Source organism: Eschrichtius robustus, chromosome 14 (assembly GCF_028021215.1).
Source record: "Eschrichtius robustus isolate mEscRob2 chromosome 14, mEscRob2.pri, whole genome shotgun sequence".
Lineage (NCBI taxonomy): Eukaryota > Metazoa > Chordata > Mammalia > Artiodactyla > Eschrichtiidae > Eschrichtius > Eschrichtius robustus.
The window spans coordinates 76918072-76990160 of NC_090837.1; the positions used below are offsets into that span (position 1 = coordinate 76918072).

General features: G+C 40.6%; 1 protein-coding gene across 1 annotated transcript; it reads right to left on the minus strand.

The window, feature by feature from the left end:
* Positions 1 to 5061: 5061 nt before the first annotated feature.
* Positions 5062 to 26391, minus strand: MEX3C (mex-3 RNA binding family member C). Its single transcript, XM_068563494.1, has 2 exons — positions 25644 to 26391; positions 5062 to 8076 (listed from the first exon to the last, which is right to left on the minus strand). Exons 1-2 carry the CDS (start codon positions 26374 to 26376, stop codon positions 6851 to 6853), a joined length of 1959 nt encoding a protein of 652 aa, XP_068419595.1. The 5' UTR covers positions 26377 to 26391; the 3' UTR covers positions 5062 to 6850.
* Between the last annotated feature and the right edge of the window lie 45698 nt (positions 26392 to 72089).

Sequence of the window (72089 nt, forward strand, 5' to 3'; positions counted from 1 at the left end):
TTGAGGTTTTATACAGCCTTTAAGTTGGTGGGACTGATTTTTCCCATCTTGGTGTTCAAAATTAATATATGCAGTAAATTATGCATGACACTGCTAGAGGCTTTAGGTGAACATTGAGATGTTGCTGGTAGGCATTAAACAAAGATTTATATAATCTTGGCCTTCATTGACTGTTCTTTTTTTAAAAATTTATTTTATTGAAGTATAGTTGATTTATTATGTTGTGTTAATTTACTTTCTTCTTAAATGAGCAAGCTTCTTATTACTAAGCTAATTCTTTTCAGTTTTTTATTGTTGTGTATTCAGCTGAATATTGTAGCTCCTTCCTAAGACTTTCACACTTAAAAAGGTATTTTTGCATACGCTCTTACAAAGATTGAAGATTTATCACTTTAAACACAAAGGCAGCAGGAACTCATTTAGGTGTCAGGTGACAAACATCGCCATTTCCCATGAGCCCTCTAAAAAACACCCTGAGGGCCTAGAAATGTGGTTTCTCTTCAGCTGTTTTCCTCTTTTGCCTTCCAATCCCCATCTCTGATCACTGAACTCTATTTTCTGTTTAAGATATCTAACCACTTCTCCCTATGGAAGCTCTCTTGCACTGCTGTACAAATGATACTTATAAAACCAGATGAACATTAATATGGATACAGCATAGAAAATCCCCAAATGGCAAGAAGATTTAACATTCATAACTTTCAATTATTTCACATGGTCAGCTGAAGACACTTACTAGGAATAATTACTCAGACACTCAAATAGGAAGGTATGGCAGCTTAAAGAGAACAGCTATTCTTAATCTTTATTAAATGGAACCTCCTTATTACATTTCTCAATGTCCTTCCCTAGTCCATCAATGCTCCACTGCCTACAGTTACTTAACCACTAATAGAAAATGGCTACGGTATGGAATAGCCATAAAACAGATTATTACTGCAACCACTAAATCATGCTGTGGAAGTATACTGACATGGAAACGAACAAGTCTATCAGTGCAATTTTTCCAATAGCATTTGCTCACTTTGTGTGTCACATTTTGGTAGTTCTCGCAGTACTTCTAACTTTTTCATTATTTTGTTATGGTGATCTGTGATCCTTGATGTTACTGTTGTAATTGTTTTGGGGTGCCATGAACCGCGCCCATATAAGATGGCAAGCTTAATTCATAAATGTTGTGTGCTCTGACTGCTCCACCAGTGGGCTGTTCTCCCATCTCTCCCATTCCTTGGGGCTCCCTATTCCCTGAGACACAACAATTTTGAAACTAGACCAATTAATAACCTCTAAGTGTTCAAGTGAAAGGAAGTCACATGTCTCTCACTTTAAATCAAAAGCTAGAAATGACGTTTAGTGAGGAAGGCATGTCAAAAGCAGAAACAGGCCGAAAGCTGGCCCTCTTGTGCCAGTCAGCCAAGTTGTGAATTCGAGGGAAGAGTTCTTGAAGGAAATCCAACCAGCCACAACATTCCCTTAAGCCAAAGCCTAATCCAGAGCAAGGCCCTAACTCCCTTCAATTCTATGAAGGCTGAGAGAGGCGAGGAAGCTGCAGAAGAAAAGTTTGAAGCTAGCAGAGGTTAGTCCATGAGGTTTAAGGAAAGAAGCCGTCTCCATAATATCAAAGTGCAAGATGAAGCAGCAAGTGCTGATGTAGAAGCTGCAGCAGATTATCCAGAAAAATCTAGGTAAGTTAACTAATGTGGGTGGCTATATTAAACACAGATTTTCAATGTAGATGAAACAGCCCTATATTGGAAGATGTCATCTAGGACTTTCATAGCTAAAGAGAAGTCAATGCCTGGCCTCAAAGGACAAGCTGACTCTCTTGCTAGGGGCTAATGCAGCCAGTGACTTTAAGTTGAAAGCAATGCTCATTTACCATTCCAAAAATCCTAGGGCCCGTAAGAATTATGCTAAATCTACTCTGCCTGTGCTCTTTAAACGCAACAAAGCTTGGATGGTAGCACATCTATTTACAGCATGGTTTACTGAATATTTTAAGCCCACCATTGAGACGTACAGCTCAGAAAAAAAAAAAACAGATTCCTTTCAAAATATTACTGCTCATTGACAATGCACTTGGTCACCCAGGAGCTCTGATGGAGATGTATAATGAGATTAACACAACATTCTTTCTGCAGCCCATGGATCAAGTAGTTTCAACTTTCAAGTCTTATTTTTTAATAAACATTTTGTTAAGGCTATAGCTGCCATGGATAGCGATTCCTCTGATGGATCTGGGCAAAGTCGATTGAAAACCTGGAAAGGGTTCTAGATGCCATTAAAAACATTCATGATTCACGGGAAGAGGTCAAAATACCATTAACAGGAGTTTGGAAGAAGTTGATTCCAACCCTCATGGATGACTCTGAGGGGTTCAAGACTTCAGTGGAGGAAGTAACTGCAGATGTGGTGGAAACAGCCAAGAGAGGTAGAATTAGAAGTGGAGCCTGAAGGTGTGACTGAATTGCTGCAATCTCATGATAAAACTGTAATGGAGGAGGAGCTTCTTACAGATGAGCAAATAAAAAGGTCTCTTGAGATGGAATCTACTCCTGGTGATACTGTAAAGATTGCTGAAATGACAAAGGATTTAGAATATGACATAAACTTAGTTGATAAAGCAGCATGGGGTTTGAGAGGACTTACTCCAAATTTGAAAGAAGTTCTACTGTGGGTAAAATGCTAGTAAACAGCATTGCATGCTACAGAGAAATCTTGCATGAAAGGAAGAGTCAATTGATGTGGCAAACTCTACTGTTACTTTAAGAAATTGCCACAGCTGCCCCAATCTTCAGTAACCACCACCTTGATCAGTCGGCAGCCATCAACATAGAGGCAAGACCCTCTAGCACCAGCAAAAAGATTATGACCCATTGAAGGCTCAGATGATGATTAGCATTTTTTAGCAATGAAGTATTTTAAAATTAAGGTATGTACATTGTTTCTTCAACACAATGCTATTGCACACTTACTAGACAACAGTATAGTGTAAACATAACTTATATGTGGTGGTCTTGAACTGAACTCACATTTCCGAGGTATGCCTGTATTATAAATATTCCTAACCTGCATTATTTATAAAAAGTTTTGGAATGAGAAAAGCAGAAATTTAAGGGAGGGGAGGTTGGTAGCAGAGTGAGAACCAGTGTTTTGTTTTTATGCCAACACATCCACTGGTAGGAATAATCTGAAGTATAATAACATTCCTGTACCTTTTTTTTTTTTTTTTTAATACATCGGAGCATAGTTGCTTTATTACGATGAGTTAGTTTCTGCTGTACAGCAAAGTGAATCAGCTACACGTATACATACATTCCCTCTTCCTTGGATTTCCTTCCCATTTAGGTCACTACAGAGCAGTGAGTAGAGTTCCCTGTGCTATACAGTCGGTTCTCGTTAGTTATGTTTTATACAACACAGTAGTGCATATATGTCAATCCCAACCTATCCCATCCCCCCTTGGTATCCATATGTTTGTCCTCTGTCTCTATTTCTCCTTCGCAAATAAGTTCATCTATACCATTGTTCTAGATTCCACATATAGGCATTAATATTTTTTTCTCTTTGACTTACTTCATTCTGTATGACAGTCTCTAGGTCCATCCACGTCTCTGCAAGTGGCACAATTTTGTTCCTTTTTATGGCTGAGCAATATTCTGTTATCTATTTTCTAAACCTAAGTATTCTAGCCTTTTTCACTCTTGCTAAAAACCTACTTTGCAAGGGGATTCTTTTGATAAAATCCTTTACAGAAAGAATTATGTATCATTATAGTAACTAAGCTGCTAGCTGATCCAAATGTTTTCAGTTTAGCATCTGGCCTCCAAGGTTGTGTGAATGGAATGTCAAGTTCTTCTCAATAGGTTTGTCTAATTCTGGATTATCCACACTGCAGATTATCCAGTGTGGTGCAGCAATTCCCTGGTAACACAGGTCCATGGGGTTCCTGGAGCCTCTCCCACAGTATGTCCTTAAACAAGAAAATGAATGTGGGCATGTGAGGAAAGGCAGATTCAGACGGAGACCTTGGGTAAGTGCTTATCAGTTTTGCTAACATTACTTTCAGACAAAGTTTTGGCTTCCTCTGGCAAGGAAAGCCTCCAAAGTAGATTGTTTTTCAAGGTCCCCTGAAAGATCTTGACCTTATATTAGGTAAAGGTCAAATTCATATTCACCGTTCATTCAATCTATGCTGGAATTGTATAAATACTAAAACACACTCAAATAATTTAACTTTCATACTTCTGGAGGCTAATCCTAAAACTGGTAAAATGATTCTATAGGGCAAGGATCCTGCCCATCAAATCTATATATTCCAGAGTCGTCTAGCACAGCCCGAGAATTTGTCCAAAACTTACGATGAAAAGACTTCCTATGGCTAATACCTCTAAGTATTAACAATAGAATTTTGGCTTTATTAAAATAATCTAGAACTGTCTTTATTCTTGCTTTTTAACAAACGGCAACAATTTATTCCAGTCAGCATCAAGTCAATTTCATTAACAGGATAACATTTTTATCAACCACAAAACCTTTCGGAAGGTACTTAGGAACTAAAAGTTAAAAACTCGTACCTTCATATTAGAAAAAAATTAGTTTTATAGTTGTGATAGAAAGACAAAAATCCGTAACAAAGGATGGAAACTGAGTAAAGTCTAAGTTGGGTTCAGGATTTTAGTTAACATTAATATGTATAAATCATTCACTATTTTATTTACAATTAGGTTAATAGTGGTTATTTGTGGTCAACTATATAAACGTGCAACTAACTATACAATCTGAAACTAGCCAGATCTCTAGTTTTACCCAATGTGACACTTATTTAAAGAAAAAAGCTAAATTCGGATAGGAGCAAGAGCAACAGGGTCACTGGCTGAGGAGAGGGGAAACACTGTAAAAGGAAATTTCCAATTCTGGCAAACAGCAGTCTCCCAGTCTAAACCAATGATTACATGAAAAACACCAAGGAGAATACATTCAAGTTAATGGAAACAAGTCTTTATTAAGTAACTTTTAATATCAGAAAAATAAAACTCTTATAATTCTCTTTACAGCAAATATATAATATCAGTGCTTTGGCCATCTTAAGTTAAAGGCCCTTTATCATAAAATATATGGTTTTAAACTTTACTCAAATTGAATTTATAATCCCTATGACTTCCCTACATATACATAACAAAAGAGTGTAGTAAAATTAGCAAATACTAAACTATATTGATAATTTATCATTCTTAGTTTGTGGTTTTTAGAAACAGTACACGCACCTAATATATGTCGATTCCTTGGCTTATTAGTTGCAGTGTACAATGCAACAAAATACAAAATACATGCTTGGTGAACATTCGTTTGTATCTACAAGACGGCAGCTAAAGATTAGGTTTCAATACTGACATATAACTATCCTACAAGCAATTAGCATTACATCATAATATGCCATCAAGGCAATTTTTTATACTGAAAAAATCAAAATAAAAACCGTTATTTGTAAACTTTTATACGAAATGTAACTCTTCAAGTGGAAATAAAAAATAAAATTTGTCTATTTACTATTCAATACACATAGGATTTCAATTTTTGTTATACTGAGAAAAAAAGCTCTTTGTGTTGGGAAAATAACGCTTCAAAAAATAATTAGTAGAAAAACCCACCAGTATAATGTTTTGTCTGTTCAATGCCAGCACAGATTTGGGAACATACTGAGGATGAAGTCACAGACATCCACAGGTGAAATGTAAAAAGTGTATCTTAAAGAAATCTTTCCTTTTGATTGGAAATAAGTTTTGAAATGAAGTAAACTGATTGGAGGTCATCACAGCTGCTTTTGTGAATTATGCTAAGGGCATTATTATCCCTCTCTCTCTCCCTCCCCCCTCCCCTAAATTACTAAAAAATAAAAATATATTTATAATGTGCAAGACAAATATGGATTGAACATAAAATGTTTCACATTTTGATCTATAGTCTAAAAATTAATCAATAGCTTGATCAGACTAATGAATGGAATGTTCGTATCCTCAATTATTAGCCAATATAGGTGCATCCCAAAGCCCTTCCTGAAATGGAAAAACCCAGGTGGCCGTTTCCACATTCACCAAGGGAGGCAATGGGTGTGAATTCACAACCGACACAAATGCATTCCTGATCCACTGCTCATACCAGCCGTGAGCACTCTGGGCGAGATGAAGGTCAATGTAGCAGTTTTTGTCCCAAATTATAACCAGTGATCGAGTAAACCGCCATCAGCCCTATTATTACCAGTAAGTCATCACAATGCATTAAAAAGTTACTTGCAATCCTGCAGAATTAGGCATAAGTTGTTGAGAAATAAAAAACAAACAAACCTATTTTGTGAAAACTGGCAGTGTAAAGAAGGCAGCACTGGAAGTGTCTGAATCATCTGTAATGCCAAGTACCCTCCATAAACTCTTAATGTGGTTAGGCTTTGGGACCCATCGTTTTGAAATCTTAGACGTATACTTTTCTCATAGGTTCACACAACCTATGATTATCTTCACTCAGCCGAGTTGAACGTCAGCTTTAGCAATTCTTATAAAAGCTATGTCTCTGGGTCTACAGGATAGTATTAATAATTCAAACCAAACTAATAGACAAGAGACCACTTAGGTTTAGTGTTACCACAGCAGCCTTTTATAAGTTTACTAACAACTTTAGCCTAATCCCAATAAAGCCTGATAACAGTCATAAGAAATCATTAGGAAGTTTACTGGGGGTACCATTATACCCATGCCTTTATGAGTCCATATAGAGATATAGTATTTATGTATGTGTATATATATATATATATATATACATATATATATATATATATATATATATATATATATAGTTAAGAGTGAATTTGGATTGCCTGAGTAACAGCTGTCTGGCAAACTGGACATGACGGTGTTCTCTTTTCACAGATCTTGTTGGCACATTCCATGCAGAAGAGGTTGTGGCCACATGGAACTAGGGCAGCAATAACTTCATTCTCAAAGCAAATCACACAGTCGTGCTTTCGTCTTGATTCTGGTGGTGAGCTAGAGGTGGAACCACCATTGGAAGAGGAGTAACTATTGGTACCATTAGAAAAAGCAGGGATGTATATCGGAAGGCCAGCATGGCTGCCTGTACTAGGTGGGTCACTCCTAACCCTCCGAGCAAGTGGGTGTTCAATGCTCTCCGGAAATGTAGGAGACAGACGAGGAGTAGATGGCTGACTTCCTCTACGCTGAGTCTTCATGTTAGCAGGAGGATCACTCCCAAAGCCAGAGAGCGGGTTAACTGGTTCAAACGGAGTCCAGATAGTTTGAGCAGATGTTGGTAAAGAGTCAAAGGCAGGGGAATCAACCGCAAGATCTTCTGAGCCTACAGAAGGTAGTGTATCTCCAAACCAAAAGTTTCCTGTGCTAAATGGGCTTGTTGGACTAAAGTCAGCCAGCCTATTGCTTCCAAAGTAGGAATCTGTGGAACCACTTCCCAGAGAACTGGAACTATCATTTCGATAATTGGAGATCATTCTGGCACGGCTAGGAGGAACTGGATTGGAGGAGAGCCACGCAGAGCCGAGTGTGCCACCTTCAAAGCTTACATCAGTACCGTTGTAATGGAAGTCATTCTCTTCATTGAGCTCGATGTAGTTTCCTGTACGCATGGCAATATGCATTTCTATTTCTTCTCGTGCTCGGTCAACATTCTCGGGCATCCCTGTCACTTCAAAGACAGGCTCCTTATCTCTGCTTGGAGTTACTATGTATGTGTGGGTCTGCTGCTGAATTCTTTTAATTGTTGCTCCTTTGGGTCCAACAACTAATCCCACCACACGATAGGGGACCCTGACTTGAACGGTGGTCTGGCCAGGCAGATTAGGACTGCACGACAACCCTCCCAGGGCAGGGCCATTTTTGTTCCGAGATGCACGAATCATGGAAAAGTGCTCTGCAGCTGAGAGGATTTCTCTTTTGGCCATGGCAACATCTTCTTTCCGTCCAGTGACAACAAAAATGGGCTCTTCACCACGAACAGGTGTCTTGATATACGTGTTCGTCTTGGCTCTCAGCGCTTTAATTTTACAACCTGTTAGAAAGAAATATTTCGTAAGTATCAACATCTACTTCAATAATATTGATAAAGACAAATCACAGAAAGCTCCTTTCAAGCTAAAAGTCTGCTACTGGGCAGTTTTTCTTCCCCCTCTTTAAGTTTTAAGAGTTTTTTCTTTATCACAAAAACTTATCACTAGATGATGATAAAACTCTCCTAATTCCACTAAGACTCCTAGATCCTGAGGCATACTTTCCTGGTGATCTCTCATTCTCAGGGAGGAGGTGACACCTCTACTGGAGGTCTTTAACTCAGAGGTCAGGCTTATCGTTTCTTCCTCTTGTTATTAGTCATTGCAAATGATGCATGAAATAGGCCAGCTACACTATAAGTGGGTCTGACTTTCAGAACACTAATAGTTTACTACCGTGCAGGGTGTTGGCGGCAAAGAAAAACCATTAATGTACATGTGAGACATTTAATATCTATCATCTTATTTAATCTACATAACAACCCTAAGGATGAGAAGACTATTACACTCCTTTTATTGCTAAGGAATATAAAGCACAGAAAAATTGTATAACATGTCCAAGTTCACACAGCAAGTAAGAGGCAGAGCCAGAGTTAAACCTAGTCTGACTTCATAATCTATATAGTCTTTTTGCTATTCCCAGAATCTCAAATTCCACACAACTATACTGCGATAAAAACTCTTCAACTGACTTCCATTTAACTGTCTTATCATTTTACCTTAACATTACTCTTTCCTCTGTAAAACTCAATTGATGACCATGGCAAAATGCTCAAGGCTAGTACATCATCTCTTTTCTGTTCCATCAGTTGGATTTCAGGCTTCACTAAGAATCAGTTGTTTTGATTTCCATCTGTTTATACTAGCTGCACTCATGCATTAACTAAATTAACAATTACATAAAGCAGTAACATATAAATGAGAGAAGACGCTGAACTTGTATGAAAATTGATTATTTTAAAAAATTTCAGTAAAGACGAGTACCTTAAAGAAAAAAAAAAGATGCTGTTGAACTATGGGTGAGACAACTGTAAAATCCTGGGGTAAAAAAACTGACATAGAATAACTTTGCACTCACTGTTAAAGTTCTTGCTAAATTCAAAAGAAACATATTGGAAATTGTATGGAATATGGTCATTGAATGTGGTTTTATTGAAGGACTACGCTGGTTGGCAGTCCCATTCTCAAATAAAAGGCTTTGGCCCTAAATCCTGAGTTAAATAAATAAAATTTATTTAAGTTAAATAAATAAAATATCTAAGACACCTATGCATAACTACCCATGATTACTTTTTGGAGTAATCACCCATTACCAGCGCCAACTGCGTAAGATTAGAGGGTTTCAAACGGTAACAAAGATGTCAAATATACAACTAAGGCATAAAACTCTGGGGTTATACTTTTCAAAGGTCTTAACGCGAAGCTTGCCAGAATCGATTTCTTCTCATGAATATATCATGCTATTCCTAGTTCCTCAAAATAAAGCAGCTAGGTGCTGCTGAAAAACACGTCACAATCTCAGCAGATCCTTCTCTTAAAACTTTGTTTTTTTTTGGCCCTCAACAAATTCATAATGTATAAAAACTAATTCTCTCTGGACATCATTTCTAACCTGTGTGACTGCAATAGTACCCTCCACCCTGCACCAAATAGGTCTCCTTGCCTCCATTCTTGCCTCACTCCCATCCATTCTCTATAGTCACTTTAGGCAGATGATGCTTTCTAAACAAAGCACCTATCACATGCTCACTTCTTTGCATAAAGTGCTTTAATGGCTCCCTTTTACCATAAGGATAAAGTCAACAGTACGGCACACACAAGGCTCCTCTGTACCTGGTACCTGATTACTACTCTCTAGCCTTATCTCTGTACCCCTCTCCTTTCCCCCTCCTCACTTCTTAAACTCTGTGGGTGTGCTTCCACCATATTAAACTCCTATGCATGCTCCCTTGCTTCCGTGATCAGAATGTTCCTTTACTCCTGGCCCCTTTACTACCAGCTCTGCTTAGCTCCTGGTGGCCCTTCAGATTTCAGTTTAGATGCCTCATCCTCTGCGGAGCTTCCTCTCCCTCAGGACTGGTTTGTGTGCCCTCCCTAAGCATTCTCAGAGCACTGGGTGGTTGGCTATAAGTATATGCCACGGGGTGGCCATATAACATTTCTTGAAACAAAGATCATTTTTCTATATAAGAACACTGGGCCCTTCTTATACATATTGCTTTGCATCTAAGCATTTTTGTTGAGCTTTCCCGGCCTTTCATATTCTGGCCCCATACTGCTAATCCAACCCTGTTGAAGGGAGCTGATTATGCTGACTTTATGCTATGAAGCTACTGAATATGTTATTCAATAACAACTTTACTCAACCTACCACTGAACTTTTGGATCTGAACCACAAATGAAGATCCTGTTTCTCCTTCCAACAAACTGTAGAACTTAGAAACGGCTGCTTTCTCACTGCTGGATCTTAGGTACCTATCACGAAAACACTTTCAGAGTCAGGTTTTCTCTAACCTGAAGGTTATATTCAAGAAGACTGGGGGGTGGGGGTGGGTGGGTGGTGCAGCTAAAAGCAAAATTGCAAAGAAAGCACTTAGTGCAGTAACTGGAGGAGGTAAGAAGGGCAGAGTGCAATCAGTCGAATCTACGCTACTGTAAAACATGAAAGTTTGTATTATAGAGTGCTGCTGTAAGTTTATATCTACAATGAACTACAAGGTTAAATTGATAGTGTAACTTCTGAGTACAGGAAAACATATCTGCTTTTGTTCCACAAAAGACAGTGAACTGGAAGACCAGAACAATAAAACTTCTACATCTACTTATCATTTATACAGGCTAAATCTCTAGGAAACTCTCTCAGTCAGCACAGTAGGTGCTGCTTGAGGTTGAGAACTGCAATCATTTTCCATTGGCCAATATGTGACTGATGGGGAGATGCCTAAGAAAGTCTGAAAGGGGTGGAATGAATGCCTAATTCTTCATACTACACACTCAGGGGAGTTACTATCATTATCTGGACACATGAGTTTCTTCTCTGAGCTACAACTCAACAAGAAGGCAGTCTGCTAGAATCACACATTTCTAACAAAGAGGGCCCTGATCATCCTGCAGAAAAACACTGGGCAACTTCTATTAAGGACAAAGGGAGAGTTAGCTTGAGAGTCTAGGTTTGGCCCCTCTCAATGCTTACTGTAGTGAACATCAGAAAGCTGCATTAAGAAACTTCTCTAAATGCTTCTGAGACTATAAGCAACTGTCAGGTGCACCTTAGTAGAACACTTTTGTTTAATACCTAGTAGGTATATTATTATTAACTAAGAAAATATGCCTAAAGGTACACAGACACTATTGGGCCTATGGATGGTACAAATAAATAGATGTTTAATACATGGCTCATTAGGAAGACAGAGAAGACAGATGGTTGGAGTGTGGACCATCTCTCAGATAGGGGCGTAAGATAGGCTTACCCTGCCCAAAAGGGTCATGTGCTTAGGTTTTGCAGATCAGGTGAAAGAGGGAACAGGAAGACAGCAAAGCCAACCCCTTTTACGCCACTGCCAACAGAAATAGAAGTATTTCTTTTCGCTCCTAAATTTTATAAGACAGTTTTAACACAGTAGCCTTAACTCACATCAGGAAACCTATAGGAAACCTCATCAATCACATTATTGTTTCTATGAGAACATGCATATTCTGAGCTCCCAACAACCAACACACGGTTTCTAGAATATATATACACGTTATAAAGTTTGGGACAATTTGAATAGGCAGAGTTCTAAACAGATGGCACAAACTAAGCAGAAAAAAACAATTTGTTTTACTATTTTGCAGGTAGAGGAGGTAAAAAAGCTTTTTAGAGTATTTTAGATTGAGTTTCTATTTGAAAGTACAATGATATTTTAAAAAACCATTGAAAAATTTATAATCTCAGAGTGTCACAAAACTCATAAGCCATAAAGGTACTGAAAAATTAGACTGCACTTTAAAATTGCTGCATGGCAAAACTCTCCAAATACGACGTAAAAAAATTATTTACAACTCACATCACAAATGACTAATTTCTCTCTCTTTCACAGGTACCCATATACCTACCCTTATATATCAGAACACCAAAACCCAACAGAAAAAAAAGGTGAAAGAAATAGCTCACAGAAAAGGAAATATATAAATGGCTCCAAACATGAAAATTCCCATTTTCATGTGAACTGAGGTATCATTTTCCACCTATAAGACTGTCAAATATCAAAAACAAATAAACAGTGCTAGTAAGAATGGGAAAAAAAACCCCTTATATTTAGCTGCTGAGAGTATAAACTCCTCAAGGGCAGTTTGCAATATCCATCAATATTACAAGTCAAGTATCCTTTTGCCCCTACAATCCCACTCATAGAATTGAGTCTGTAGGAATACTTGCACAGGGGCAAATGACCTTTGTATTATATTACTGTTTGTATTAGTGTGAGGCTGGTAAAGCTATATAAGGGAATACTCTGCAGTCATAAAACTGGTTGACTTAGGGAGACAGGGTAGGAGGGTGACAATTTTCCTTGTACACTTTTATTTCTTACAAATTTTGAACCATACAAATGCATTAGGTTTTTTTCCCCAAAGAAATATTAAATTAGAAAAATTTAAAAATTAGTTATGAAGAAATGATACACTTTATTACACTAAGCATATCAATCAGACTTTTGGCTAGTTCTGAGCTTTAAAAAAAATTTATGAACAGCAGGGTAAACAATTTCATAACCTCGAAGCTGAATAAGTCCAAGAAGGACGGACTAACAATTGATTTCTTACAGCTACAAATAAAAACCAACATATGGCAAGTTCTATACCAGACTGCGTAGAGATTAAGAACTAGGATAGCACTAACGACTTGCATAGCTCCAATTTTATTTTGATTTGCAAGTAAATTCTCCCAAGAGAAAGTCTCCAACTTACCTCCCTCCTGTAGGAACCCATTTCCCCTTTCTCTATCACTGTGGCTGGGACTGTGTTTCACCTTAAAACTCTTTAGCTGCAGCCAGAATTCTGGTCCTCTCACTCCCTGGTAGAGTAGCAAAGGTTGGGTCTTGCTTCTCCAGGGTAAAGAGAGCCTCTTCCACCAGCTGCCTGAGCAGTTAAGAGGGAGAGGGTCCTCTGTTTCTGGGAGAGGAGTTGAAGAAACGGAATTGAAATGATATCTTCAGTGTTTCTGAAACCATGGTTTGCAATATCAATTGAATAGGTTCCAAATGTTTCAGTAAATTTGCCGGCGGGGGGGGGGGGCCGGTCACAATCAGAAAAGCTTAAAAGCACTAGACTAGATTTTTAAGACCACTTTTTAATTCCATGAAACACTTGGAATGACATACTTAGAAGAACCAGATGTAGAATTACAGTCTGTAATGTAGATATGATTCCAGTCCAAATTAATTCACCTTAAAATAGGAAGATTGTCCAGATTATATGGGTGGCCCTGGCCTAATCACGAGTCCTTTAAAAGAGTTTTCTCCTTCTGGCTTCAGAAGTAGTCAGATGTGCTCTGGCTAGCCCGGAAGCAAGCAGACAATCTGTGCTTGATCTGCCCATGGAGACCTCGTGGCAAGGAACTACAGGTGGCCTGTAGGAGCTGAGAGCTAGAAGGAAAATGGAGGCCTCAATCCAGAAATCTTGTTCTGTCCTTTAATTTTGCTTATTACCTCCTTTAGTTTTTTAGTGCTGCCATAACAAGTTACCCCACATAGTGGCTTCAATGTCACAAATTTTTTATTTTACAATTCTGTAGGTCAGAAGTCTGACACGGGTCTCAACAGGGCTAAGATCAACGTGTTTGCAGGGCTGTGTTTCTGGAAGCTCCAGGGAAGAATCTATTTCCTTGCTCATTCAGGTTATTGACAGAATTTAGTTGCTTGCCATCATAGGACTGAGCTCCCTGCTTTCTTGCTGACTGTCTGCTGAAGGCCATTCCCAGCTTCTAGAGGCCACCAACATGGCTTGTGGCCCCGTCTCTCCATCTTCAGAGCCAGCAATGGAGGTTGAATCCTTCTCATGCTTCAGATCTCTCCCCTTCTTGTATCTGACCCAGCTGGGAAAGTTCTTCTGCTTTTAAGGACTCCTGGGTTTACACTGGGCCCACCCAGATGATCTCAGACAACCTCCCCATCTCAAGGTCCATACTCCATATACATATTCAGTTTCCAGGGATGTAGGATGTAGGCATCTTCAGGGAAAGGGGGTTTATTCTGCCTACCGTATTACCATTTTTCCCTTCCTCCAATTATTTCCTCCATTCTTCCAGGTCCCTGGCTTTTGAACAAAGGAAAGTATTTGGTTCAGAAAAAATTTAAACCCTAACCCAAGAATACAGACCCAATGTCTAGGGCAGTCGCCAGATATAAGTAGCTAGATATAAATACAAGAAAAGTCTGGGGATCACGGGCACTGGAGTAGGGTGAAGGGATAGACTATTGATAAAAATCAAAATAGGTAGAAAAGAAATATATAAGCCAGGGTGTTGACAAAGACAGGGTGTTTATGTTGAGAGATAAGTGATTTGGTTAAGAGATGCACAAGTAAAACCTGGCCTCCACTTGTCCTAAGGGATTTGGCTAGGTGTTCCTAGCTAAACCACTCCTTCTTTGGCCCAAGAACATTCACAAGCCTGATGCTTAAACTTACCCATTCAAATATTAAATTCCCTATAAAGGTGCAGGTGCTAATTCCAGGTGATATACAGGAACTATCATAACTTCTGCTCTCAAGGAACTCACAGTAAGGAAAGGAAAGGAGCTCACAGTCATGAAAACAATACTGATATAATACTGATATAAGATAATTGCTTTAATGAAAATAGGCATACAAAGCAGTGGGAGCATAGAAAAGGAGAGGGCTTTGTTGCTTACAGAAAATGAAAGAAGACTTCAATGGCATTTGAACTTAGGCTTGAAGAAAGTAGTTCTGCCAGGTGGGAAGGAAAGTAGAGGGAACTCCAAGTGCCAAAGCCACACCTGGCTCAGTGTTGTGGGAGCTTTAAGTGACTGGAGGGTAGAATGGCAGGGGAGCAGGTCAAATGGGGGATGATTCAGTCTTTAACATGAGGCAAGGGAGTTTAAAGTCTATCTTGTAGGTGCAAAGAACTTGTTTTGTTTTTTTAAAGAAGTCCCACACGTTATGTGAAGTGTCGCAGATTTTCGACAGAGGATTTTGTTTTCCAGAAATTAAATTCATTGTATTTCCCATTCATTTCATCAATTAGCTACAAATATGAGGTGATTTAAGAACGCTAAAACCCTTATAAACACATACCAAAACTATGTGTATTTTCACTTTGGGTCATCCTTGGGGTATATCTTTCTTCAGAAATTCTCTCCAAGAGGTTTTATTTTAAAAGGGAAATCAGTATACACACACATACAGAAACACACTTTAATAACAATGAAGAGGGGGAGTGAAACTACTCAAGAGTAGTTCTTTTTATCTTCAAGAAAATTAGAACTCTGGGCTTGATATTTAAATTACCCCCAGCTCCCACCCCATCCATCTCCTAATTAAGTGGCCATCACTTACCTTCTCCCAGATTTTATCATCTCCTAAACATGCCTTATTCTTCCTTATCTCTACCCAGGTATTTCCCTAAATAACCTGGAAACTCCTCCTAGTACTTCCCCCCTCCCCGCCCCCCCCAAATCTTCTGAGTAACAAACTCTTCTGAGTAATAAACACAGTCATTTGGAAAAGATAAAGACTGTGTGTGAAAGGCTCTATGAACTCAAGAATAATACAAACATAGATATGACTCTATCACAGCTACCACTTACTAATACTATTCCAAGGTCTAGTTTAAAGGAAATAATGTAAGGAAAAAAAACTGATTATCTGCAGGACTGGGTTCTAATCTACCACCAGAGTTTGCTTGTGGTTTTAATGTTAGGTCATTCAACCTCTAGCTCTTTTCCAATGCTTTTTATCTTTTGACCTAGTCCCTTTTCTCCTAGGAAGTACAAAATCACTTCTTTCTGAAGTCTAAAAAGCACTTGGGACAATCAGATACTACCGTATCTCACATGCATACATCTATATTCTTCCTTTCCTCAAGAAAAGTAGGTTGAATTATAGCTGGGAACATAAGACTTTGAATAGACCATCACAAACCATCTTTGGGAGCTCTAACAGGCCACCAAACCTCTATCTCTCCCTTCATGGCTGAGGAACTATAATTAAAGTTACTTCTCTCATTTGGTTGTTGCAAGGATTAAATGAAATAATGTATTAAAAATACTTATTACAATGCCTGTGGTCGGTAAAGGACAGCTTTTTTAGGCTACCTAACCCCCCTCCCCCCCACCACCATTTCAAGTATTTCATGAGTAAACTGAGCCAATAGGCTTGGCTTTGAAATAGTAAAATTCATAGCACACTTTTCAGTTTTCCAAACTCTCCTATATTTTCATTTAATCATCATAACAGAGTGATGATTGGCTTAATAGCTTTAGGAAGGACAGGAAAGAACTAAACTGAAAGAGCTTAGAGAGATCTCCCAGCTGGAAAGTCAGATCTCAAACACAAGTTGCCTTAATAATTCCATACTCCTCTCACTACTCCATACTATTTTTCTCTAAAAGCATTAGAGAAACACATTATTTTATATGTACATTTCATGATATATTAGAATTAATGAGGGGATCATATTCTTTACTGATTTTATATATAAATAAGATCCCTTTCCTCTTGGAAGAGTCTAGACAGAGTATTCAAAACTCCTATAATTTTACAAGGACTCAATTTTTCAGTATTAAGAGCTTCAAAGACTGATGAATATCAGCTAAATCCCAGTAAGAGAGTGTTTCTTATGCACACAACTTAATCCAACATTTAAATAAATTGTTTAGATTGGCAATGCAATGGATTCCTAAATGCACAATATAGAAACAGCTTTCCTTTCCCGGGTTCAAGGGCCCTTCTTGTAGCTCTAGTCAAAATTTTCTGAAATTTTCTGTTAAGAATACTGTTTCACTCTAGACATCACTATGTCAACACTTCAAACAGCTTCATTTATGTGATTTTAGTTTTGATTACTAGTATTCATATGGACATCTAATGCCCTAAATCAAGTAGCATCTAAAACAAACAGATCCAAACAACTTTAGGTTGACTGGCTCCTCAGGTAAAGGCAAGAGGGAAGAAAAGCCCACAACTTGAAAACTAAAATGATAAATAATAAAATGGCAATTTTCTAATCCAACGATTCAGTTCAATAAAATAAACAGCAAGTATCTGCTATGTTTCAGGTACTTTAACTGACATTAAGATGACTGAGATTCAATTCTGCCCTCACTGACTTGTACCAAACTTTAAGCACCAAAGGGAATTGGTGTCTACATGTGTTCAAGTACAGATATTGATCTGTCATTTTCTTTTCTTATACTGTTGGTTGGTGGTGGTGTTCAAGCCTTTTATATCCTCGCTGCTTTGTCTGCTTGTTCTACCACTTACTGAGTTGGAGTGTTCAAGTCTCTAATTCTATTAGCTTGAGACCCTGAATAAGTTATTTGTATCCCCATAGATCTGTTTCCTTATCTGTATGGTGGAAATAAGAATGGATCAAATGAGATGATATACTACCTGACACATTTAAATGTTTGTTATTATTAATTATTTTTAAATCAAATGAATCAATTTTCTATAGAAAGTTAAAAAACATTAAAAAAATTAAAATCCTGAAGATAAAACTTATATTTAGATTGTGAAAAGCATGTTAAGATATTATAAACTTTACAAAACTGGGAGGAGATATGTTGAAGTCAATCTAATTGGTAATTTGAAACCTGGTTTACTTTTACATGATTTTAGGAACTCTTTTTGGACAAAAATAACAATATAAGAGCTACAAGAGATAATCTAGTTCAATCTCGTATGTGAAGAAAACTGAAGCTGAGAATTGCCCAAAGTTATAAACTAATGATTCCTAAATACCCCAATTCCCTAAATACACCATTCTCTCAACCTGCCTTATTTTCCTAGTTGATTCTTAGAAGTGGAGAATTCCCTGCATATATAAAGGTATCTTTAAAAACAGAGGTTAAACTAAATTTAAAATCCCCCTCCTTTTTCACATAGTTTAGACAAGAGGATCGACATACTTAACAAAAAAAGGGCTCATATTTGGCCTTTCACTAAAACTGTGACACCCAGAAGAGGGTGTAAATTAGAGATGAAAGGCAGAACAATTTTCCTAACTGGGGATTTTAAAATTAGGTTCATGCCCTTTAGAGGATGTTAATAGAAAGCTGAGAATTACCTCTGTATGGGAATCATATAATGGAATCAGATTCATTTGTAAATGATTCTCTTCCAGACTACAGACTAGCTTAGGTCTTTACCAGGAAATACATTTCAAAAGCGCTGATTTTAAAGAAAATTTTAAGACATCGTAAACTTAAAAAAATATAAAAAAATATAATATATATCACTAACTAGTGGTATATACGTCCTAGGAAAAACTTACTAAAATGACAATTTTTGGTTTCAACTAGCATTTGCTCAGCGTACAAATCTAGCAGTAAAAAAAATGATAAACTTTACCCTGCCTCATATATAATTTATTATCTCTACACTTTCCATTGTACAGTGAATCTGTACTAATGACATCTTCCCATACCTGATCCTCACAATGGAGAGCAGGTGGGGGAGGGCCAGGAAGAACAGCTGGATGGACTAGCTTTCCCCCCACCAGAGGAAACCGAGACTCAGTGAGGTTGGGCGATTTGTCCATGGTCACAGGCGACAAATGGTAAAGCCAGCTCTCTAACAAGTTTCCTAACTCCAAGTTCAATGTCCTTTCCTGCAGGTACTGGTGGAAAGGTAGAAGATAAGCCAAAGGGGAGGGGAGAGTGGTATAGACAGGGGGACAGTAATAAAAAGGTCAGCCCAAAGGGCAAACATTTTACACTGGTAACCTTCTAGTAGTTTGGAACTATTACCTCCCCACTCTCTTCTAACTATGTTTAAGACGAAGCTACTTTATGCTTACCTTCAACTACATCTGCAGCTAATTAAATAATTTTCTTTATTATTTTAAGGCCTAGTCTTATTATTTCACGATACCACTTTACTTGTGGTCAAATCAGGCTTCCCTGCACACAATGAACTGCTGTTTTCGCTTACTGGACAAAGGCAACAAACCATGCCCACACGAATTGTTCTTAAATCTCGAACACTGGCATGAAAGAGGTGCTATAATTATGCAGTGTAACTTAAAATTCTCAAAATCAGTCATGGAATAAAGCCTCAAAGTATTCAAATAACATTACGCTGTGCATATTCAATTTAGCATAGTTTGGCTTGGTATTACTAGTATTAGAATATCATTTTAAAAGCTTAAATATCAGATGTAATCCTTATAAATGTCTATATGGTACCTAATGGTAGTAAGGGAAAAAAAGTTAAAAGTAAACATGCATTATGGTATATAAGCCATTTGAGAAGGATTAAGATGCAGTTTAATAAACATATCACTTTAGAATCACCTGAAGATCAATGGGGTTTTAAAACAGATTATCCATAATGTTTGGAGTTTCCTAAAGGAGTTGTTTTTTTTTTTTTTTGCCTGTGCTGCGCAGCATGTGGGATCTTAGCTCCCTGATCGACCAGGGATCGAACCTTGCCCCCTGCAGTGGAAATGCAGTCTTAACCACGGGACCGCCAGGAAAGTCCCTAAAGGAGTTTTTAAACTGCGAATACACTTTACTATTTGGTATCTTATGACCACTTTTTTTTTTTAACATCTTTATTGGAGTATAATTGCTTTACAATGGTGTGTTAGTTTCTGCTTCATAACAAAGTGAATCAATTATACATATACATATGTTCCCATATCTCTTGCCTCTTCCATCTCCCTCCCTCCCACCCTCCCCATCCCACCCCTCTAGGTGGTCACAAAGCACCGAGCTGATCTCCCTGTGCTATGAGGCTGCTTCCCACTAGCTATTTTACGTTCGGTAGTGTATATATATATGTCCATGCCACTCTCTCACCTTGTCCCAGCTTACCCTTCCCCCTCCCTGTATCCTCAAGTCCATTCTCTAGTAGGTCTGTGTCTTTTTTCCCGTTATGACCACTTTTATCTATAATTTTTTCATTTTGAGTTTAAATTACAAATCCTATAGGGCATAAATTACATTTAAAAAATTCTGTCACAATCCCATAGATTTTAAAATAATACTGTGGTAATCATCATGAATATTTTGGCTCTCTCCTGTAGGCACATGATTGTAATGCAATTTCTCTCCCACTTGAAGTTAGGTGTGTCCAGATGACTTGCTCTGATTAATGAAGTATGAGCGGATGTGATCATTATTACTTCTGGGTCTAACATTTAAAGACCGGTGTGTGCTGTGCCACTGTCTCTCATCCTTCGGGCACAGGGGAAGACCAGCTAACACTTGAGATGCTGGCTGCTTCACTGGTCTAAGACTCTGAATGACTAAAATGAGCACAGCCCCTGTGAATAAGAAATAAACCACTGTTGTTTCAATACTGAGATGCTGGGGTTCTTTGTTATCACAGCATCACTTAAGCCTATCTGGATAGAGCTGCCATGTGCCTAACAGGCATTTAGACATCAGTTCGTTCTAGTTCTATCACCTTAGACGAATATAGTAATGTGTGAAAACTGTCTGCTCAAGTCGAGGAAAGGTGAACGAGAGTAACAGAGTGGTTCGAATTAATTTCAGATTTAACTTAACAAAAGTAGTATGTGCTTATCACTTACAGTTTCATATATGTCAATTTATTTGTGTAAAATTCATAGTCCCCAGAGGTGTTGTAGATATGATAACACCCAGCTGAAGAAGAATCTGAAGCCTAGGCAGTTTAAGTGATTTGTCCAAGACCACAAAGTGAGTTACTGGCACAGAGTAATCAGAATTTAGGAATTTTAATTTCTGATTGCTGGCTCTTTCCAATATATCACAGCTGAGCAGAGACTGTTAAAGGCAATTTGGGACAGTTTTCAACAAATATTTTTATATTAAAACATACATTCTAAAAAACATTTTTGTATTCAGTTTAAGACAAAAGCAATAAATTCTACAATGTGTACAAATACTAAATTCATTCAAAACCAAATCCATAAAATACTAAGCACTGTCTTATAACTAAATTCCACCTTTCCTTGAAAACTTAAAATGTAAGAACTATCTAGAATTCCAACCCACAGACGTTGTTGGAAATTTTCCTCAATGGAAATCTCTAACAGATTAATAGTTCTCAAATACTTGACTCCCTGGATCATTTTTAGGTCACTGGCATTTCTACCAGGGGGCAGAAAATACACCCTTGAATTACCACTTTATTTTCCATTTCCTCCCTAGTGAATCAAAATAGTTCATTAGCTGAGTAAGGCAGGAAGAAAAGGCAGCAGATTCCCCACCCATCTGCAAAACAATTATAATAATCGAACCTTCCCGAATGGTCCCAGAGCTAATACAAACTATTATTTAGGTTTTAAAGCCTAGAAAAATGACAACATTTAATTTTTAAAGCTAGCATGTATATACACACAAATTAACTTTCTGAATTATAAATGACAGTGAATTTCTAGTTTGACACATTAGAACTAGAAAATGACCTGTGCCTTCTGTGTAGTAGACACCAAAATTTTATTAAGTAAATTAATTTGGATAGTGATGATATTTTAAGTTATGCATATTAGAAATACAGTACCCCAACTCATGATTAGGGCAGAAATTAACCCAAAATATTATTAGCCTTTCTGAGCAAGATGCTTCAATACCGAGGCAGCAATGTAGAATGAGAACTTTATCTTTACTAGCAAACAAACTGGTCTAACCCCAAGTTCCACTATCTGAGCAAGATACCTATCAGCACCTCAGTTTCTACGTCTGTAAAATGGGGATAACCACCTAGCAGAGTTAAATGGCATGTAATATAGTAACTGGCAGAGAGAATGCCAACAATCCCCCCTCTTCCACAAAAGAGACACTGTGCTTTATTTAGCATTATTCTGAAACTATTTCTCCTCATGAAATGTGTATTTCTTCTTAAACAGGGAATTTATGTACAAGACCAAGCTTTCTCTTTTTAGAACCTGGAAGAGTGGTTCAACCCTAGGAAACTGGGAAAAATTTTTCACAAGGATGTATTTAAGACAACCTGAAGCAAGGTAACATATTAACTGTTTAAAAAGTGACAATATACACAATCACTGGGGACCAGTGGAGAGAGAGCAGCTTAATAAAGAAGAAAAAAAATTTCTAAGAAGGTCTAGCTCAGTGATAGCCAAAGTAGGGTGCAAGAAAATTCATTGGAGTGCAGAAAAAAAAAAAAAAAATCAAAACACTCCAATTTCCATCTTTACCTCATCCTTTTAAAATTGTTCACATGTTTTATAATGTATAGTATATCAGCATATGTATTATTCATAGATATCCAGATATTGAGAGTATTAGCTTAAATGTTTTTTGACAGTATACAATTAAAAAAAGCCAGAAATAGCCCTTCTTGACTAGGAGGCTAGAGAACACACATAGACCATCAAGTAAATCACTAATGAAAACAGTTAAAGAAGTACATTAATCTTACAGTAATATAAAACCTTGGATTACAAGTCTTTAGCCTCTTTTCAATTCCTGGCTTTGTTGTACAGTATTGTTGGTTTCAAAATGAGATGCACACTTAAAAAAGGGGGCCAATTTAACATTTGCAAATGACCATATGCTGCTGGGGAGTATAAACACGAGGTCAACGCTCTGCAAACTTTCATCACGATCAAAAGCAGTAGTTTGTTTTTCTGAGAGACAATGGAGCTAGAGGCCATCTACATGAGTTGCTAGTCTATATGACTCAGAATTCCATTTGTCCTACTCTTGGCTTCAGAGCTGGTCACAGATGTCTCCATCTGTGACATAATTACTTCCAAAACCAATTAAGAGATGTCAAACAGAAAATTATGACTTCAGGTAATGAATAAAATGGCAGGAAGGGATAATTCTTAAGGAGGACAATTTTGTTCATCCAAAGCAAAAAGTAAACTAAATGATTTGCCCTGTTTATTCACTTAGGGAAAGGGGAAATTATCACACTGTAAAAGGATGCAAACATTAGAAGTTGCCTGGTTTTCTGCAGGAGTGCGAAAATAACTTTACAGGTTTTATCATGGTGCTGCTGAGGGGTGTGTGTGGCAAAGGGGGTCAATGATCCACTAGTTGAATGGTTCAGGACAGGAAAAGGATAAGGCTTTTTGCTCTTAAAATAAGATAGAGAATGATGACATACTTTTAACAGTGCTGTCAACTCTGGGAAAATATTAAGCATAAAAGGAATAGTCAGCAATTTGTCTCCATGTCCTAAGACATAAATAGATTCACATTTCCTTATTAACCAATAAGCTCAGCCCTAAAAAGAAAAACTAAAGACCATTCCATTGCTATAACTTGGTACGAAATACAAACTTGGAATGAATTCAGTTTACTTTTAAATAATGGATTTGCATAAAGGTTAACAGTCTGCATAATTAAGGAACATTTAATCATGCTTTAAAGGGTATAATACAGAAAACAAAAATTTGTATTAAACTAAATATACAAAAGATATCAGTATCTTGTCCCCTAGTAAAACTGTCCTGTAAGTATTCTTTTCCTTCATTATCCTAAACTGTTACCATAAGCACACTGAAGCAACTTGTGCTGAGGAAGTGTCACCCTAGTAGGGCATGAACAGACACCTTCCCAGCCCCTTTTCACCACTCTTCTAAGTATGAGATCCTAAGTATCAAAAAAAACAAACTTCCCCTCCCCCCCGCCCCCGCAGCAACTTTCCAACCGTACCTAGAGATTATTTCTCCACACCTTTCCTCACACTGTCCTTCATTCTTTCTTCCATCTCCATTTGTTAAAGTCCTATCTGTTCTCCAAGGCCCTCCAGGGTTGATGTTCTTATACTTACCACTTTGTCACACACTATAGTTAATGCCATTAACCACAGATTAGATTAGCGCCATTCCGCTGTTTATTAGACTGTTAGCTTCCTAAGGGCAGCCAAGTTAGTCTGAATTACCCTCACATTCCCAACTGCCATAAACTCAATGCCTGGCAAAATACAAACCTGATACATAGCAATTCCCCGATGTTGTTAATGGAATAACCAACTCATTCTGAGTCTCTAATTTGAGATGTTATAATTTTATGCTATGTGAGGTGAAACAGTTCTCTCCTGGATTAGTATCTTCAGTATTGCCAAAACAAAACAACAAAAACAAACCAAAAAACAAAAAAAAGGCATGCAAAATTTATCTACCGAACTACGGAAATAAACTCTTAATTGAAGGGCATCAGCTTTGAACACTGCCTTTAAGTACCAGTCACCAGGCAGTCTGAAATACGCTATTTCCTCTAACCGGATTTCAGATGGATTTTTCTTATTAAAATCCTAGAGGTAAGAGATGAGCCAACGCTGATATTTGAAACCACCATTTCGACAGACCTCTTATTTATGTGTACTCTAGACCACTTGGGAAAGATGAGATCATTTAAGCAGCAGCGCCATCACTTCTCTTTATTTGACCCCGACAATGCTCTCAACCTAACAGAAGAAAGACATGCATCAACCAGGTTAAATCATATTGTATAAGGCAGCGGCAGGTACTATGTACTCCTTCAATAAAGGGGAAAAAGAGCTACGCTAAAGAGCATGAGACCTTCCCTAAAAATGTCGGATACGGAGGTACTCTGGCCATCCCTTCCCCCACCTCCACAAATCTACTCCTGGAATCTGAGACCTAGGTCCTTTGTCTGAGCAATGTGGGAGGAGTCTTGTCTGCAGTACTGGTGTGCTGGCAAGTGAAGAGAATTTACTCAAAACTGTATAAACGCATGAAGTTCCTTAACTCAATTACTTTACTGTCCAATTTTTCTTCATCGTGCACCCTAAACTGTTCTGAAAAGGACCCAACGTGCCTTTTCGAGAGCTGAAATGTATCGAAAGGAATACAATAAGATCAACAGAGAGTTAGCAAAAAAACTAAATTTTTGAACAGCGGAGGGGCGGGCGGTAAGAACGACCACTTGGACATCCCCTTCCCTCTCGAACGAGCTCTTTCTACAAGCCTCCATTTCTGTCCATTTCTTCTTCCCAACAAGCCGTTGTAAGACAAGCTGAGCGCTTTTACAAAGACGGTCGGCTGCGCAAACTTGCAATCTCAAAGCTTTCCGTGCACAACACCGAATCCACAACCGACCCGACCTTTTACCACCTCACTGAGGTTTTTGGTGCCACGCCAGTCGGGTGTTCCAGGAATACAGCCCGAGTAAAGTGAACACCGCCGGATAGGGTGGCTCGAGAAACTTAGCACCTTTTATCACGCAAGATGAGAGGAACACCATGGGGTTTTCGCAAGGTGACCCATCTTCTCATCTCGTCGACCCTCGGCCCCTCCCAGACCCCTTCCCGGTGGACCTCGAGGACTCTCCGGGTTCGCCTTTCCTGCCCCACGCTCCTTTCTTTCGTCTCCCCACCCACCCCCGGGGGCCAAGCCCAGCTGGACACCCCCCACAACCGCACTCACCCTGGCGACCGACAATCTCGGCGACATGCTCGGAGCTGGGCACCGGGACGCACTCGGTGGTGTTGACGCTCTTCCTCCGGAGCAAGGCCGCCTGCTCCCCGTTCAGGGCGGCCGCCGCCGCCCCGCAGCCGCCTGGGCCGTAGGCGTGGGACAGCATCGCCGCCATCATGCCCTGGGCATCGTCCCCTCCGTAGAGCACCCCCGCCGCCGCGGCCGCCTCCCGGGCATCGAAGCCGGCGGCGGGCAGCAGGACCGACCCCAGGGACCCGCCCGGGATCGGCTGGGTCTGAGAGGCGGCGGCCGCTGGCGGCGACAGCAGCAGCAGAGACGGCCGGTCCTCCTCCTCTGCCTCCTCCAGCTCCTCCTCCTCCAGCAGGTCTCCGTCCAGCTCCGCTTCCTCCCCCTCCTCCTCGTCCTCCTCCAGCTCCAGCTCGGCCGCCTCCGAGACCCCGGGCCGGCCGGGAGGAGCCCGCTCCTCCGGAGAGAGCCCCGCCGCCCGCCGGGCCTGGCCCTGCGCCGCCGCGGCCCGGAGCGCCGCGGCGCCGGGCTCCGCCGGGCTGGGGTCGTCGAGGCCTAGCGCGGCCAGGCGCTCCCTCAGCAGGAGCCCGTCCCCCTCGAGCTCCGGGCCACCCGCGGGCGGTGGCAGCGGCGGCGGCGGCGGCGGCGGGGGCGGCTGCGGCAGGGGGGCCGGGGCCGCCGCCAGGGCCAGGGCCGCGGAGCTGCCGCTCGGCATCGCGACGGCGCGCTGTCAATGGCGGCGGCGGCGGCGGCGGCCGGGTCAGGCGCGGCAGGCGGCGAGCCCCATGGCGGACAGGGCCCCGGCCCTGCTCAGCGCGCAAACACCTTTCCTTTGGGGAGGCGGCGGGGCTGGCGACCCGGGTCGAGCAGCGCCAGGGCCGCCCGGAGACCGGAGAGGGCGGGGTGGAGGAGCAGAGGAAGGTGGCAAAGGTAGGTAACTAGGTGGGTGGGTGGGGACGGCAGCGGGGCGGGCTGGTGGAGGTGGCAGCGGCTCCCCTCTCAGGATTTCTTTTGTTTCATGGCCTTAACCAGCCCCCGGCGCGCGCGGCGGCGGCGGCGACGCCCCACGCCGCTCTCCGAATGAAGCCGGCGCGCCCTGATTGGCCGCTTTTAATCGCTGGGAACCCGCCCTCTCCTCCCCGCAGCCTTCTAACTCCTAGCCCTAGCCCCACCCCCCCACCCTCGTCTCGTGTCCCGCCCCGCCCCTCCCCAGAGCTCTGATTGGGTGACTGAGACGAGCTAGCCCCGCCAAGCCTTCTCCTTCCGTCCTCTGCCCTCTCCCCCACCCCTCCCTCCCCTTTCCCTACTGGCTCTCGAGGAGAGGGACTGTGGTTGTTCGCTTTACACGTCACTCTTTGTGACGTACAAGGTGGAGGCGGGGAAAAGGAGGCGGGACGAAGGCAAGGCAGCAGAGGCTGAAACTCGGAGCCAGTAGGGGATTTCGCGCAGGCGCGTGCAGTCGAAGCAGACACCTGGGTTTCCTCGGTTCCCCGCATCCCTCTGGCCCACCTGGGTGGGGTCTTTTAACCCATAGTGGGAGCGGCCTTGGAGCGTAGCGTAGCATGGGCCCGGAGGGCGTTGTTGAAGAAGTGATTTCCCACTTTCAGGGTAAGGGCCTAGAGAGAGTCATCGAAGGAGGGGCCAGTGAAGTGTTCTCCTATCCAGCCGCGGGGGTGGTTTCCTGAGCCGCGTGGCTCCTGGGCCTTCCCTGCACCACTCCGGAATGCTCCTCCCGCCGGGCAGGGCCCTCCCACGCCCAGCTGGCCCGGCTTCCAATACGAGGCTGGTTGGTTACATCAGGAACCTTAAATGCTGGACTTGAGTTCTTTGGGGCTTTTCAAGGAAATTAATCTTTTTCTCCTCCAAGACGTTCTTCTCACAGTATTGTCCGGGTGATCCCACACAGTGGCTGTCTTTTATAGGGGTTTATTTTTAAATGGCGTGTTAAAAACAAATCTTATTACTTTCCTTCATCTTAGGCTCTGACCGTCAGCCCGCCCCAACCCGCTCCCCTTTACCTCCGCCCCTTTAGTACCAGGTGGTCTCCCCAGGTTAGTCTTAATCACCAGCGTTGTCTTAACAGAGGTAGAATGTGAACAACATAATGTAATTTTAAGGTTTCTAGTGTCTCCATTATAAAAAGAGGAAACAGTTTTAATAAATATACTCAGCTCTGTATATTCAACATATTATCATTTCAACATGCAATCGATATAAAATTATTGATATCTTTTATAGTTTTTCGCGCTAAGTCTTTGAAAATGGTGTGTATTTTAAACAAGGATATCTCAATGTATGTTCGCTTCACACTAGCCATATTTCAAGCACTGAGTACTAGTAGCTCTAGACCTTGATTTTTGAATTACAAATTGAGATCCTTTCTATTTTGGATTTATTATATCTTTCTCCCTCAAAATCGTTTCTTATGTGTGAGCTTGAATGAGCACCGACATTTCTAAATTGTCTAGGGTGTTACAAAGACACCCTGAGAGAGTCCAAGAGAAGGCTGAAACTATGCCTTCTGTTTCTCTGTTTTGTGCCCTTATGGCCATGTGCACAATTCTACTTCAATTTATCCACCCCTCCAATCAAAGGCATAGTGAATTTTAGCTAACATTAACCTTTCCTGTTACTCCACTGTTTCCCTAGTCCTTCTATAACCCTGTATGTTGCTTCTCTAACAACTCATTTGTAGGAGTAGCCTCTGGAGCAGTGATTTAAACCCCGGCTGTACAACAAAGTCAAGAAGGGCTTTTAAAAATGGTAAATGTAGAGCAGGAAGAAGCAAACCCTGGATGTTGGGATTAACTGGATCTAGAGTGGGAACCTGGACATGTTTTTAGAAAACTACACAGGTTGTTCTGAAGCTCACCCAGAGTTGAGAACACTGATCTAGGGTGTGAGTTTTGGGGTTTACAGGAGGAATCTTGCTATTTACTGAAAAGTGATCTTTTTCTCCCCTACCTTCCCAATTAGGTACAATTTTCACTGATTTACTATATCTTCACCCTTTTGGTGATATACCCCAAGGACATAATGTTTAATGGCATCTTAATAAAGGTACTGATTTTTTTTTCTTATATTTACCAGTGGATATCTTGTATAACTAGACATTTACTTATAGAATATGCAAATATGCTTACCATCTGATATTTCTGTTTAAACAATAATCATTATTTGAAGGGTAGATTTCTCTAGCAAAACAAATCTCATTTCAAGGGAGAAAGTAAACTAAAACACAAAGCAGCACTCCCAGGATATTTTTGTCAGGAAGAAATGCATAGCAGAATTACAAATGAGACTCAGAAGTTCCTTTCTCTACCTCTTTTCATGAGTTGTCATTTAATGCTCACTGCTGGTCTTACGTTCTCTTCCCAAGGATTCAAAGCAAAAGCTGTAGCAGGACTGATAGTTCCCCATACATTTTCCTTTTGAGAGGGAGAGATGTAAAGAATAGATTCCTGTAAATAAGATCCATTTGGCTAAGATTTTTTAAAATGCCAAGTGGTTTAATTTATGTGTTCATAATATAAAAATTGCTTTCTGCTTCATTCTCATATAGTAAATGAGGTTTCATAAGTTCCCATACACAAATGTATACATTCATGCATTAATTTATATTTGATCAATATTGTGATTTATGAACAAGCTAGGAGTTATTGAAGCTTGGAGACCTTCCCGTTTGGGTCTAAATTTATTGTCTTGTATTAAATCTTGCTTACGAAGCAAATTTAAGATTTTCTTTTGCTCTAAATATGTGACTGGGATTCTTTCATTTAAATCCATTGAACACAGTAATCCCCTTCACCCTCCCCCAACCACACAGCACATTAATTTGCACCTGAATTAGTTTTCTCTTTCATTCCTATGCTGTTATGACATAGGTTGATAACACTGCTGTATGGAAGAGTTGCTTTAAAGATCTTAGGACAAAAAGGAAACTACAGAAGTGGCAACATTTTATCAACTAGCAGGCTGATTGCTAAACTAGCCTGAAGGCTAGTTTAAAAATGGAACTGTAATGATATTAAGGTTGGACCAGTTGCAAACTAAACGGACCTTAACAAAGATGTTTGTCCTAGTAAGAAAACCGAGATAATTAGATATAACTTTGAAGCACAGCCGCAAAAGCATGGTGAAAGATTTGGCTGACACCCTCACCTAGAACCCCAAAAGAAACATCTGTTTTGTTTTAAGGCAGGATGAGTTTCTTTATGGTAGGATGTCCCCTGGGAGCAGCAATACCCAGCTCCATAAATCTTCCTCAATGAACATGTCATTCTCCTGCTTGCAATGGCTCCCAGTTGTCTAGGAATAAAGTTTCCTACCTGGAATTCCAGGCCTTCCATACTCTGGGACATTCTTCCAAGTGCTCGAAATTGTTACATAAACACACTCAAATCTCTCCTATATTAACAAATAGAAACTCTTCCTTGATGCTACATCCACCTCTTGGGACCACTCTTCTCTACTCCAAATCAACTTCTCCAACAGCTGCCTGCTCTCCTTTGCTGCACACTGCAGAGCGCCTGCGGGCTCTTGCTGCTTCACTGAAATTATCTTCATCTCGTCATTGTATCCAATGAGCACTTTTTATACTTATTCCACTTAACCTTTCATGGCAGGATTGACACTGATGACTGCTCCTCAAAGCACTGTCTTCCTTTGCCTTCCTTCTGCTTTCCTTCCTATTCCATAGTCCTGCCTCAGTCTCCTTCGCAGGCCTAGTGTCCCTATCACTCCTGGGTTATTTATCTAGGATTTGTCTTGGGCCTGCTTTCTGCTTACTCCATACTCTCCACCTAAACATCCTATCCTTTCCTAAGATATCTGCTACCTTGTTGACAAGTTCCAGACCTATATTGTCATTCCTGATCTCTCCATGGAGCGCCAGACCCAGAAATCCACTGTTTTATGGATGTCTCCACTTGGCAATTAAAATTCAACCTCAACTTCCCAAACTGAAATCTCAGTTAAAATGCTTTTTAGCTTAATATTAGATAGCACCACTATCTACTCAGTTCCTCTGGCCTTGAGCCTGGTGGCCATTCTTGACTTTTCCTTCAACCTCCATAGCCAGTCAAGGCCAAATCCTGTGACTCATACCTCTCAACTCTCAACTCCATCTATCTTTGTCCATCTTTACCACTATTACCATGGTCTAGGCCACTATCATTTAGACCATGATCTATTACAGTAGTCCCCCAAGCAATATGTTTACATCCAGCCTTGCTTTCCTCCAATTCATTTTGCATGCTGCAGCTGGAATGATTTTAACTCAAATTTACTCCACCCGCTTCCCTGCTTAAAACCTTTGTTGTTGTCCTTAGGGTAACATCCCACTTTCTTAACATTACTTAGAAGGTCCTCTACATCTGGGCCGTTTACCTCTTTAACCTCATTTCATGCCATTCTTCCTCTTGCATTCTTGGACTCAGCCATAGAGACATTCTAGGAGCCATTCATGTATTCTACATACTCCTAATCTGCCTCTAGGCTTGGAATATGGCTCTCCTCTGCCCACTCTCAGCTTAGCTAACTCCTACTTGTCTTTCGGAGCTCAGTTTATGTATCACTCCCTCTAGGATGTCCTCTCTAACCTTCTAGGTAAGGTTAGGTGGCCTTGTAGTGGGAGCCAGTTGCATCCTGCATGTCCCTAGCCACAAGCTACATACCTTGTTTAATTGTCTCTCTTCTATTTTCATCCCAATGAAGACAGTACCTACATAGTCCCTGGCACGTAAGAGAGGCCAGTATGTACTTACTGACTAATTGAATATTCTTCCAAATAAACTTAATACTTCAGCTAGTCTGAGCTTTTGACCATTTATCAAACATGCACTGTAGTCTCCCATATTTGGACCTTTTCTTGTGCTATTTTTCTGCCCAGGTTGCTCTCACCTTTTATCCCCACCCTCCCCATCTCTACCTGTTTTAAAGCCCCAGCTTAAAAAGTTGACTTCTTTCAACATATTTTCCTAATCAGTACAATCAGGGCTAGTCCTTCCCTCCCTCTCCCCACGAAAATGCACGTGAAGGCAACATTTTGCATATATCTTCTGAATGCTTAAACAGCTCCCTTTAAAGTCTGTCCATGGATCTTTTTGGGTTCCATAGACCTCTGACTCAGACTGGCTAGATGTTCACTAACTCACTTCCTCTTCTTCCTGAGCACACAGCCAGACTATATTTCCTGGCCACTGTTGCAGTTGGGAGCAGCCATAGACTGAGTTTTACCAAGTGTATACCAATTACAGACCTAGACCTGAAAAATCCCTCACACATTATCTTCCACATTCTTTTCCCATCTGTGACGTAGATGAGTGTGATGACCACATGTTAAAAATGGCAGAGCCACAAGATGAAAGGTGCATCACCATATGGAAGAAAGGTGCCCTCCAATTAGATATAGGTGTTTTATTAGACTTTATGTGAAAGAAAAACATATTTTTATTGAGTTTGAAGTATTATATATTTTTGTGTACATTTGTTACAGCAGTTAACATATCTTAACTAATATAAAATGCTGGGTTAACAGGGAATTCGGCTCAATATTCTGTAATAACCTAAATGGGAAAAGAATTTGCAAAAGAATGGATACTTGTAAGGGTATAACTGAATCACTTTGCTCTACACCTGTAACTAACACATCATTGTTGATCAACTGTACTCCAATATAAAATAAAAATTTAAAAAAATGCTGGGTTAAAAACCTCTGGTTTGTAAGGAAAAAGTAAAATGATCAGTGGTTAAGGGGTTAAGGGGGAAGCAGGGATAAATAGGTGGAGCACTGAGGATTTTCAAGGCAGTGAAACTATTCTGTATGCAATTATAATGATGAATACATGTCATAATACTTTTGGCAAAACTCATAAAATACACAGTACCAAGAAAGAACACTATCGTAAACTACTGGCTTTGGGTGATAATGTGTATCAATGTAGGCTGTAGATTGTAACAAATGTGCATTCTGGTATAGGTTGTTGATGGCGGGGGAGGCTGTGTCATTTGAAGCCAGGGCATATATGGAGCTCTTTGTATTTTTTCCTCAGTTTTGCTGTGATCCTAAAACTAATTTTAACTTAGGAAAAAAAAATACACAAAAACATATAAATATTTTACACATTTATGATATTTAGTTTGTACTACTTATTTGCTCTGATCACAGACTGCCTGGGACTCTCCCAATTTGTAGCGTAGAGCCTGATAGTATTTATTGTTAATCCACCAAGATGACATAGCAATCCTAAATGTGTATGTACTAAACAACAGAGCTTCAAAATATATGGAAAACAAATGAATAAACAAAACCAAAAAACCTGATAAAGCTGAAAGGAGAAATAGACAAATTTGCAATTATAGTTGGGGCCTTCAACATCCCTTTCCAGCAATTGATAGAGCTATTAGCTGTTAGAAAATCAGCAAAAACATAGAAGGACAGAGTAACAGCATCAGCCAACAGGATCTAATTGATATTTATAGATTGCTGCATACAACAGCACAATACACATTGTCTTCAAGTGCCCATGCAACATTCACATACATACACCTAGGCTGTAAAACTAATTTCAGTAGATTTAGAAGACTTGAAATCATATACAGTATGCTCTCTGACAATCATAGAATCAAACTAGAAATCAATAGCAGAAATAAAACAAGAAAGTAGCTAAATACCTGGAAATTATACACTTCTAAATAATTCATGGGTTGGGACTTCCCTGGTGGTCCAGTGGTTAAGACTCTGTGCTTCCAATGCGGGGGGTGTGGGTTTGATCCCTGATCAGGGAACTAAGGTCTCAGATGCTGTGGGGCATGGCCAAAAAAAAAAAGGAAAGAAAAACAAAATTCATAGGGTCAATGAGGAAGTCTCAAGGGAAATAAAAAAATACCTTGAACTGAATGAAAATGAAAATACAACATACCAGAATTTGTGGGACACAGCTAAAGCAAAGCTGAGAGAGTAATTTATGGCACTAAATGTTTATATTAGAAAAGAGGTGGTGCAGTGATTAAGACTCTGTGCTCCCAATGAAGGGGGCCCAGGTTCGATCCCTGGCCTCGGAACTAGATCCCACATGCATGCCACAACTAAGAGTTTGCATGCCACAACTGAGGAACCAGCGAGCCGCAACTAAGGAGGCTCCAAGCCTCAACTAAGAAGCCGGCGAGCTGCAACTAAGGAGCCTGTGAGTCACAACTAAGGAGCCCATGAGCCACAACTAAGGAGCCTGACTGCTGCAAGTAAAAGAAGCCCACAAGCCTCAACTAAGGAGCTGGCGAGCTGCATCTAAGGAGCCCACAAGCTGCGACTAAGGAGCCCAACTGCCGCAACTAAGACCCGGTGTGATCAAATAAATAAAAATAAATACATAAATAAATAAAAACATTATAAAAATGTAAAAAAAAAAGAGAAAAGAGGAAAGGTCTCAAATCAATAATCTAAGTTCCTATCTTAAAAAAAAAAAAAAAAAAGAAGTACAAAATAAACCCAAAAACGCAGAAGGAAGGAACTAATAAATAGCAGAAATCAGTTACATTGAAAATAGGAAAACAGTAGACAAAATCAATGCAAGAAACTGATTCTTCTAAAAAAATCAATAAAATTAATAAATCTTTAGCGAGAGTGACAAATATGAGAGAAGACACAAATCACCAATATCAGCAATGAAACAGAGAGTATAGCACTACAGATCCTGCAGCAATTAAAAGGATAAAAGGAGAATACTACAAACAATTTTATGTTCATAACTTTGACAACTTGGTAGAAGTGGTCCAATTCCTCAAAACCCACAAACTATCAAAATTCAACCAAGACAATCTGAATAGTCCCATAATGATTAAGAAAACTGAACTCCTGAAAAGATAAGGAAAAGCTCCTGAAAAGGAAATCTCCAGGACCTGATGGTTTCACTGGTGAATTCTAAATATTTAAAGAGGAATTTAAGACCAGTGTTATACAGTGTCCTCCAGAAAATAGAAGAGGAGGGAATACTTTGCAATCATTTTATGAGGTCAGTAAAGATGCTAAAACCAGACAAAGACAATACAAAGAAAACAAACCTACAGACAAAATCTCTCATGAACATAGACACAAAAATCTCAACAAAATATAATCAAATCAAATCTAGCAACACATAATAAGAATCATACACCACCACCAAGTGGCATTTCTTTCTTTTTTTTTTTTTTTTAAACTGATTGGAAATTGAATGCAAACTAAGACCACTTGACTGTTACTGAAATGAATAGCCCAGTTTGCTTTTTTTTTTTTTTTTTAAGAAATTCACGTTCTTTTATTTATTTATTTATTTATTTATTTATGACTGTGTTGAGTCTTCATTTCTGTGCGAGGGCTTTCTCTAGTTGCGGCAAGTGGGGACCACTCTTCATCGCGGTGCACGGGCCTCTCACCATCGCGGCCTCTCTTGTTGCGGAGCACAGGCTCCAGACGCGCAGGCTCAGTAATTGTGGCTCCCGGGCCCAGTTGCTCCGTGGCATGTGGGATCTTCCCAGACCAGGGCTCGAACCCGTGTCCCCTGCATTGGCAGGCAGACTCTCAACCACTGCGCCACCAGGGAAGCCTGCCGGCATTTCTTTTATATATTTAAGGCTGTTCCAGTATTTAAAAGTCCATCAGTGGTAAACATATGTTCACACAAAAACTTGGACAGGAATCTTCATTGCAGCATTATTCACAATGGCCAAGTAGTGGAGACAACCCAAATATTCTCAACTGATGGATGGATAAACCAAATGTGGTATATCCATATAATGGAATATTATTCAGCCATAAAAAGAATGAAGTACTGAGATATGCTACAACACAGATGAACCTTGAAAACATTATGTTAAGTTAAAGAAGTAAGTCACAAAAGGCAACATATTGTATAATTTTATTTATATAAATATTCAGAATAGGCAAATACATAAAAGCACAAAGCAGATTAGTGGCTGCCAGGGACTAGGGAGTGAGGAGAAAGGGAGTGACTGTTGAAGAGTATGGAGCTATTTTTGGAGTAACTAAAATGTTCTGGGATTAGTGGTGATGGTTTGAAACTTTGTAAATGTATTACAAACCATGGGATTATATACTTTAAATGTGTAAATTATATTGTATGTTAATTATATCTTAAAAAGCCAATCAATATAATCTACCATATCAACAGTCTAAAGAAGAAAAATAATATTATCCTATCAATTGATGCAGAAAAACATGTCACAAAATCCCATACCCATTCATGATAAAAACTCTCAGAAAATGAAAAACATAGGGGAACTTCCTCACCTTGATAAAATCTACAAAAAGCCTTTACTATTATAATTAATAGTAAAAGACTGAATACTTTTCTCCTAAAATCAAGAACAAGGCAAAGATGTTCACTCTTACCACTCTTATTAGACATAGTAATAGGAGTTTTAACCAGAGGAATAAAGCAAGAAGAAGAGATAAAAGATACACAGATTGGAAAGGAAATAATATTTACTTACATATTTGAATTATCAAATATAAACAAAAAGTGGAAGACAATTTCAGTGAAAAATTTCAAGTTTCAAAATAAAAGGAGAAGAATCACCAGAATTGACCCCCAAATTATATGGAACTGATTCTAAAAAGCTCAATGTGAAGGAGTAGTTATCACAAAAAAGTGCAGTCAAGAAAAGCAACATAAAAAAAGAGAACTGAAAAAAAGAAAGAAAAAGAAAAAAAAAAAGCAACATATAGGCACCAAAAAGTTGAGAAAAGTAGAAAAAAATGTAATTGGCTAAATGAAGAGTTAAGCCCACTGAAACAGAAAGATAAGCTATGGCATATACCACACAAAATATGTAAAACAGTAATAATTGATTAAAAAAGTAAAACTAGAAAAGCTAAAGAAGAAAATGAAGTACAAGTTGTAGAAAACAGGGAAAGAGAAAAATAATGAAATGAATCTGGAATCAGTAGATAAAAGTTGATAGAGAAGCCAAGGAAAATCTCTTTACAAGATTAAAAAGGAAATCTGATAATACATTGCAAATAAACAACATGATTTGAATACATCTTAAGTTTATGTTTAATAAATAATTATGTAAAGAAATTTGATTAATACACACATAAGTAATTGCATTCTTTTTTCTTAAATTTCTGCCCTTATTTTGGATGACATCAACATAACTTAGGATTCTTTACTCTCCTGCAGTCTCCACTTCTGATTATCTACCTGTTTTCAAAATTTAATCATTCTGAAATGGTGGTTTTTCTAACTTCCGAGGTTCATCAATTCAGAATTCAGCATCTCTACCACTAAGTTCTAAACCACTGGGGCACAGTGCAGGTTTAAATAGGGTGGTCAGGGTAGGTCAGTTGAGAAGGTGATGTCTGAGTAAAGACTTAGAGGTTAAGCCGTTAGCCAAGTGGAAATCTGGGGGCAGCGCATTCTAGGAAGAGTGTCACATCTAGAGCAAAGGTCTAAGTTGGGAGCAGATCATGCAGGGCTTTGTAGGCTGTTTTATATAATAGGCTGTAGTTTTACTCTATGTGAAATGAGAAGCCGTTGGTGAATTTTCAGCAAAGAAGTGATATTTTCAAAGGTGTGGAGAATCTTTACTGTAGGAGGCATGAATAGGAGTGGAGTCATAGGAACTGTAGGATTCAGGACATTTTTTTTTTTTAATAAAGCTTTTATTTATTTATTTATTTATTTATGGCTGTGTTGGGTCTTTGTTTCTTTGCGAGGGCTTTCTCTAGTTGTGGCAAGCGGGGGCCACTCTTCATCACGGCGTGCGGGCCTCTCACTATCGCGGCCTCTCTTGTCGCGGAGCACAGGCTCCAGACGCGCAGGCTCAGTAATTGTGGCTCACGGGCCTAGTTGCTCCGCAGCATGTGGGGTCTTCCCAGACCAGGGCTCGAACCCGTGTCCCCTGCATTGGCAAGCACATTCTCAACTACTGCGCCATCAGGGAAGCCCAGGACATATTTTTGAAGATGGTGCCAGCTGACTCCGAGATCTTGACCGACCTTGGTGGCCTCTGTTGTGGCTTGAGTCCAAAGGCCTGTTCTGTGATTTGATGTTTCTCATGATCCTTACTGCCAGTTCTCCTCTTCAGCTTCGCAACCTTCGAAGTCTTAGCTTTAGGGAGGAGGAACAGCCTAGTTTTCCAGGCAGCCTATTGGCTGGTTCCTCTTCCTTTAGTGCATAATCGTAAATCTCTCTGCTAAACATCCTCCCTCCGGACACTGGTCCTAGAGGGGATGTGAATGACTCCTAGTTGGGAAAAAAAAAAACCCCAAAACAAACCCTACTAACTTTCAATTTTTTCCTTAAATTTTTTTCATAAGATTAATTAAAAAATGTTTTTTCTTAAAATTATATTTTACAATACTTTAACTTTTAGATGGGAATTTGATGCTCATTTTGCAGTACTAGAGGGTTAATTTCTATAGGTAAGGAGAATATGGAAGCATTTCGTCTTCCAGTTTTTAGCAGAATATTTGAACCGTGACCAAGAAAAATTCCTCTTAAGGATGAGCACAAAATTTATGCTTTCTCTATCAATCTAATCTCTGACTCCTTTATTTTAGGTCATGTGTAGGAGTTGTTGAGTTTACAGTGGACAGAATGAATTTTGAAATATGCCAGCTGTCCACTAGGACCTGGGTTGAAACCATGAACTTATTTTATTCAGGTCCCTGTGTAATTGTGATAGAGTCATTGGTCCCCATGGTCAAGTTTGCACTAAAGTCATTGCACAGCAAAACCTCCCCAAGGCTACATTTTTATGTTTCATTTTCAGACTGTTGCTGCCAAAGGAGCAATTAAAATTTGTGAATAATGTCTGTTTCCCCCTTGATAAATAGTGTGGATGGCCTACAGTCTGTTCATATTCATGGCAAGGGATTTAACAGGCTATTGTGTTAGTAACAATGTGGATGCAAATTATAAACATTTATCATCTCAAAGTTTCATACAGTTTTCAAAGCAGTGTCAGTTGAAACAGATGCTCTAAACCCCCAAAATAAAACAATCTTTAGATGATTTCTCCAAAGTCTCCAAAAACATTTTGTCTCTCTGTAACTTCTATTTATTATATCAAATACTATTGTAAAATCTACTAGAAAGTGATGAGTAATGGATAAAAAGTTTAATGTAATGTCCTCTAAAATTTATTTCCTATCTCTCTAGATGCTGTGAGCTATTATTATATCAATAACACCTTCCATATGCTGGAATGTAATAACAAGTTCCCTCTGCATGTTTATTAGCATGTTTATTAGGAGGTAAACTACATATATGCTAGTGAAAATTACCCAATATATTTATCTATTTATCTCAGAATTTTACAATTGCTGCTGTCTTCACTCCTGAAAATCACTGATCCTAACAGGAAAGTCCAAAGATTTGAAAGTCTTAAAGTCGAACGGATATTTTGACAAGAGGGGAAAACTCTTTAAGAATCATTATTTAAATCTCCTAACATAGCAGGTTGGAGGAGACAGACATGGATCAACAAGTATTGACTAATTTCTTCTTTTTTTAAAACTTATTTAAAAAAATTTTTATTGGCTGCTGCACAGCTTGCGGGATCTTAGTTCCCCAACCAGGGGTGGAACCTGCACCCCCTGCAGTGGAAGCGCAGAGTCCTAACCACTGGGCCTCCAGGGAAGTCCCGACTAATTTCTTCTTATAAGGCCTTGGACTAAGCATGTGGAAATACAAAGAAACATAAATCGTGGACTTGACCTCAAGAGGCTCATAATCTACTTGGCAGGATGGTCAAAAGTTAAAACGTACATGGGCAGAGAAGACAATCTAATAATTAAATGGATATCAGAGAAGCATATTTTAGGCATTTTGAAAGGAAATATTTTTGTGAGATAATCAAAAGAGACTTTATGGAAGAAGTGGAATTAGGCAGAGATTCAGGGGAGGTGAATTCTCAAGAGGTGAAAAGGAGGGCGTGGCAGCGTATTGGTGAGAAATACCCCACATAAAGGCAAAAGAGAAGCTTGCAGGCTTGGAAGTAGTGGTGGTAGGATTGGGAGGTGAGTAGACAAGTTTGATTAAAGTGAGGGATAGATCTTTGGCAATGAGAGGAAGCAAAACTTGGTAATATGAAAAAGGCGAAGGCATTTAGACTCTACTCTGAGGCCCATCTACTGTGGGGAGGTTGGTTACTTGTGTAAGGATTCAGGCAGAATAGAGGTTAAGTCCCAGCTCCACCACATATGAACAATATGTTACTTAGTGATTTAACTTCTCTGAACCTCAATTTGCCCTCTATCCAATGGAGATTATGTCTACCAAGCAGAGTTGGGAGGGCTGCGTGAAATAAAACATTTCATTGTCACATTAGCTGTCATCTCCTCCCTAGTAAATGGGCGGGGCAGGGAGGCTACAGTAAGTGCTTGTGAATAGGAAAATGACATCATTAAAGGGATGAATGTGGCATTTGGGAAATACTGGTTTTGTGATGGTGTGCGTGGTGAACTGAAGAAGGGGAGCATGTGTGTGTTGGAGATGAGGGGAACCAGGAAAACAAGCTTAGTAGACCGAACACAAAGACACAAGGTCCTAACTAGACATACTGGCTATGGACAAGCCAGTAGAAATGATGAAGTGATTGTCAGAAGGGAGAAATGAAAGGATTTGGTGAAAATAGAGCCAAATGTAAAAATGAAATCCAGAAGAAAAATTGATTTGGGGATGAAAACAAAGGTATCAAACTAGTAGAAGAAAGTATCAAGGTTTAAAAACTTCTAATGGATGTTTGTATCTGGTTTGTTTCTGCTTTGTTTTGCTTTGTCTGCCCAGTACCCTATCCTACTCTTTCCTTTTGGTTAGCTGCTCTCTTCTCCCTTTGAACACATGTCTTTATCTGGCAAATCAGAGCCCTTTATTTTTTTAATTTTTAATTTTTATAATTAATTAATTTATTTATTTATTTTCGGCTGTGTTGGGTCTTCGTTTCTGTGCGAGGGCTTTCTCTAGTTGCAGCAAGCGAGGGCCACTCTTCATCGTGGTGCGCAGGCCTCTCACTATCGTGGCCTCTCTTGTTGCGGAGCGCAGGCTCCAGACGCGCAGGCTCAGTAGTTGTGGCTCACGGGCCTAGTTGCTCCGCGGCATGTGGGATTCTCCCAGACCAGGGCTCGAACCTGTGTCCCCTGCATTAGCAGGCAGATTCTCAACCACTGCGCCACCAGGGAAGCCCCAGAGCCCTTTATTGTCTTGGCACAGTGATTGGTCTGGAGGTGAGCATGTCATAAGGCTGGGCCAGTCAGAGTCCTTCCCCAGGACTTTTCTACGTGAAGATAAAGACTCTTGACCTCTCTGGGTGTAGAAGCTAGAAGGATATCTAGAGAGAGCTGATGGTAGGAGTATATGAAGTCAAATGGAGAGCACAGGGGATTAGAGGAGAAGCAGAAGGCGGGATTTGGAGGTTTGGTGATGTTGATATTAGTTTCATTTCCCAAGATCCACAAAGTTGCCCTGATTTCTGTAGGATCTCTTTTTAAATTTCTGTGAACTACGATCCTTCTAACGAATCCCTTTCTGTTTAAGCTAGGTTATGCAAAAGAAATAACGATAGATGATAAAGTTTCTGCAAGCCAAAATATTATAAACAAAATCAAGTCAAATAAACTAGGAAACATTTGCAACAGATACAATACGTCAGAAAAGGTAACTATTCTTATTGCATGGAGAGAGTTTATGTATCAATAAGAAAATATTATCATTCCAAGAAAAAAAATGAGCAGAGGCCATGAACAGACCATTTGCAGAAGAAGAAATACAAACAGTCAACAAGTAAGGATCTGCCTCTGGCTTTCCTGGTGGCGCAGTGGTTAAGAATCCGCCTGCCAGTGCAAGGGACATGGGTTTGAGCCCTGGTCGGGGAAGATCCCACATGTCGCGGAGCAACTAAGCCTGTGCTCCGCAACTGCTGAGCCTGCGCTCTAGAGCCTGCAAGCCACAACTACTGAAGCCAGTGTGCCTAGAGCCTGTGCTCCTCAACATGAGAACCCCGTGCACCACACAAAGAGTAGCCCCTGCTCGCCACAGCTAGAGAAGGCCCGTGCACAGCAACGAAGACCCAACACAGCCAAAAATAATTAAAAAAAAAGAACCTGACTTAATAACAATCACAGAAATATAAATCAAAACAGGAAAATATGCAACTTCACCAATCAAATTTCAAGGTGAAAAATATGGTAAAAATGCTTGGATACAATGTGGGTGTTTGTATCATTCTAGTTTTCTTAAGGACTCTTCTGCTTATGTATCAAGAACCTTAAAAATGTTCATAACCTTTGAAATATTCTTCTAGGAATGATCCTAAGGGTATAATCAAAGATGTGCACAAAGATATATATCCAAGGTTGTTTATTGCAGTGATATTTATATTAGCCTAATTGTAAGTGTCTAATTGGGTGATGGTTGAATAAATAATGAGGAATGGGTAGTCATATGATGAAAAATTATGAGTCAATATAAATCCCATTTTTGGAAAATACTCCTTGACATGGGAAATGCTCACTATATAATGTTAATGGAAATCAAGTAGGATGTAAAATAATGTGATATGGTCCCAATTATTATTATTTTATGTATGTGTATATGTATTTATATTTTAGGATGTGAAATGGGACTTCTTCTATTGTCTGGAACTTTAGGCCAAAGCCCAAAGCTGAGTAATTGATAACAAGTATCCTTACATTCTCAAGAAAGGGGTTAGGCACAGTCCCACAGTATGTAAATTAAAAAACAAAAGCAGAAAGGAAAAAGTGTAGTAGTCACTGTTCCTACCAGGAACAGTCTATATGAGATTTCTCAGAAAGGATGATTTGAAGTGAATTTTGGGGGATAGAATGTGCTTTTCAGCATAGACCCTTGTGCCTGATACTGCCGTGGAGGTATCCAAAGGTGGGAAGTTGGCTGGAGCGGTCCGCAACAGTAGGCTAAGAGAAGGGGTAGCAGTGGGACACAGGCCTTCCTTTCACCCTTGGGGTAAGGGTGTGTGGATTTTTCCATGGCGTGAGTGGGGTGGGACGAGGAGAATGAAATACCAGATCATTCACTGCCTCCTTTTCTGCTCCAAGTCCCTGCAGTACAGAAAGGCCTGGGCTCAGGGAAGAGAGAAGCATTGACTTGATCTAGATCGAATGGGACTCTTTCCTTCCTGCACACGAAACGGTTTCACTCTCTGAAGGTGACAGAAAGGAAAGCTATGGGCTCCTTCTGGATCATGGCTAAGGGCAGAGAATGGAGAACTGATGGAGCAAACTGGATGGCAATGGTCGGAAAAAAAAAGTCAATCCGCTTCATCTTTGTACTCCACCTCACCCGTCCTGTTTACTCGTCGCTCCTAAACGCATCCATCAATGTTGGAAAAAAACCACGCCAAAATGTTATCTGAAATCATCTCTGAGTGGTGAGAGTACAGGTGCTTTATAATGCTTTCTTTATATTTGTTTCTGTATTGTTCAAATTTTCCAAAATAAAACATGTACACTTTTATAAGAATAATAAAAAGCATATATCAATAAAAGAAAGATGGAGAGGAAATGGCTCAAAAGAGAAGAACCAAGATCAAAATTTTAAAAGGGAAATGAATCGTCTCCTACTTAGTCTAATGAGCACGTTATAACTGTATTTCTGTTGAAATGCCTTTATATCTCTCCCTCTTTTCATTTTCATGCCACCAGCTAGTGCTGAGCCTTCCTCCTCCACCTTAGAAGACTGCAGTGACCTCATAATTGATGCATTTTCCTCCTATCAACATCCACACCACTGATGGAACCATCATCTCTAAACATGTTCTCCTCTTTGGATTCTTCCATTGCTTCCTGACTGTTCCAAAACAACCCCCAGCTTCAATCAAGGACAGTTTCTTTACAGTCTTTTTATAGTAGGGCAGTTTCTTTACAGTAGGCTAAGCTGAACCCTTCTTGGGCTCTAGTCAATTTCCAACATCCAAACTGACCTTTCAGTGTATTCAGGTTATAACTGTTTCCTGGAGCTCACCTCAGTTCCCACCCTTTCATTCATTTCAGGAGGCAAGAGGCACTTGGTTTGGAGGTTGGTTACATGTTAAACAGAATTCTGTACTTTTCTGAACATATAAATTGAATTTACCCAAAGACTTACAAATCCTACAAGTGATGGGACCATGCAGTATACTTTTGTGTGTATATCCCATGTCACATACTACATTGTTTAGCACATAATCATCTCAGAACATATTGTTGAATTGATTGAATTTAAGTGGTTATCACAAAACTTATCTGTTAATTGATTACCAGAACTACTAGGATTCTGGTATTTAAAATAGCCCATTGGTTTCTTTCCCGAATGATGTAACCTTTCTAAACCTTTCTTTTCATTTGTGGTATGTGGTCATGTGAAAGTAATTTGACATCATAATATCTAAAATGTAGAGTAAGAGAGTGAACTTAGACAAGAGAAAACAACCCTTATTTAAATCCATTCGTACTTGTATTTGAAACTTAAAATGAATTCGTACTTTCATATTACTGTTGTCATTTTAAAATTACTTTTTTGAGCCTCCTAACAATAGTTACTAAAAATACAGAAAACGTTTCTACCTGTTTCCCTACTTGACCACCTAGGAAAACATTTTTCTCTTGACCTTTTTGAGCAGATCCAAGGGAAAAAAATAGAGGCTCTTACTTGTTTTCTCTACACTTATATTTTATTTGTAACTAAGTTTACCCTGACTCAACACAAGCCAAGGGTTAATTAAAGTGCAAAAAAGAGAGGGAGATTGGACATAGACTAAGGTCAAGTTTTCTCTCGAATCTACAAAAGGGCTATGTCCAGTGGGACTGACACACACAATGTTTCTGTGGGCTGAGTATTTCAGAAGCCATGATATAGAGTATTAAATTTGATTTGACCTCATTAACAAACGTAGCACTGGTCACAATACTGATCTACTTTCGTTTTTTAAAGTTTTTTTTTTTTTTTGTAACTCCATATTTGACCTCAAATTGAAACCCATGACACATTTTCTTTAGTCCCCACCCCACCTTCTACTAGAACCCCCAACTCCATTGCCCTCAGCAGCAGCAATGCTGTAGACCAGGCCTGTCTGCTGGATTGAAGTTCAGGGGGGCAGCCTGATCTCTGGAGGACCCTGAAACCCAGAGGCAGCTTGGCTCTTGCACCCCAACCCCTCTGAACTCTCCTCCCTATACAGCCTGGTTTCACCTCCCAGAGTCACACCCTTCCTACTCCACTTTCTTAAAAATAAAGCTCTCTAGACCTCCGGCGTTTCCCTACCTTAGGGTTGGCAGGCTGCAGAAGGTGAAATCCGGGTTGTTCCTGCTGATGGCAGCGGCAGAGGTATGTTCATGGCCGGAACTCAGAACTCGTTTAACCGTAGAAACCGAGGTGTACTGTTAGGTATGTTCTAGAGTACACTTAGAACTCCAGATGAGGTATGTGAGTCAAATGGACTTGTGTGAATTCTTCTGGGCATCTGCCTACTACTTTAAGGTTGTTTCCTTAGGAAAATGACTTTGAGTTCCAAACAATTGACCATAAACTGTCTTTGTGTAGAGGGAGCCTGAGGGGCAGAGGCTTAAGTTGTTTGCCCGCTGTGAATTGACACAGGGGTGGGTCCCTCTGAGGGGCTCAGCCCTCTCTACCCCGACTCCAGGCCCAGGACTTCTGAACAGCTAGGAAAAACCAGGAGCCAACTTAGAGTGAACACCAGAAAGGGAAACAACAGACCTGAGTGGGGAGAGGATGCACAGGAACTTGGTGCAAGGACCACAGCTGGGGCAGGAAGGGCAGGAGCTCAGGGAAGGTATGGGTGAAGGATTCCACAAGGCCTTTTGGACCAGCCTCTAGAGACAGTAACAGTGTTGTATTGTTAAGTTAGTTTCTATTGACTTGTGCCAGAGTCACTGGTGGTAGAGTTGTCATAAAAAAGCAAGTGGAGCAGAGAATTATATCTTTAGAGTTGTCTAAGAAATGGAGGCCGGGATAGAGTTATTTTGAGGCCTAGAAATACAGTATATTACAGGTGCGTACGTGCGTGTGTGTGTGTTTGTGTGTGTGTGTGGCATTCCGCTGTTCAGTTGGAACATAATAAATTTGTAGCTACAGTCAAGCCCACCCCAACCTGGTGATGACAGGAGGTGTGACAGTAGCAGCAGGGAAAGCAGGAACCCTTATGAAATGATGAAAGTTTTGGAGCCAGCATAAGGTAGGAGGAAGAATGATCATGGTCATTTATGAATCTGTGTGGGGCCCCATAGGATCAGAAGGAAGAGGTCCAAGGGCACTGGGATCCAGGGATTGAGATGGAGGGGTCTGATCTAGGTTTAGCAAGTACTTACTGATCTGGTGACTCTTGATTGTGTCCTGGGGAAACCTGGCTGCTTTTATATTCCCCTTGGTGTTTAGCAGAGTGCCATGCATAGTAAAGCAGCCCTTAGTAAGTGTTACTGACAGCCTAGACAAAACTAAATAAAATAGAATTAATATATAATAAAACTAAATATTTTGAGGTTCAGACAAAAGGCAAAAAGTATTACTGCTGCAATACTGAAGACACATGGTGTAGGTTTGAAAGCTGACTTTAGCCTTCGTTGTTTATTATCATAACCGTTGAGTGTGCCTATCCAGTCTCTGCCTTCAGAGGAACTGAATAGAATTAGGAAGAGAAACCAGCCTTTACTGTGACAGTTTAACATTTGTTTTATGGTCTTTAAAAGTGGTCTGCTGGGGCTCTGAGCCTTCTCTCCTAACTGAGAGTGTGGTGGGTAATAAGGTGGAAGACGAATCGATGGCAAAATCTCAATAGTGAAGGTGGCAGTGGTGGTGGTGATGCTGGGTAGGAAGGGATTTTTGATGAGAGGTGTAATGCGTATTCTAGCCATTAACTCCTGTAGCTGGAAGGAGCAGTTCCAGGTGCTGGGAGTGGAGTATGGCTGCAGAAATTGGCCCGTCTATCCAAAAAATTCAGCCTACGCATTACATCTTGGCATATGAGTTGGCGGTGGAGGGCAGAAACTGCAGACTAGCTTGCTCTAGTCTAGGTGGACTGTAATAGACAAAAATGTATGCAACCAAAGTACTTCATAAATGCCAAATGCTCTTACTCATGAAAAGTGCCATTTATCATCCTTTGATTTAACAAACATCTGTTGAGCTCATATTATGTTCCAAGACCGTGGTCAGCCCTCTGGAAGTACTGGAGATGGCCTCAAGTTTCTGTGCTTTTATGACTATAATTCCTTAAGAGCAGGGACTTAGACTATCTCATTCATTTTTTTTTTTAATTTTTAATTTTTTAAAAATTCCTGTGGGGTCTCTTTCCTGGAATTTTTCAAAATGGTGGTGGAAACAGTAGCTCTCTTGCTTCTTAGATTCCAGAACTGCTGGCAGACATGTCCGTTGCCACTTGGAGGGCCTTGAGAGAATGAGCTCAAACTACAGCCAGAATCCAAGTGAGGGGGAGAGCAATACAGAGGGAAGAGAGACAGGGCAGGACAGAGAGTAAGTCCTGACGATTTTAGAATTTAGTTGTGAGGTCTTTGCCACCCCTACCTTTTCAGCATCTGGCTTTATGAACCTATGCAGTTGCCTAGGGTAATTTAACATGGGTTTCCATGACTTTCAGCCAGAGTCCTGATTTACACGATGTTCAACACTGAACCCATCCATCTTCCTCTCCCAAAGCTGCATCTCTTCCTGTTTCTTAGTTAACAGTTATACTCACAGTCTTGTTCCTCAGGTCAGAAACCTCTGGAAGTCATTCCAGAATCCTTCCTTCCCATTACCCCTGATAGTTAATGATAATCACCAAGACCAATTGAGGTTGCCTCTAAATATCCCTTGAATTCATCTCCTTTCCCCCATTTCTACAGTCACTACCTTAGTACAGGCCCTCATGAACTTTTGCCTGGGGTTTTGCAGTGACCTTCTACTTGGGCTTCTTCTAGTTTCATACTTGGTAAATCCATCCTCGGTAAATCCATCCTCCCCATGGCAACTGTATAAGATATCTGAAACGCAAACCTAGATTTATTAATACAATACCTAGCTTTCCCCTGACCCTATCGTCTCCAATTTCTCACTGCATTGATCAACAAAAGCTTATTATTTCACACACAAACCAAGTCCAGGCACTTGTGTCAGTAGCTATGACAGATTTGATAATGAGAAAGAGAGGTGGCCCGTTTCCATTGATTTAATCTTTAACATAGTCTTCAACACTTCATTTCCTAGAAGAGGAAGCCAAAATTTTGCAGGTTGTCATTCATTGCTGTTCCTACCTTTTTAACTCTACCCTTCCCCTCCCCCTTCCACCACAACTAAAACTCCATAAGAAGAATCACTGCTTCAGCCAGACTGTTCCATAATACAGTTACCTGCAAGTCTTTCCCCGATGGTGGCTTGTTTGCACAGATCTTTCTGCCTACAGAGCCCTTCACTTCTATTCTGTCCATTCACTTGAACCTACCCTCAAGGTATTCTACTCCACACTGATTTCTTGCTCTTCCAGCACCTACATCTTATTGTTTGCACAACTCTTTTTATCACTTATCACATATTGCTTTATATTGATATTTGATTCTTCATGAGTATGTCCTATCTCTGTCATAAGATTTTAAGCTCTGTGAGGATGAAGACCAAGCCTTAAGCCTCTGAGTGCACCTAGCTCATTGTCTTGTGTATGGTGGGTACTCAGCACATGTTTGCCGATTTCCTTCTATTGGATCCATTCTCTTGAGTTATGACAGCCCCACATTTTGGTGAATTTTCAATAGAAGGGTTCAAAGAAGACAAGGCCAGTAAATTTAAATTTCCAAATGTAAAAGTTATTTGAGGTCAAATTCCTCAGTTCCCACAGAGGGGATGATCACTTCTGTGAGGTGCCTAGCCACAGTCCTAAGTTCTACTGAGCAAGTTCCAGGAGTCTGTAACTTTTATGTCAATGAAAATTATAATTACTAAGTACAATTACAATGCTATGGAAATCATGAATATTATAATTCATACATCTGTAAAATTGCCATTTCAAGGCTCATGAAAGATACAAGCTCAAGGCAAAGGAGAACAAGAAAACTTTGGAACTAGATTTCTGGTCATAATAAAGAAGTTACTGGAATTCCTCGGCAGTCCAGTGGTTAGGACTCTGCGCTCCCACTTCAGGGAGCACAGGTTCCATCCCTGGTTGGGGAACTAAGATCCTGCATGACGCATGGTGCGGCCAAAAAAAAAACAAAACCCCAAAACAAACAAACAAAACAGGTTACTTTAAGAGTCTGGGATTATAATTTTTCTCTTTATATATATTCTTATTTATTTTTGAGTGTTTTACCTTAAATTAGAGTTCATGAGCATAGAAACTCTTCCAGTATTTCTATATATTTTATTTTTCTGCTCTCAAGATTCTCTCTCTCATCTGTCTTCATGGCTTTATTACAAGTATAATGAGAATTTCAGTCAATACCTTGACCATCTTGATATCTAAGGCATTTTTCTTCTAAAGATCTTAGACATAAGTTCCATTTTATTTATCCTCCCATAAAATTTAGTATTTTTTCCATTGTAAGTGGCATTTTGTACTTGGCATATGCAAGAAAGGAATTTATTGGCTCATCTAAGTTGAAAGTGTAGGGCTAAATCAAGTTTCAGGCACAAGTGAAGTAAGAGCCAAAGAGATGTCATAACTGTTTTGTTTCTCACCATCTTTCTCTTTTGCCAAGTGTTGCCTTTAGTCCTAGGCTTCATGTAGTAGCAAGATAGTAGCAACAGCTCAGGTCCTGTATCTTCTTAGGTTTTAAGACAGCGGAACGAGTGATACTCTCTTTCCTAGAAGTCCCAGCCAATGGATCTCATTGGCTCTCAGTGGTTTTGTGCCCACCCAGAAACCAGTCACCATGGCCTTGGTTTCCTTGAACATGCTGAGGAGGCATGGTAAGCACCCCCTGGCCTCAAGGGTGTAAACTTCTCTGCCAGAATCTGATGTACTGATAGTGTGGGCGAATTGGCATTAATTTTTGTAGAAACCCACTTACTGAACTCTCAGGAGCCATCAACCTTGGTGACCACATCCTCTCTAAATAATGTATTTCCTTGGCTTTTGTGATGCTTCAGTCTCCTGGTCCTTCTTTTATCTTGTCACTCTCTCCTTTCTCTGGCCATTAAATGTTCAAGCCTCTCAAGGGTAGGTCCTAGGCACTCTTCTAAGTGGCCTCTATTCTAGGTGATTTCATTCATACTCAAGGCTTTAATGACCACCTAAAACCCAAGGATTTGAAATTTCCTCTGAAACCCTGAGGAAACTTTGCACTCCATCCTTCTATGTCCAACTGCCCACTGACTTTTCCATTTGGTTCTCTTCAAGTCACTTCAAACCAAAATGTTCAAAACCACATCCCCTGTCCCCCAAATAAACCTGTTCAAAGCACAGTGTTTTCCATTGTGGTGAATTGAATCTCTCCAACTCAGCAAGGCAGAAATCTTTAACACAGCTCTAGCCCTCACTCCCCATTGCTTAGCTGATCTATCACCAAGTCCTATGAGTTTGACTCCCTCAATATCTCTCAAATCCTTCCTCTTCTCTCCACATTTACTGCCACTTCCTTAGTCCAAGCCATTATCTTCAATCATCTAATTACTAGACATCTTCTCAACTCACTTTCAGTGTGTTTCTGCCTTCTTTCAATCTATTTTTTTATTTTCTGCTTAGAGCGCATTTTTTCAAAATGCAAATTCAATGACTTTCCATTGGTCTTAAGATACAGACCAAAATCCCTACCCTGCTCTACAAAATTTTGCTAATACGACTCCTCCCTATCTCCTCATCACCACGACTTTCCATACTCCCCTCTTGCCTTTTGCATGGCACTGCAGTGGCCTTCTTTTACTTTCTTGACACACCAAGGTAGACACAGTAATGGCCCTCCAGAGATGTCCACATCCTATCACCAAAACATCTGAAAGTGACTTTACATGGCAAAAAGAACTTTGTAGATGTGATTAAGTTAGGGGTCTTGAGATGGGGAGATTATCCTGTATTATCCAGGTAGTCCCAGTATAATCACAAGGGTCTTTATAAGAGCAAAGCAGGAGAATTGAAGGCAGAGAACGACATCAGATGGTGGAAACAAAGGTCAGTATGATATGAGGAGGGGTCTCTGGTAACTGGAAGAGGCAGGAGACAGAGCCTCCTCTAGAGTTTCCTTCCAGAAGGAATACAACCCTATTGACATCTCAGTTTTAGGACTTCAGAAAGGTAAAATAAGAAATTTGATTCATTTTAAGTCACTAGATTTGTGATAATTTGTTACAGCACCAATAATAAACTAATACACACACCCCTGAGCTGAATATCTTCGGTTTGTCCCTCCAGATTTATTCTCCACCTTTCTTTGTGCTGCTCTGTGCCTTGAGGCTGACCTGCATGTTCTACCTCAATGAGATCTCTTACCTTCTGACCCTGCTTGGGCTTGACCAATGGGAGATACACCCAGGAGGTTGGAGGGGAGAAGGAATGTGAAGTGGGGCTATTTATATCTCTTCCTACCACCTGTTGGGTCTCTGTGGGCTGGCTGCACCCCCTCTACTGAAGGCCACAGCTCCTGTCACATGGCCATATTATACATTTACCTGTTCTAGCTTCCAATAACTGCTTTATTCCCCTGTGCCTTTAAGCTGGGGGGCTGGTGGTAGTGGTGGTGGTGGTGATTAACAGTTTCTTGCAGTTGCTAGCCTAGGGTACTGCACCATTCTGTACTGTTTTCCCTATACCCTGGCCTCATCTTATTAAATAGTCTATAAAAAACACTCCTTAAATTACCTAGTTCAAAGGGGCCATCTCTTTCCCCACATGATGCTGACTAATACAGACCTCAGTATTTTCTCTTCTGCCTCAGGGCCTTGGTACATGCTTCTGCCTTTGCCAGGAAAGCCTTTCTTCCCATCTGTGCTCTCTTCCGGTATTAATCTTCAGATTCTTAAACAGAACTTCCTCAAGTCTTTCCTTCCGCTAGATGAAGTCAGGTATTGTACAATCTCATAACACTGTGTATCTATACTCCTTATCACTTATAGTTGTTTATGAGTTCATTTGATTATTGTTTATCTTTCCTTTAGAGCTGCATTATCCTATATGGTGGCAACTAGCTGTATGTAGCTATGGAGCACTTGGAAGTAGCTAGCTTAACTGACTAATTGAATTTTAAATTTTGTTTAACTTTGATTAATTTAAATTCAAGAACTAATAAAGTTATCAGAAAACTTTTAGCATATTTGGAACAGCTTAAGCAAGGGGACCTACTTTATCAAAATTTATGAAATCTAAATACAGATACAATTTTTCTGATGAAAATTTAGTGTCTGAATAGAGAACGGCTATAAGAATAAAATATACACTGGATTTCAAAGACTTAGTACAAAAAGAATGTAAAATGTATCATTAATAATTTTAAAATATTGATTAAATATTGAAATGATAATGTTTGGATCTATTGAATCAAATCAAATATATCATGATTCTCAATGTCACTTGTTTCTTTTTACCTTTTCTAAACATGGCAACTAAAAACCTTAGAATTCCATATGTGACTCACATTGTTATTTCTCTTGGTAAGTGCTTCTCCAGACTCGAGTATAAAGTTCAAGAGGGCAGTTTCCTCACCCTTGTTTCCCTTTGCATACTGCCTGATGCTTCTTAGAAGATACTCCTCAAATATTTAATGCACGAGTGAACAAATGGAAAAGTGTGTTTAGTCCGAAAGAGCAGAGTAGTCTTAGGGAGCACCTCACCTTGAGCAGCAACAGATTTCTAGTCTGCATCACTATGCAGCTTAAGAGTCAAAGTTTTAAGGACAACAACAATAGACCTATACATGTTTCTGCCTCCTGGAAGTTAAGATGCCTACAGTGTGATAGGCATAGTAGCTGCTGTAAAGTAGACCTTATCTAGTGATGGGGTGGTATGTGTGTTAGTAGTGGTGGAACAAACTTTGCTACATGTGGCAGGAAGCCAACTTCGAGGTGGTTTTGAGAGAGGTGAGAACCAGCTGTACCAAAACGTCTCCTGGCACTCATATATAAGAATAAACCAGGGCTGCTCCTTGCCAGCCGTTCTCCCTTCCCTGCAATGGCCATGTTACCTTTTTGTGACTCTCCTCTCCTTTTCCTCACTGATGTCATCCTTATCACTTTACTCTGGTTCTCCCAGCCTAATCTCACAGGGTGTCTTACCCAAGACCCTGCATCTAACTGGGGATGCTTATTTTGTGGACCAGTAACCTTTTGCTTCTCTGAATGGGCTCTTCAAAGGGAGATGGGGCAGCTTGGTTGGGGCTAGAAATAGATCATTTGATTTTTGTTGGAAAGAAATCAACCATATTAATCAGACCTCTGTATTTCAGGTCACACATCTCCATCTTTTCAGCCCCAAGCACCTCTTTTCAACTTGCAAAATGTCATCCTCCCAGGTAGCTTATCTCTTGTACTCTGTTGAGCCCTCCTCTCTCTGAGAAGAAATGTGTACAGTCACAGTCTTTATGATTAAGGTCCCTTGAATGTTCACTCTGCCTGTCTGGCTGGTAACGTTGTAAGTTCTGAGTCATGGGGAGGCTCGTAAGGGGACTTCCCTTGCTGGCCCAGCCCTGCTGCTTTGCCCGTCTCCCTGCATTTTTCACAGATCTCACACAAGCTGAATTCAGCAGCTTATTTTCATTCATTCCATCTTTACACTTCCTTTAGAGCAATGACCTACTTAAGTTAAAGGGAAATACAAACCCCCAAGGAGATTTGCTGACAGCTGTTTCCTGGGTAGAATTAGGTTGGGTCTGCATCTGAGAGAAGATAATGAGCTCTAAGAATCATGTTGGCTGAGGATGGAAATGGAAAAGAAGGGATTGAATGTTTAAAAAAAAGTGTTAGACACAAGTGTTCCTGGGGAAGTGGCTGGAGATGGATGATGGCAGGGAAGATTGGGTAAGAGTTTCCCAAGGACAGATTTAAACTGGAGTTTCGATGGTCTGTTTAGTTCGCTCCCTCAGTTTCTTTCTCAGAAGCTCTATCTACTCCTAGAATCAGAGTTCCAAAGAATATGTGTCCAGAAAGAGCGGATGAAGCCAAACCATTATTAGAAATAAAACACACTTCTGAGAGGCAGTAAATGATAGCACAGTGTGGATGGTAATTTAAGGATGAAAGATAACAGGTGGAAACAGCTACAGACCAAGAGCGGGGATGCTGGAATTTTTACCTTGAATTTGCCAGGGACTGGCTGTGTATGTTAACCAAGTCATTTTGACTCCTCTAGGCCTCACTTTTCTCATCTGTAAAATTTGTGGTTCAGACTAGATCCTGGCTAAGATGCCTTTAGTTATTAAATTCCTTGAAAAACCTAAAATGATTTACCTACTGGCTCATTTAGCTTAGTAAAGTGGTTTACAAGTAGACTGACTTATGTTTTATCCTTTTTTCTTTTTTTGATGGAGGTATTTAGTAGGATGGCCAAAAGTGAGGGCATAGAAAAGATCAAAGATCCAAATAAGCCCCACACCAGACAATGGCCTTTGGATCATGGACGGCTGATTGGCTGTGGACTTTTGGTGCCCTCTGGTCATGAGTTATCAGCCTCATCACCCCAGGCATCCAGTCCCATGAGGCGATCCTTTTCCCTCTCATCTATTTGTCCCGTGCATGGGAAGACCAACTACCTCCATGCCTAACAGCCCAGAATCTCCTGGCTGAGCCCTAATGTGCACTTTGCGTGCTGTTTTCGTTCAATTGTAATGGCGTGAATAACGGAGTAGGCGCTGAATAATGTTTAATGCTAAATTCCACACTAAACCATCTGGTGTATATTAGAGCAGCTGGCAAAACTAGTTATAGAAGATCAAAGTACTCTTAGGTCAGCTTATAAGCTTAAACTTAAGTGTAACAGAATTTAGTATTAACAGAGACTGGAATCCATCTAATCTAATGCTAACACTTTAGAGATAAAGTGAAGATGAAACGACTTGCCCAAGGTTACAGGTTAGTAGTGTAAAATCAGGACCTGAAAATACTACCAGATTCTCAAGTCTGTGTTCTTTCTACTATAATCTATTGCTTACATAAGAACCTGAGTATATTTTAAATACGATTTATTAATCTTTCGTAAGACCTGAGTATATTTTTAGTACATTTTGTTAATTTTAAAGATTCAACGCATGCACTACAAAATTTAAAAGACACAAAGGGTTTACAGTGAAAATTTAGTCTCCTATCCATTACTGTCTCTAACCACTTAGTCTCCTCCCTCTTTGATCAATCTGGAGTTTATTTTAGTATAATGTGTGAAGTAGGGATCTAACTTTATTTTCTTGCAGTTGCTGATCCAGTTATCTTACTAGCTGATAAGGTGTGTTTCCCTTATTTATGCTTCTGTTTTGGAATTTTCATGTTTATTCTTGCTTGTTTTTTCTTCTGGATGAATTTGAGAATCAGCTTGCACATTAAAAAAAAGTTGTTTTTTTAAAAATGGGATCATGTTAAATTTAAACATTAATTTAAGGGAGATTTGACAGTGTTATGAAGTCTGCTGTAGAACTTCAGGACATACTTTTGTCCCTGATAAAAAGATACATGGTAGGAGATACTATCCTTTCTGCCTTTTGAGGTGGTTCTGTGAGGGTGTGGTTGTCACACCTTCAATCAATACACCTTACCTCACTTTTTTTTTTTTTTTAATTTAGTGGGAGATTTTTGAATGAAATTGATATGGGCTAAGGTCTTTTTTTTTTTTTAATTATTAGCACCTTTAATTATTATTTATTTATTTTGGCTGTGTTGGGTCTTCGTTTCTATGCGAGGGCTTCCTCTAGTTGCGGCAAGCGGGGGCCACTCTTCATCGCGGTGCGCGGGCCTCTCACTATCGCGGCCTCTCTTGTTGCGGAGCGCAGGCTCCAGACGCGCAGGCTCAGTAGTTGTGGCGCACGGGCCCAGTCGCTCCGCGGCATGTGCGATCTTCCCAGACCAGGGCTCGAACCCGTGTCCCCTGCATTGGCAGGCAGATTCTCAACCACTGCGCCACCAGGGAAGCCCTTACCTCACTCTTATACTAAAATACATTCCAGCCATACTGACCTCCTTGCTGTTTCTTCAACTCAACTGGCATGTTCTCTCTGCTCCGAACACCCCCTCAGCTCAGATATCTGCGTGGCTCGCTCACCTCCCTCAAGGGTTTGTGCAAATGTCAACACCTCATTGAACCTACCCTGACTACTCTATTTAAAATTGCTGTTGCTTACATTCCCAGCTCTTCTAATTTTCCATACCACTTATCACCTTCTAACATCCTAGGTAATTAATCATTATGCTTATTATTTATTGTCTGTCTCCACCACTAAAATGTAAGCCTCAAGAGGGCAGAGATTTTTGCCTATTATATTCACTGCCATATTTCAAATGCCTAAAACTGTGCCTGGCATATAGCAAGTGTTCAATAAATATTTAATTGACTTAAAGGTAAAGAAGGTATCTACCTAGTAAGGGATTTTATTAAGAATAGACATTACATTTTTATCAAATATGAAATATCTTTTCAGTATCCATGGAAATAATCATATGACTATTTTCTATTTTCATTCCCAGACATGGTAAATTATATATTACATTTCCTAATAGTAGAATATCTTTGCATTCCTGAAATCAACTTAGTCATGGTATATTATTCTTTTATAAGGTGCCTGATTTTGTTTGCTATTGTATTCATTATATTTAGATTTTTGAGTTGATACTAAAAGTGAGATTGGTGTAAAGTTATGTCATGACATATTTGTTTAGTTTTGTTGTTACTGTTATGTTAGCTTCAAAAATAATTCAGAATCCCCCCATCCACATTTCTGTTAATGTTTTAGAATCCATGTAGTATGGACTTTATTCTTTCTTTGATGTATAGTTACTTATGCATTCTCATGAATATAATCTCTGGGTCCTCAAATTTTCTATTTTGTTATGCTTAGTGTTTTATAAAGTTAGTTATATTATTTTTCATTTACACATTCAAAATTAAGCTAGAGTTAATGACCTCAAGAAAAAATCACCTCACACCATACATTCTTTTTAACCAGGTTTCAATTAACTGGAAAGTTTGTGTAATATTGTGTAATGAACCTCTCTCCCTCTTTCCTTCCTCCCTCCCGTTCCCCTCCCTCCTTCCCCCCCTCCCCCTCCTCCTTCCTTCCTTCCTTCCCTCCCTCCCTCCCTCCTTGCTTCCTTCCTTCCTTTTTCCCCTCTTTCCATCCTTTGACATAATCTAATCTTTGCTCCAGTTTTAACTTTATTTTTTGCATAGAAACATTTAAAAAACCCCAAAACCCAACTCCTAAACTATGCATTTTCCTCCTTGAAAGCTCATACAATCCTAAAGCTATAAATTCCTTGTCTTCTAGATGATAATACAGAGGCCCAGGAAGTTCAGGTGTCCTGCCCACTTTCATTCTCACAGGAGAGTCAGAATTAGGTCCCAGATCTCCAGTGCCATTTGCATTACACCACTGCTCCTCTCATTTGGTTGTGTGTGTGTGTGTCTCCCCTGTTCTGCTCTTATTTCCAAGCCTTCTCCCTTCCACAGACAAATATTAAATACCAAGTATGTGCCAGCCACTGTTCAAGGTGTTAGGAGATATGAAGATGAACAAGGCAGTCTCTGTTTTCTAGAAAGTTACAGTTTAGTGAGGGACTCAGACAAGTAACAAATAATTACAATACAGCATGAAGATGGGTGCATATGAAGGTGATCAAAAGATACAAACTTCCAGTTGTAAAAGATGTAATGTACAGCATGGCAACTAGTTATTAATACGGTATCGTTATTTGAAATTTGCTAAGAGGGTAGACCTTAAAAGTTCTCATTACAAGAAAAAGAATTTCTTTGGAACTATGTGTAGTTTTTACCGATCAGGGTCCTTGGGCTCTACCCTGCTTTTGCTCCCGGAACCTCAGAAGTGGAAGTTGTGTTTTGGCCTTTTTGTATCTTGTTTATAACTTGCTCCAACTGCGCATGCATGTGGTTATTTTTAGTCCCTTATAGTTTCTTTGTATTCTGTTGCTGGAGGAGGTGAGGAGATGTTTGTCCAGGTGCAAGCACTGCAGTAAAGGGTCCCAGGTCCCAGGTCCCAGGTCCCAGCCTGTTTCATAGTGACAGATGTTAACTAGACCTATTGTGATGATCATTTCCAATGTATACAGATATCAAATCATTGTTATGTTGTACACCTAATGTTAGATGTCAATTGCATAATTTTTATAATTCAATGAAAAACAAATTATATCTATCCCTTGAATATAAAATAAAAAATTAAATTAAAACATTTTTAAAATTAAATTCACTTGTTATGTATGGTGCATATCAAATGTAAATGGACAGAAAGCACAGTGGAAGGAGGTCACTAAATGTGAATGAAGGGTCAAGAAAAGCTTTACAGTCTTGGACTTGGGCCTACAAGGAGGATTCTGCTGGTGCTTGCCATTCCTCTAACTCAAGTGTTCTATCAACAACGATGCGCGTCTAAAAATATTCTCATTCTGGGGAAGCTGCTTCTGCCTAGAGAACCCTGTGGTTAGAGGCACTGTTTTCTCTGTACAATAATCTCCATAACTCTTCCTTTCTGTTGATAAATACCAATCCCCAAACCACTTTGGAGGTCTCAGTTCCATCCTATAGGCTTCTGCTCTTTATCCTCTAGGTAGAACTGTCTCTGTGGTAATGTTCACAGCCTTCAGCAGTCCTAGGGTGGTAGAAACTTATTCTTGGGAGGGCAGAAGATGAAGATGGTTACTTGTATGTCTAAAAAAGAGTCCTCTGGTAGTTAGTCAAACTTCTAAATGCTCACTTAGTGCATTGAGGTAACATTATCTATTTATCTAGCCCAGGAAATTTCTCAGTTTATTTACTCTTATCATCATTCCTATACTAGTTCTTTATTTAAGACATTGTGGGTGCCTGCTGTGTGCTTATGTCTGGATAAGGCATTGTGAGATACAAACAATTAGAAGACATGCTGCCTGCACTGTCTTGTTCCTGACTGCCCAAAGGAGGTTTCAGTCTAGTTGGGAAGATAAGACAAACGGAAACCAAAGATAAATAATAAAGTAAGTCACTGTATAATATGTCTCAAATGGGACAATTTTTACTACTGAATGCAGAAGAGGTAGTGATTGCTGTAGAATATACCAGTTTGTATTTGCCCCAGATTTGCACATCTTCAAGCCTGTGATGATTATTTTTAGGTGTCAAGTTGGCTAGACTATAATACCCAATTCTTTGGTCAAATACCAGTCTAGCTGTTGCTGTGAAGGTATTTTTTAGATGTGATTAACATTGAAATCAGTGGACTTTGAGTAAAACAGATTATCCTCTATAATGTGGGTGAGTCTCATCCAGTCTGTTGAAGGCCTTAAGAGAAAAGCCAGAGTTCCCTGAGTAGAAGAAATCTTGCCTCCAGACTGCCTCCAGACTCAAAACTGCAATATCAGCTCTTTCCTGGGTCTCCAGCCTGCCGGCCTGGCCTATAAATTTTGGACTTACCAGCCGCCACAATCATGTAAGCAATTCTTTAAACTGAATCTCTCTCTCCCTATACATACCTCCTATTAAGTCTATTTCTCTGGAGAACCCTGACTAATACAAAGCCCAAAGATTCTCATCCTCTTTCAACTTGGTCTTTAAGGTAAGAAGATGTTTTCACTGAGATGCAATCTCATTCATTTCTTTATCCATTCCAGAAAAATTTTATTAACTATCTATTTGTATGGTGGATCAAGAGTGTAGGCTTTGAAACCATCCTGTCTAGGTTTATTTTCTAGTATGATCTTCAGTTTTCTTATCTGTAAAATGAAGATAATAATGGTACTCTCAACTGAAAAAAATGCACAACCTGAAAGTTGAGAGTTACGTTTTATTCGGCGGGCAAAACTGAGGACTTAAGCCCAGGACACAGCATCTCAGATACCTCTGAGAGTCTCAGAGAGACTCCTCTGAAGAGGCCAGGGGGGAGCCAGGATATATAGGAGTTTTTGTAACAAAGACCAGGTAGTCGGAACATCAAAAGATTACTGTTAATTAAAGAAAACCAGATAGCTCAAGTTAGGAATTTAGCACTTTTCTATGTCTGGGAAGATACAAGAGTCTGGACTCATTGAAATCATTCCTTTGATACGCACCTCAGCTATCTGGGGCCAGTATCCTGTGTTTTCTCATCTTGAGTTTCCTCAGGGTGCACCATCAGGGGTGGCTGCAGGGTCTGATGATTTGATGGTGGGCATTATGTTTCTATCCTGAGTTCCCTCAGGGCTCGCCATTGGGTGGCTGTAATGTGATGGCTTGATGGCTGCAACATCCTTTGTTTACTGATAGGGCAGGCAATATTTTTCGTTCATAGTACCTATCTTTTATGGTTGTTTTGAAGAATAACTGAGTTAATAAAAACTTGCTTAAGTGCTTTCAACAGCTCCTGGCATGCAGTAAGCACTCAGTACATGTTAGCTATCTCTGTTATGACTGTATACCAGGGGAACTGTGCCTGGCTTTGTAGAAACAATGATAAATATCATATCCAGTGATAATTATTTGTTCTTAAATTGCTCATGGTCTGTTTGGAGAGTCAGAGAAACAAATGTACAGTTCTAATAGTGTGCTAGGAATGTGGATGGAGGTGTGCACAGGGCCACAGGCTGTTCAGGGGAACACAGAGCTGGTGTTCAGAACCCTGAGCGATCTGGACCAGGAAAATCCATGGAATTTTCCATGGAAATCAAAACTGAGAAACTATAGTGTATTCAAGGGAACTGTTTGCCTGAAGTAAAGGGTATGAGTGTAAGCTGGTGGGACATAATGAGGCAGATAAGCCTGGGGCTAGATGACGGAGGCCTTTGTTGGCCAGAATAAGAGATCATCTGATCTTTATCTTGTTGATTTTTAAGAGCCCCACTTCCCCAAGTGTTTAAAGCCTTTTGAGGTATTCTAGACGGGGAAGACATTATAGCAAAACAAACACGTACATGAATGAATGAATGAGTAAATAAATGCCTTAAAAATCTTATGTTAATGGGAGAACAATGAATTGACCTGAATTTCCTGTGTGGTGGATCTCGGTTGGGTGATTTTGCCTTCCCTGGGGACATTTGGCAATGGTCAGGAGACAGTGCTACTGGCAAGTGGGTTGAAGCCAGAGATGTTGGTAAAAGTCCCAGGATATACGCAGGACAGTCCTCCAAAACAAAAGCCGTCAGGTCCAAAATGTCAATAATGCTGATACTGAGAAACCTTGCTGTAAAGAACCTGAGAAATAAGGTTGGAGGTGGATGAGCACCTTAGCACACACCTTTAATGCTGTGACAAGGATTTTGGAATTTATTGTACAGGCCATTAGGAAGCCAGTGAAGGTTTCCGAGTAGAGAGTGATGGTGAAGGTTGTGTTCTGGAGGATTAATCTCTGTGTGGAGGGAACTGAAGGAGTTCAGGACATGTCACCCCCAAATAGGCCACTTTGGTATATTGATTATTTTGAGCCGAAGGCGCTTGAAAAACATCAAATGCAGGGAGAGGCTTTCTCTGAACTTTCCTTATCTACTCAAGACAGATGGTCCAAAAGGAACTCAGTTGTGATAGATCCCCTGCAGGCAGTTTCCTCCACCAGGGAGGACTGAGTCTTATCACAGGAGAGGAAACTAGAAGCTGACAGGGCACCTAGACAAACTTTATCACAAACTATCATACCTCCCATCTGTTCTTCGAAGGGCCCATTTATCTTTCTTAAACACCATTTATGCTCCTTTAAATTGCCTATATTCCCTTTTGCTATTAAGATGATATAAAACTCTCACTGCTTTTTTGGATATTCACTTTTTTCCCCCTGTGATATCCCCATGCACATAATATTAAGAATTAATAAATTTGTATACTTTTCTCCTGTTAATCAGCCTGTTGTCAGTTTATCTAGTAGACCCAGCTATTGAAACTAGCAGGGTAGAGGGGAAGTCTTTCCTCTCATACAGGACATTGGAGGGTAGAAGGGACCGAAGCAGAGAATCGTGTAGAAGATTATTGCGATTGTTCAGACTCCAATGTTAAGCCTAAGTGTTTGGGAGAAGATGGAGAAGAAAATAATGAAACTGATGGACATAAGAAGGTTGGAAAGGAAACTACTTTGGAGGAAGATAATGTTTCTTTTTTAGGAAAACATTCATTTTAAGGTAACATTGCAATTTGTGCAGAAATATCTCCCATGCAGACCGACGTGTTGACTGAAAAAAAAATGCACAACCTAGAAGTTGAGAATTATGTTTTATTGAATATTTGGCAGGCTTTCTGAGGACTTAAGCCTGGGAGGCAGCCTCTCAGCTCTGAGGGGCTGCTCTGAAGAGGTAAGGGGGGGAGCCAGGATACATAGGAGTTTTTATGACAAAAACCATGTAATTGGAACACCAAAAGATTACTGTTAATTAAAGAAAAACCAGATATCTCAAGTTAGTAAATTTAGCACTTTTCTATGTATGGAAAGATGCCAGAGTCTGGGCTCATTGACATCATTCCTTTGATAGGCACCTTAACTATCTAGGGCCAGTAAGTATCCTGTTTTCTCCATCCTGAATCCCCTCAGGGTGCACAGTTGGGTCTACTGCAGTGGCTGCTGGCTTGATGGCCGCAATATCCTTTGTTTACTGATATGGCAGGCAACATTCCCATCCACAGGTGTGTGCTTAGGAAAGAAGACAGGACTGAGGTTATAGGAGTCAACAGGCTAGAAGTGACCAGCAAAATAGCTGTGGACTAATTCTTTGGGGGAAAGTGTTGGCAAGAGAAAAGCAGTAGGTTGAAGACTGAGGGCAGTTCGTGATGTCTCTTCTCTTTCCCTGTTTTGTTTATTTTTTCCTTAAGGGCCCCCATTTCTCACCAGTGTTGTAAATGAGAAGAACGGAGGAAGGTGCTGCTCCCAGATAGCCTGATTCCATATTGGTATTCAAGATCCTTAAATGACTGTTTATTACATTGATTAGCCGAGTGTTTCCTGGAAGTCTGACTCCCATTTGAGGACTAATCCCTGAAAATTAGCCTGATCGTCTTGTTTTTTTTAGCCTGATCATCTTAATGTTTCTTGTTACTTTGATCCTCAACCAGGCTAGACAGTATATTTGTAATCACAAACAGAACATTGGCTAGATCCCTTCCTTTCCCACTGTGCCAACACACCTGAGTTGGTGGCATTCCATAGACTGGATATTTTTGGATCTTGATTGCTGCTTTCCATAATGTATCTCCTGTATCTTACCAGTATTTTTCTCTCCCACATACCATATATATATATATATTTTAACATCTTTATTGGAGTATAATTGCTTTACATTGTTGTGTTACTTGCTGCTGTATAACAAAATGAATCAGCTATACGTACACATATATCCCCATATCTCCTCCCTCTTGTGTCTCCCTCCCACCCTCCCTATCCCACCCCTCTAGGTGGTCACAGAGCACCGAGCTGATCTCCCTGTGCTATGCAGCTGCTTCCCACTAGCTATCTATTTTACATTTGGTAGTGTATATACCACATACCATATTAACTACTAACTAGAGTCTCTGCAGATTGAAAACTTGATCTGGGTGGATAGCAATGCAATGAAGAAGGAGAGGGTATTGAGGAAAATAAAAAGTCAAATTTATTTGGTTAAAAAGGAGAAAAGCCATTAAAATGGCTTTTTAGTCAAGAATTACATAGAACCTTAAAAAGGAAGGAAATCTGCCATTTGTGACAACATGGATGGACCTGGAGGATGTTATGCTAAGTGAAATAAGCCCCATACAGAAAGACAAATACTCTATGATCTCACTTATATGTGGAATCTGAAATAGTCAAACTCATAGAAGCAGAGAGCAGAATGGTGATTGCCAGGGGCTGGGTAGAGGAGGAAATGAGGAAGTGATGGTCAAAGGGTAGAAAGTATCATTACTTTAATGGCTTTAACTTATTTACTCAGAATTTAGGCTTTTTTAAAAAAATTCTTTTTCTATGAGAAACCATGCTGCAGTGAACTACTTTGTGCGTAGATCATTTTACACATATGTGACAAGTACCTCTAGAGAATACCTTCCTAGAATAAGAATTGTTGAGTCCAAGGGTATGTGCATTTGTAGTTCTGATAGATATTCAAAACAACCTTCCATAGAAATATACCCGGGTTAACCTCCCACAATGCACAGGATGGTTCTTGTGTTCTTAAACTTCTTATTTATTGTCCTTCTGATAGATAAATCATAGCTTCTTGAACTTTTCTTTTCACAGTGTGACTGAATATCTTTTCATATGTTCAAGAGACATTTTTTTTTTTTTGGCCGCGCCGCTTGTTACGTGGGATCTTAGCTCCCTGACCAGGAATCAGACCTGGGCCCCCTGCAGTGGAAGCTTGGAGTCTTAACCACTGGACCGCCAGGGAAGTCCCAAGAGACATTTTTAAAATGAGCATTCTTAATGTTCCCTGGGCCTTGTGAATCCTAGGCAAGGTCCAGTTTATCCATAGGTCAGCTGGGTCAGTAGCCTCCTGCCAATGGGCAGGACCTTAGCTTTCCTTCCTCTTGCTGATGTTTATTGAACTGATAGGCCAAGAGTTCCCTCTTCTTGTGGCTCGGAAGGAGCTCTCCCTGCGTAGAGGGTATACTGGTCCCTGCTGGCCTTTCTACCATCCTCTGCTCATGCTGTCCCTTCTCTCTCACTAGAGTCACCTGCCTCAGACCACTGATGTGTGGATGCCACATTCGATGCCTAACCCTGGCCTCTGCTGCACTGAACCAGCCTTTACCTCTGACTTTCTTGGCTGTCTGTTGTCATCCAGGCCCATCTGGAGTTCCATTCTTTCCTAGCTGCCTCTGGTCACATAATCTCAATGCAGCCAATGCTCTGCTTAGCTACCTATAATGATGACCTCTATCCTCTCTTTGAGAGCATGCTATACACCCAACACTGTTGTCTTAGTCAGTTGCTCCTGTAACAGAGTACCATAGACCGAGTAGCTTATAAACAACAGAAGTTTATTTCTCACAATTCTAGAGGCTGGAAAATCCAAGATCAAGGCACCAGCTGATTTAGTGTCTGCTGAGGGCCCTTTTCCTGGTTTATAGATGGCTGTCTTTTCCCTGAGTCCTCACATGGCAGAAAGGGTAAAGGAGGTCTCTGATGTCTCTTTTATAAAGGCACTAATTCCAATTATGAGGGCTCCATTGTTATTACCTAACCTCCTCCCAAAAGCTCGACCTCCCAATACCAGCTCACTGGAGATTAAATTTCAACATATGAATTTTGGCAGTGGAGGGGGTAGGGTGGCACAAATATTTAGTCTATAGCGACTGAGCTAAGTGTTCAGTGCTTTGCAGGAATTCTCTCTTTAAGCCTTTACAAGAACCCTATTTATTTTAAGGATGAGGAAACTGAAGCTCAGAGAGGTTACATAAACTCCCTGAGTGCAGACAGGTAGTGAGTGGAGGAAGCATTGGAGGAGTGAGAACTCCTTCTCTCTTTCTGTCTAAAGTGAATGCTGTTAATTGCCCTAGTGCTGGTGCTAACCAGATCTTGACTTCCGGGGTTCGCTCTTCGTTGCTTTCTGGGGTTTGCCACCGTGTCTGTCCAGCTCATGTACACCTTTCTCTCTGTCTCTCAATCTATTAAAAATGCCTTCCTCGGGGCTTCCCTGGTGGTGCAGTGGTTAAGAATCCACCTGCCAATGCAGGGGACATGGGTTCAAGCCCTGGTCTGGGAAGATCCCACATGCCGCGGAGCAACTAAGCCCGTGCACCACAACTACTGAGCCTGCGCTCTAGAGACCACGAGCCACAACTACTGAGCCCACGTGCCACAACTACTGAAGCCCGCGCACCTAGAGCCTGTGCTCCGTAACGAGAAGCCACCGCAATGAGAAGCCCGCGCACCGTAAGGAAGAGTAGCCCCCGCTCGCTGCAACTAGAGAAAGCCCACACGCAGCAACGAAGACCCAATCCAGCCAAAAAAAAAAAAAAAAAAAAATCCTTCCTCTTCAAATTGGCCGGGTCTGTTTTCAGGGAGATGAGTGGGAGGGGAGAAAAACCACCGCAGCGGCCCTCTAGCCTAGGCGCTATAGCCCAGAATGACTCAGGTCTTGAGGTTTACCCTTCAGATTTCCTCTTCCTAAGGCACCTACATGCTGCGGCGATGGAGCCGGGGGGGGGGGGGGTGGGAGAAGGACGATTAAGGGCCTCACATTGTAGAGAACCCATCACTCCATTCGGCACTCCAGGTGCTACCCAAGCTGGCCCAACCCTCCATCCCAGATGCCTCCCTCAGGGGGATTTTTCTCTCAGGAGCCTCTTTGCCCTCCTTGCAATCTGGTTTTTATCAGGAGACCCAGGGCATCAGATCCATGCATAGGTGGATCCCTTATACCATGTGGTCTCAAAAGACCCCCCACAAGCAGCTCTCAGGGTCTAGCAAGTCAGGGGCTGTCCCTAGACCATTGTTTAAGGGTCCCTGAACCTTGCAGTGGTCAAGAGGCTTGCTCTGTGCTGAACATAGGAAGGCCAACTACACATACAGAAATGTCTGGGCCTTAACCCTGGTTCCATCAGACCATCCCTTAACATAATCTGTACCCTCCTCTAAGCCTTGTTCTCTGGTCTTGCCTGGAGGAAGGACAATGGACCAAACAGGCTCTTAAAGTTGAATTCACTTTCATCTGTATTTCTGTCCTTGTTCTCTTAGTACCACCGTGTCTCTCTTCTTTTTATTTTATTTATTTTATTTTGTATTTAACTATAGTTGATTTACAATATTGTGTTAGTTTCAGGTGTACCGCTTCAGATTCTTTTCCATTGTATGTTATTACAAGATATTGACTATAGCTCCCTGTGCTATACAGTAAGTCCTTGTTGTTTATCTATTTTCTATATAGTAGAGTATACACTACTATAATATTAATCCCATACTCCTAATTTATCCCTCCACCTCCCCTTTTCCCTTTGGTAAAATAAGTTTGTTTTCTATGTCTGCACCTCCCCTTTTCCCTTTGGTAAAATAAGTTTGTTTTCTATGTCTGTTAGTCTGTTTCTGTTTTGTAAATAAGTTGATTTGTACTATTTTTTTAGATTTCACATGATGTGGTGTGATATCATATGATATTTGTCTTTCTCTGCCTGACTTACTTTACTTAGTGTGATAATCTCTAGGTCCATCCAACACTGTCTCTTAATTGTCCATCTGATCCTAGGGCCACTGCCTTGGGCAGCTTCTCCTTCACTCTCTCATTCCAAATAGCTAGATTCACACCCTTCCTTCCCAACTGCCCTTCTCAGACACACACACACACACACACACACACACACACACACACACAAATTTTAAAGATCCAAGATTTTTGGAAAAAAGTCCTTTCCAATAGAAGCTTTATTTTGTAACTTGTGACACCAGCAATTTGGCTGGAAATGAGGTGGTGTGGAAGAATTCGGCCTAGTGGATGGACACAATGTGGGGGCAATAGCCTTGGGGGCTCAGTACCCAGGTTCTACTCTGCTAACTTGTGTGACTTCAGGGAAGCCACTTTGCTCTCGGAGCCTCAAGTTTTCTCATCATCTATAAAGGGTGGGGTTGGACCAGCTGGTCTCTGGACTTGTGAGGAGAGGCAAGCAATGGTCAGCCTTCAGCAAAGCAAGTTACCAGGGGCCCCAGCTTCTGGCCACAGACGGAAAGAGCACACATCTTTTCCTTAAGCAGTCTACCACAGGCTCTCAATCTTGGCCTTATTGACATTTTGGGCCAGATAATTCTTTGTTGCACCGGGGTGGGCGGGTGTGTTCCTGTGTATTGTAGGATGTTTAATAGCACCCTTGACCCATACCAGTGGGACCCGCCCTCTAGTTGTGGCAACCAAAAATGTTTTCAGACATTGCCAAATATCCCCTGGGGTTGAGGCAAAATCCCCTCCAGCTGAGAACCACTTGTCTACCCTACACAACTTGTATAGATTTTCTTCCTGGAGTAAGGTCTTCCTTCCAAGGAAGCCAGACAATAGACCACAAAGGGTGCTACCCTCTCCCTCTGTGGGTTGTAATCTGAGGGCTGTGGACACAGACCACAGCAGGTTTAGCAACTGTGAGCTTATTTCCATTTCTCTGCTATTTTCTCTGGTCTTAAAGATCTTTACACTGGCTACCTGGCGAACAGTGGTGTCTAATGAGTGTTTTGAAGCTCTGGAGGAGATGGATGTTGGTCCACAGCAAATATGTTTCCTCTAAACTTTCTTTTGGAGAGACAAGGAAACTCTGTAAATTGACTACAAGAAGCCTATCCTAGTCTAAACTCTAAAACCTCGAATCTTTGCTCTCGGCTGCTTTTGACGAGGTAGGCGAGCCTTCCCTTGGAGGGGCCTGCGTGCTCGGTGGGGCTGGTCAGAGAGCACTAGGGATAGAGCAGCAAGATTTTGAACTGTGTCCAACAGTGGAAGCCAATGAAACTAACCCACAGAGCTAAGTCACTGCAGAGGACAGACCTACGAGCGAGGAGGAAATGTGGCTGGATGAATCCATTTGCTCCTCAGAAAAGCACATCACCCAGCGCAGCCTGAACAGATCCAGCTTCTGAGGGGCTCACAAGAAACGCCACTCTCATGGGATGCAGGTAAATTGCAGGATTGACCCCCATCCCTGCAATCAGTGTGCCTGTTAAGAGATCTGTGATCAGGCTGCATGTCCAGGGTCAGCCTTGAGGGACAAAGGCTGAGAGGAGACTGCATGCCAAGGTCAAGTGCAGCCTGAGAAGTGAGTCAAGGAGGCTGGTGGGGAAGATACTGGATCTGGCTGCAAAGCCCAGTCCTTCTCTTTCCCTTGCAGTTACTGATTCTCTAGAGGGGGCCTCATGTATTTTCAGCAAAAGCTCACAGTACCACCCGGTCTCCATCCATCTGATCTTGCAGTAGTAACTCCTCCTCCTCCCCCAAATTCCCACCCCAGACCAGCAGCCAGTCCTGTTTGTTATTCCCCAGCGCTGACACTGCAGGTCAAGTGGAGACGGGGGTGGTGGTGTCTGCAGATATGGATGCTAGGAGTGTTAGAAGCGGGGAATTTCTGTAGTTTTTATTACCCCATCTGCCCCCCACCCAGTCTTTGTACGTTACTTGTAAGAACTACTGTTCTGAACTCTGGGTCTTTCCTATAGCATCCCTCTCCCCACCTCTTCAAACTTCTGATTGTCCTTTAAAGCTTAATTCAAGGCTACCTCCACTGGGAAGACTTCCCTCTGCCTTTGAAGGCTTATCCTATTTAGTCTGTGTCTGTTTTCATGTTTATCTTTTCTCACCATTTGCTGAACTCCTTAAAGATAAAAATAAAACCTTGTATCTCTATATGCTTTAGACCTTTTAGTGTTAGCCCTAAATTTATTAACAAATAGCCCTACTATTTATTTAGGAGGTCCTAAATAAATATCTATTGACCAAATTAATAAAGAGAATTTAGGGGGCCCATCAGAATTTCCTGCATAGAGTTTTCAAAATACACATTGCCAGATCTAACCCGGACATACAAATTCTCTAGGTCTGGACTGGGGTTCGTGGATCTGCCTTTTGGAAAAGTCCCATATGATTCTGAGGCTCACCCATGGTTAAGAACCACTGACCTCACTCAATCTATTTTTCTCCCCACTCTGAAGTGACAGAGGGGAAGGAACTTACCTAATATCACAGAGAATTGAACTGAGTACTCAAATATCCCTACCCTCAATTTTGCTCTTTCTTCTACTTTCTAAAAAAAATAGAAATATGTTGGGAAGAAGAGATTTGATGGGAGGCAGAAACAAAATACCAGCATGAGATGAAAGTTCTCTGGTTCTTCAACAATAATAATTACCATTAATGATAATGAACCCCATTGTAGTTGGAAGTAGAGACATTACTAATGATGGAACAGATGTTTGGGAGAAAAAACTCGGCACCACTCAGCTGGTGGCATTGCGGGGAAGGATGCAGCCCTGATCCACCCCCCTTCCTTGCTTGTAAGGCGAGTGGACAGCATTTGCCTAAGTAAACATCCTTACAAAGGGCCATTCTTGGATTGTTGAAGGGGGGAGGGGTGCAGAGTACGTTTAGTCCAGTGATCCCATTTTAGAGATGAGGAAAACTGAGGCTGGGGGTGTGGGTGGGTAGTGACCATCTCAGGTGCTGTGGCCAGTTAATGGAAAAGCTGGGCCTACAATCTAGTTTCCCAACTCTTTGCCAAGTACATGAACACTGGTTATTCCTGAACAATGTAATTAAATGTTTCCAGGTTGAGGGATAGCCTACCGATTCCTTCAGAAGTCCCTTAAGTGTCCCCCTTCAGCCTGATCCCTTAACCTAGCAATTCAGATTTGATGGAGCCAGGGTCTCCCCAGTAAGGAATTCAGCTTCCTCTTTGGGGTATTCTGCCACTCCACTCAACTGGGCCTCCTTGGACCACTTGAGGGGATGGCCTTCCAAATTCCACTGGACTGAGGGTTTCTCACTTGTTTTGACCCTGGTCTTCATGATTGGAAGTGGACATTACCACCTCTCACCTCTCTCTAAGTCTGGAGGAACAAACTCTTTACTCCAATCAAACCAGTTTACTTGCACACTTCCGAAAATCCACTTTCTCTGCTGCTTCCAACAGTTTCCTCCACCTTGAGCGCTCCTCCATGTCAACATCTCCACTTATCAAAATCCTTCCCATCCTGGAAAACCTCACCCACATACGTGTCACCTGCGAGGCAATCCTTGTCCATTCTGGTCTCAGAGCTCTCCTCTCTTTCAGCACTTGCAGGAGTACGTATAGTTCACACCAATCAGCTGGTGTGTGTCACAGTGCCTTGTTCTGGGGTTGGGAACAAGTGTCTCCCTGCTGGACGATAAGCCCCCGGCACCACAGTTTATGTATGTTATTAATTCTCTGCAGAGTACGTGCTGCAGGGCAGTTCAGGTCAACAAATATTTATTGTGCTTTGTGGTGCTACCTCAGGACTTCTTGTTATGGGGAAAAAGAAATGTATTTATTGTTCAAAGCTACTTTTATTTGGGTTTGCACTTCCTTGTAGCCAAAAGCACTATAATATATATACCAGCTAAGTAAATAGATGTCGGGGTGGACACGGTTTTTCTACAGTTTATTTCAACTTGGGGAGTGTATGAAGGAATGAGAGAGAAAGGAGGAATTAAGAGTCTGTGTGTGTGTGTGTGTGTGTGCATGTGTGCGCGCACGTGTGTGTGTGTGTGTGTGTGCGTGTTAAAGCACAAAGCTAAAGGAAGCACAGAGTGAATGTGTACCCATGGGAGAATGCAGGAGAGAGGAGGGCATTTCTTTTATATGCAGATTAAAATAATGAACTCCTCGTACAGTGTTACCCCAATATGGATTATTAAAATCTAGATATTCTTTTTAACAATAAACATTTCTCGAGTGCCCCAGGTAGGCTAGGGGTGTCTTATAACACCCTATTTCTTAAAATTTCAACTTGCCTCATCCAAACCAATGCTTCCTAACATGAAATTTGATTTTACTCTCAATAGATAAAGAAAATAGTTTTTATTCTCCATTTAGGTCAGAAGCAATTTTGGTAGCAGTTCGAACACTCCTCGGGGCACCAAGAATAACTAGAAGCTTATCTTTGTGAATGTCTTTTTTGAGCCTGTTTCTCATTCTCTGGTATTTTTCTTTTCTAGTCTTTTTAATTTTCTTTCTTTCTTTTTTTTATTTTGCAGTTTTCATTTATTATTCATCACATCTCTCTCCTTTGACATCCCTCCATGGTTTCCCTTTTTAGGTCTTACATTCATTCCTCTCTGGAATGAATATCTCATATTAATGGAGTGGGGGTAGATTTGGGGTCCTCAGAGTAGCAGGAGAGCAGTTTGGTAAAGGAGAAGGAAGTCTTGGACTAGGATTCAGCAGCCTGGGTTTGGGTGCAGGACTTTATCACTAACTAGCTGGGTGACCTTGGGCAAAATCCCAAGTTCCTGACGCCTTTGGGCCCTTATCTCTAAAAAGAAGGGTTGGACCAATATGATCTCTAGGCATTAACATTCTGTACTGTTTATAAAAAACAGCTTTATTTCAGAAGTGAGATTTGCACTTGTATTTGGAAATATGGGGCTTTGGTGATAATTAGTGCTGGATTTAAAAGTCGTTTTGTATTCTACAACTTTGTGGTTACTTGAGCTTTTTAAATGAGGGCTGGGATTTGGGACCAGCATTTCCCATGTTGTCATCCATCAAACACTGGAATCTTTTCCAGATAGGAGCTGACTCTGAAAGATATAGGGAGATAGAATAGTAACAGTCCTTGATTTGTGTGTGTGTATTTTTTTTTAATTGTGGTAAAGACACACAACATAAATCTACCCTATTAACTAATGTTTAAGTGTACAGTACAGTATTATT

Bases quoted from the DNA above. Each gene is read 5' to 3' on its own strand.
- MEX3C (XM_068563494.1), bottom strand. From the start codon at position 26,376: ATGCCGAGCGGCAGCTCCGCGGCCCTGGCCCTGGCGGCGGCCCCGGCC. The intron at 8,077-25,643 runs GTGAGTGCGGTT...TCTTTCTAACAG, and splicing joins CGAGATTGTCGGTCGCCAGG to GTTGTAAAATTAAAGCGCTG.